The 72,089-nt window shown below is 35.4% G+C and overlaps 2 protein-coding genes across 3 annotated transcripts; one reads left to right on the top strand and one right to left on the bottom strand.

Moving 5' to 3' along the window:
• The first annotated feature begins 12,216 nt into the window (after nucleotides 1-12,216).
• Nucleotides 12,217-27,217, top strand: LOC129254240 (protein CBFA2T1-like). 2 transcript variants are annotated; one of them, XM_054892694.2, is made up of 9 exons: nucleotides 12,217-12,346; nucleotides 13,022-13,266; nucleotides 14,021-14,110; nucleotides 17,438-17,619; nucleotides 19,809-20,110; nucleotides 20,558-20,640; nucleotides 21,023-21,245; nucleotides 22,631-22,821; nucleotides 23,578-27,217. In XM_054892694.2, exons 1-9 carry the CDS (start codon nucleotides 12,232-12,234, stop codon nucleotides 23,989-23,991), a joined length of 1,845 nt encoding a protein of 614 aa, XP_054748669.2. In that variant the 5' UTR covers nucleotides 12,217-12,231; the 3' UTR covers nucleotides 23,992-27,217. The 2 variants fall into 2 exon arrangements, with proteins under 2 accessions (XP_054748669.2, XP_054748668.2); XM_054892693.2 differs by having other exon boundaries at nucleotides 19,809-20,119.
• An 8,045-nt stretch (nucleotides 27,218-35,262) lies between these two features.
• LOC129254242 (DDB1- and CUL4-associated factor 11-like) lies at nucleotides 35,263-70,874 on the bottom strand. Its single transcript, XM_064095635.1, has 16 exons — nucleotides 70,779-70,874; nucleotides 68,623-68,639; nucleotides 65,719-65,804; nucleotides 64,638-64,669; nucleotides 64,059-64,151; nucleotides 60,526-60,590; nucleotides 58,451-58,654; nucleotides 55,930-55,973; nucleotides 54,801-54,927; nucleotides 54,113-54,170; nucleotides 50,239-50,424; nucleotides 48,910-49,063; nucleotides 45,575-45,687; nucleotides 44,176-44,215; nucleotides 40,434-40,540; nucleotides 35,263-38,907 (listed from the first exon to the last, which is right to left on the bottom strand). The coding sequence occupies exons 1-16, from the start codon at nucleotides 70,872-70,874 to the stop codon at nucleotides 38,698-38,700; spliced, it is 1,632 nt and encodes a 543-aa protein (XP_063951705.1). The 3' UTR covers nucleotides 35,263-38,697.
• Between the last annotated feature and the right edge of the window lie 1,215 nt (nucleotides 70,875-72,089).

Below are 72,089 nucleotides of genomic sequence, written 5' to 3'. Positions count from 1 at the left end.
GGTTAAGGTTTTAAATAGGTTTCAATTAATTCTTTGATGAGAAAGGTTTCTCCAACACAAATCTTCCTATGGGATAATGTTTGTCTTGTTATTTGCTATACATGTATATACCTTGTGAATGTTAACTGTCTTTTCGATGTTGGTATAAAGAAAAATCTATATCTTGCGATTAAATTTATTGAATTAATTGCCTGAGGGTGTAAGAAAGAAATGAGATAAATAATATTTTTCATTCTGATGTGGGACTCTTGGTTATCCACAGGCCAAAGATGAAAGACTCTGAGTTGGATATGCCAATAGCTGACTTAGAAAGTAATGATCAGTTCATGAAGACTCCTGAATCAATGGCATACCCTAGGTTGATAGAAAAGAGATAGAATGGGAAATGGCTCACAAGTAAAAAAAAATAAATCAAATTTGATAAATGAATGAATTTTGTTCTTGTGAATAGCATGATTGGAAAATAAAGCTTGAAGTGTGAATTATACTGGCGTCAATCGAGCAAAAATAAGTAATTTGTGTTTCAGCAACTCATTCATTTGAGTTTGAGGCAGGAATATATTAGGAATTTCAAATGATGATTATTTATGTATTCTCTCAAACTTATCCCCAACCGCAATCAAAAGATATCTCCTTGTATCGGTTTGAACAGGCAATCAGTCCATTGTCTTTTAGTTTTTTATTCATGATTTTTAGTTTATGGTTTACATTTCTTTTTTTTTTTTTGGGGGGGGGTTGCTGTTTGGGAAACCACCTTGTGATGTTGTTTTAAGACCTCTTTAAACTTATTTAAGCATAGATGAGGATACAACTGTTCTTTTGGAAGTATTCTTCGCGCTACTCCAAACATTTTGTGTAGAATGTATACGCTGCGGCTTGAATTTCATTTAAAACATGTGAACCCACTGAGAGCATTTCTGTAGCACAAGACCGCTTTATGTGAAGTGGTTTTGAAAAACCACCTTCAGGCAATCAGATGGGAATGCAAAAATGTGATTCTCCAAACTGGTTTCCTGAACCGGTTTCCTCGAAACTAGGATTGTAATGAGAACGGGACTAAGTGTGAATGAACACAATGAATTAAATTGGGTGGATAATTCTTATGTGTTCTCTGTGAAGAAGGATTGATGTGTTGATTGAGTCCTTCATAAAAAAGGTCACTTGAAAAATAAAGCAAAGAGGAAACCAGCCTCTGTACTGTAGTAAAGCTTTCTGTGGCTTTTGTCTGCTTAGCTTACTCCTTTCTCCCCCCCCCCCCTAATTCTCTTGGTAAGTGGCAGATGTACCAACAAAATACATCTGTGGAAGAGAGGAGATGTTCCCAAGCCTGCTCACACTCCCCTTCCATCAGTCCTTTCCAGCCTGCATACCAGCCGGCCAACCAACTACGCAGCCAGCCGGCTGGCTGGCTGTACAAGCTGTAATGGCATTGTACAGCTGGCATGCAGCTAACTCGCCGTCTCTGCTCATTCTTTTCATTTTTTCTTGGTGATGAGGTCGATCTGAGGCTAGTTTCTTTTAGCTGCCTCTAGCCCTCAGCCACCTGCAGGATACCATGTCATCTAGAAAACTGTCCCACCTATGGGGGGGGGGGGGAGGTTGGGACATCATCTGTGCTTGGGTTATGAACATATATTTCTGTTTAATTATTCAAAGTGTTTTAAAAACTACCATAAGGTTCATATTGTAAACAGCATTGCATAAAAAATAATTTAAAATAAGTGTTTTTACTATGCAAGAGCAATTTAAAATGGTTCTTTTTAAGATGCCTGTTCTGATATATAGGGGACAAAATTGCCAAAGCCCCATTAGTTAATCCTTCCTTTCATCCTATAAATCACTATAAATCTTCAAAAGTGAATGTAACTTCTTGACTACTGTGTTAATCTGGCTATCTTTAAAGTTTTTTCTATTGAAAAAAGAAAGAAAAGTCTTATTTATGAATAAAGTTAATTTCATGATATTCAGAATTTAGCCTCGTTGGCCAATTTTCACGTTTTGTTTTTCAATTTTCAATTGGCCTACAGTGAAGCTTTAATATAACACCTTTATGTATCGGTACTAATTTTGCTAGAATTTCACAGGAGGTTAGATCTCTTGTATGTCTTGCGGGGGGGGGGGGGGGTCATTCATTAGTATTATTAACAAGTATTTTCTGTAGGCTGACAAACACATGGTTAGCTACCATATGGTGTAATACATCATGTATGCGTATGTCCAGATTGCTCCAGCATGAGATTAGTTCCATTATGGATCTATAGTTTACAAGATATGTTAAGAGGGACACTTATGCCTTTCTGAACATAATCTTCTCTGATGTGCGTATTAATAACTCAGCACACCACGTGTGCAATGTTTGACTGGAATTACTCTCTGGTAGCTAAATACTGCCCATTGTTGGCAAACAAAAAGGAGGGACGACTGTCACCCATGGTCCCCTAATGACCTGCTATGCATGTAGGCGCTAACGATGACAAGTCCTCATCACCATCACAAACCATCATCATTATCGTCATAGTGTCATTTTACGGGCACCCCAAAGCTCCATGTACCTTCCACCTTTCTCATTGGCACAATGAGGCCACCAGTGCCATTTTAATTTACTCATTCAATAGTTGAGATATATTTCTAGCAAAATGTTCTCATCTGAATTATTTAACAGTAGCACCATCCATATTTGATGTTACCTTCTCCATATGTATTAATAATTCATGAACAAAAATTCTACAGCTGATAAGTGCACTGCACAATGAAATAAACAACAGAAAATTGATGCTCTGCAGGCTCTCTGGAAATATAAAACTGGAAAAGTCAGGAATTTCTTTATTTGGTCAAAAGCTACATCTATTTTTTAAGAATTTTTATCTTTTCATTATTCTATCAGATCGTAATACATGTAAGTTGTAATTAAGTAAATAATCCAGTATGAAAGGCTACATAAAATAAATCTTAATTTTGATCATATTTTAAATAAGGATCTTCAGAAATTATTGAAGTGCTGTGACAAGATAGTACCTATGTGAGTACCATATATTATTTTTCCTAATGAAGACAGTTTGTTTTTCTTACAGAATAGAAATAGGGTCTACACCATAATCAGGAGGTCAGCATCTATTTTTCTCCCTTCTCTCCCCCTCCTTCCTTTAGTTATTTTCTGCATTCTATCACCGCAGCTGAGGGCTTCAGGGGAAGGAAATGGCAGCAGCTGCACGTATTCTCATCAGGGCTGTGTTCACATGTAAGATTGGTTGGTTATTGTGTGACCAGATAGTGTGCACCGACTTACTCTTCGAGTGTAATTTTGTTTGATATTTTGTTCACATGGAGGGTTGGTTATTGTGTTACCAAACTTATTGTGTTACCAAACTTGGTTGACTGACTTAGGCTTGAAACACTGCTGTCTATGTTATGTTCACATGGAGGGTTGGTTATTGTGTTACCAAACTTGGTTGACTGACTTAGGCTTGAAACACTGCTGTCTATGTTATGTTCACATGGAGGGTTGGTTATTGTGTTACCACCATGTGTGGGCTGTTCATGTTGTGATCACATGGAGGTTTTTGTGAAAGATCATTAGGAAATTGGATTACTAACCTATGTAAGAATTGCTCCCTGTCATTATGACCATGGACCTACTATATTATGACTGTGTTTTTGTGAATGTAAGAACTGTTATTCATCAACGGCTGGACTGTTGTACATTTTAAGTCAAGATTTTTTTCAAGTTAGTACTTGCATTCCTACAGTAATCAACATTCAATGAGATGATAACAGACATTTATTAATTAAGTAACAGAAAATGTGTTTGCAATGGTCAGACATGTTACATCTCGAGGAATAAGGTATTTCACTAATTTGTTAATAAAGAACAAGTCCACCTCAAAAAAAAGTTCATTTGAATAAAAAAGAGAAAAACCCAACATGCACAAAACTGCACATTTTATCAAAATCGAATGTAAAATAAAAAGTTGTGAGTTATGACATTTTTAAGTTCGCTTTGAGAGAAATTTGTCAGCTTTCTCTATCTTGAGTTTGGAAAGAAAATTTGAAGGCAAAATCTTGATTTAAAATACAAATTCAGCAAATTCTGTTTAATTTTGTAATGACAGTAGGCTTTCATAATTCTCATGAAAAATTGACAAGTTGCAGTGTTACGGTGTTTCACTCTTTATTCATAAATCTTGTGTTTGTCATAAATTAAACGTTAATGAAAACCAAGAAGTAGTAATAGGAGCCATCTTAAATTTTACAGGGGCTATTGGGGGCAGGGGCTATTGGGGGCTAATCACCCTTGCTCCCTTCCTACATGGTGTATGATCATTCATTTGGTGCCTTTTAGTACTTGTCATTATTGCCGTAATTACTTGGGAATGCATGATGGTAATGACTGGAGCAAATTGCAAGCAGTTACATTAACATGCTATCTCGCAATCAAATTAGCATTATGAAATCAATTCGACCTGCAGTAAAGTGGACACAGCGTGTACTACGTATCATAATTCAGGCAAGTGAGTACTAGGTTTTAGAAGGAATCAACTAAGCGTGAAATGATAGAAATCCCTTGATAAATTAACTAGATGGAATGAATTGTGGGATGAGGCAACAGATGGGAGCCAATATTCTAATGGGTGAGATGACACTATTCTTTTTCTATTGATGTCGAGGTTCCACTGTGTTGGCAAACCACTGGGTGAATGTGAACACATGGTTGGGATATGAGAAGTGTGTTGTTTGGTATTAAATGCTAGAGTGATTACAAGATGATTTAGCTCCATTCTTCAATTGAAATACATGGAATTAACAAAGTTCTTTCAAAACTTTTTTATGCTTTCCAGACTGTGTTTCCTTAAAACCATAGTATCTTTTTTTTTTATTCACACTGTCTTTCTGAACCCCATACTATTTGCTTAGCCGGGGTCAGGACCTTCACCCCAGACTATCACAAAGCTCATAGATATTGATGATTTTACCATACAGAGCACGATTAACGTGCAATTTCAACTTCTATAATTGGCCAATGCTTAGCCCCACTTTTCCTTAGCCCAGTTATGTTTCTAGCACCACATTAAGCCGGCTAACCCTGTTTTTTGCAGGGCCAGATAGTACCGTACTATTAACCGTTCCAGCCCACTTTGCTAAAACATCGTGTGAAAACAAAGTGGGCTAAGCCTAAGCTTAACCCTGAGAAATTGGTGGGGCTAAGACCTCCCCCCTTAGCCCCACCAATTTCCCGGGGTTAAAAAGTGTAGTGTGAAAAGCATATTAGAAGCACACCTAAGTTTTAATTGTATCAGACAAGTTCACATTTTCCAGGGCAATGTCTACACAGTTGTGGTATACTATTCAGTTTATCACAGTCTTATAGTTCCTTTATGAATTATTTTAGACTTTTTCAGAGAGATATCTGATTGGAAGATTTCAAGGGTCACCTTTTAAATGTCTTGATGAGATAATATTAAAGATGTCACCGTATTATGTCCTGTAAAGAATCAACCTGGCATCATTCTCTTAGAATATATTGTAAACAAAATTACCTTTTTTAAACTATCTGCTTTGTGCTATTAGTAAAACTTTGATTTAATGGAAAGTATAGACCATGGAAAACCAGCTGAAAATGTCTAGTCATTCTTTCATGATTAACAATTCTCAAATTCATTGGATGTCTGTAAATTTATATATGTGGGACATCACAATAGGTGGTTTCAAAGTTTCCATAATTTGCTCTCACACTGCCAAAATTTCCTGGTATTTTTCTGATTGGGGTAGATCAGGCAAATTTCCCAAATTAGAAAATACCTGGAACTGAAGAACTTTGAGGTCTGAAACCACCTAATGATTTCATTTCTTTCCGGGTTCTTCTAACCGCCCTTTCACACGGTACCAAAATCGTAAGTTGAATGATCTGATTCCAGTGAAAAATAATTCTGACAAATTTTTAGCACGTGTGAAACCAAACTAGAATCACGAAGGCTAATCACAATCACAAATTCAAATTCTACTCCGGAGGTGAATTCCAGTTAAGTTTCACTCTAATTACTGTACGAATTTTACGGCTGAAAGGGTTGACCTCCAAAACATCTTTTGAGGGGCGGAGCTTATGTGACCTTTTAAGCACTTCCGTAGATAATACAATTTTCATGCAGTCATCGTATTTTCTTTTTTGCGATGCAGTGCTTTGATTGACAAGTCACCAAGGACACTATACCGCCTTCGCTCATGAATTCGAATTCAAATCACAGTTTTCGAGTGAACGTGTGAATGGTACAAGGATTCTAAAGACGAATTGCTATCATTATTACAATGATGATTCAAGATTCTCGTGTGAAAAGGCCCTTAATTGTGTCGAACCAAGCAGCTGTCTCATGCAGCTTTGTCTTGAAACATCTCAAGTAACTCTTTCATCATCAATGTAGAGAGAACATCTGGATGTTTATAAACATTTGAAAGGATTGTAGCTTTGTAGTAATGTTAAGGGGTGCATTTTCAGAATATGGAAACTACGTGTTTAGGGTGCTTTTAGAGACCCCATGGTCGCGCATGGTATCCACTCGTCAATGGAAATGCCCCCCCCCCCCCAGATATCTCATTACCTTGTGTTCAGTGTTAAACAGGCCAGTCCGCCAGGAGAGCAGTTTGAACAGTTAATTTTGTACATGTATGGCTTCAATGAAAGTTCCAGTAAAGATAAGGCTCAATTTCATTGGATTCTTCCATGACGCACTTCAAGCCATCATTATTAAGACAATCACTTTGAGGTTAGTCCATGAAACTGCTCAGGATTCATTGCATTAATCCTTCAGAAGGGCAAGGTATTTTCTTTTAATCACCTTAGAACCATCAATAGGTGGTTTCAGACCGCCTCGAAGTTCGTCAGTTCCAGGTATTCTCTGATCGGGAAATTTACCCCGATCAGAAAATACCAGGTATTTTGGTAATGTGAAAGCAAACTACGCGTAATTTCCCCGAAAGAAAATACCCGCTAAATAGTAGTTACTTGGCGAAATTACGAGAACTTTCGGGGGGATATTTCCAAGGTCGCAGGTATTTTGGCGATGTGAAAGCAAATTACGGGAACTTTTAGCCCAGCGTGTCGTTGGGTGCGGCGCCGTGGGTGGCTGCTGGGCTAGTGATTTTGAATCTCGCGCCTTGCCTGCTTATCAGACCATACTGCGCATGCTCGTAACTTCAGGAACTTATCCCGAAGGGTATGTTTCGGGGCGGTGTGAATGCAGAAATAATTAATGGGTATTTTTCAGCCCAGAAAAGTTCTCGTAATTTAACGGGGATTCTTGTGATCGAGGCGGTTTGAAACCACCTAATGAGGTTCAGCCTCCTTGGAATCACTGTCAATGACATACATGTAGAGATCCTTAAAACAGTTTAGTGGAAACCAGTTCAACATGTAACAGAAGCTTGAAACAGTCTTGAAAGCAATTTTAAGTGGTCTAATAAAACCACCTCCAAGCACACTCTCTGTGTGGTGAAATCTGGTGAATAAAAACAAATGATCCCGAAGTATGAAAAAAAACTGTATGAAAATGAGTATTTTTGGTAACAAAAGTGACATTTTAAAGAATTTTTAAAATGGGTGTTATATGCTGCATGCATGTACATGTAGATTCATCAGGCAGGATGGTTGTCCATGGTTGCAGTGAGCAAGTGCGAGCAATGTGGTTTTCAAGGGCACTTTGCCTTATAAACTGGTTTAAGCGTAGGTGAGGACACAGCCGTTCTTAGGGAAGTGATCTTAACATGGAAGTATGGTAGTGTGTGCATGTTGGGTGCGCTGCTGTGCGTAGAATTCCTACACTGCGGTTTCAAATTTTGCGCGAAATATGTGACTCCACTGAGAGTGTTCCCATAGCAACAAGACCACTTTACGTAAAGTGGTTCTGGAAGCCATTTCAGGAGATGATGATGAGGATGCTAGTGAAGCAATCTTCTAAACTGGTTTAAGGGAAAACAGTTCAAGAAAGTAAATGGGGTCTGACTGGATGTTTGATTCTTGTGTAAATTCTTTTACTTTACCTCTATCAAGAAGCCACATCTCACTGGATGTTTGTGCAGAATCCTTGAGTATCTCTTTCTATCTAATCCACAGGAATAATAATTGTTAACATTGAATACCCAACTTTTTTAACATATTGCTTCATCTATTGTGACACATGTCATCCTTTATCCTCCCACATAAAAGGTCCCCCCCCCCCCGCATCTTACATGGTTTCTTTGAAAAGAGTTCAGATCGCAATCTAATGATCTTGCTCAAGTTATGAAATTTAAAAAATACAAAAGCTGATTGGTCAATCATCTTTTATTATCTGTACATGTCATTATGGATGTATTCTTGATTTTTGTTTGAAAGTCTATGTTGGCAAAAGACTGGATACCATCAATTGTTTTTGCACAGTTACTTGTTTTATCAGTACTCTTTGTTTTTCAGATTGTGTATTTGATCTCTCTCTCTGCGCTGCCCCTCTTCGTTGTTTTTCTTTTTTCGTCATCTTTAGGGGTAAATCTTTATGTGAAAGAACAGAAAACATTTCCTTCTTGATTTTAGCGTAAAGTTTGGCCTATGCATTCATGTGCAGACACTTTTTTTTAATTCATATTTGATGTTATCACCACATTTCATCAGCTCCTCGATCACTTTCCTGCCAAATTCATGTTGAAACTTTTATACAAGTCCTGTTTATAATATTTCACCTTTATACTATTCTCATTTTTGTTTCCTTTCTCCCTTTTCATTATTGCTATTATCTCAGATTGATTTTGCTTTATGTCAGGATAATTTACGTCACAGAGACCAGCTGCAATCATGCTGTTACCATAGTAATGTGATAGGCAACCTGTTAGTCCTAGTATCAGAAACACCATATGCTCAGGCGCAGGTGAGCTGTCTTTGTCATGGACGACAGAGCTCGTTTTCCTCTCCTGTGATAGGTCATCTATCATCACCTTCAACCCACCTCATAAATCAATTATTGATATGCGCTCATCTTTCTGATGGTTTAGCATGTGTCTTTTGTTTCTTCATGCTTTGCTCTCATGACTTCATCTTCAATTTCATGTGCAAGCTATTCTGTGTACTTGACAACAGTACATCCTTCATATTATACAATTCTTCTTGGTAGTACATTGAGTTTCCAGTAAATATGAAGAACAGTATTTATTGGCATATATGAAAAAGAATCTACTTTGAGGCTTTGCCATCTTCTCTGTGAGGTGAATTAATTTGATCTTATATGATATTCAGATATTTTCTATGTGTTTCATACATGTACTTCTACCTCCCCCATACGTGCTGAACAGAATGAAGTGATATCGTTTCTTTCTCCCCCATCACCGTCATCTCCTCCCAAAGTCTCCTCCTCACCATCATCATCTATCAGTCTATATTACTCAGTCTGGTTGCCATGGTGTCTTTGATGGATTGCATCCTGTCGTCCTTGTGTCAACAATACCTCACTTTTCCACCTATTTTTCATATATTTTGAGCAGGAGGCAATTTTTAATTTGCTTTACTCCCACCTCTCTCTAATATTCATTTGTTTGGCATGTACTGCAAATTGACCTGTTCATTTGATCGCATCAAGAAGAAACTGAAATTATTGCATGTGAGGAAGCTATTTTGATACTTCCTTTTCCAGCTATAGCTGCTGTATCCATGTAATTGCCTCCATAGAAAGATGAAGCTGAAAAGATGAGTCTATAAATTTCTCTTCACTTCTTTTATTTTCTTCCATAAGAAATTAAGAATGGTTTTACTTTAACATATTGCAGTTTTCCTTATGTCTCATCTGTCTCAACAAAAAATTGTTAATACATTTATTGTGTTGAAGTCATTCTGAGGGTACCACTGTATTGAGGTAGATAGTTCTGCCAAAGGGATACATTGTATGCATGGTAGTGGTCTTGTGATACCAGGATGATAACAGCTTGCCGCTATGGAAATAAGAGGACAGATGGCTGGTAGAAGACTGTGTGGATAAGGGAGGTGGTTACCACGACGATCAGAGTTGTTAGAAGTGATGTATCTCCATGTCATAGCAAAGCTGCTTTATTAATCTACAATGTGGTAATGAGAGAGAGGAGAGAAGCTTTCATTTTAAAGCGGTCTTGTGAATAATACAATGCACTTTAAAGAACAAGAGAAAGAAGGTAAAGGACAGGAAAGGAAGGGAAGAATATAGAGAGGTAAATACCATGGTGTAAGTTAGGCCTGCAATGATTAAGGGATAAGAGTGAAGAAAAAGAGTATGCATGGGTATAGAAGATGTGTGTGTGCAAGGGTGTGTGTGTGTGTGTGTGTGTGTGTGTAAGAAAGAGAGGATGAGAGGGATGCGTATTGAGAAAGAGGGAGAGTAAGAAAGAGAGGAAAAGAAAAGAGGACAAATACAAGAGGAAAAAAAATTGAATAAAGCAGCTGACAGATGGTTAGTAGCATGGTGGTTCATACCCAGTGATGAAAACAAACTGCATCTAGTAAAAGAGCCATGCTGAGCCATGCTAGTAAAGAGCTGTGAATTGGATTGTCAAAGATAAAAAATCAAACTACATCTATAAAGGATTGGCCTATATATTTAATTCATTTTTCAATTTCATTCATTTTGTAATTTGAATAATATATATATATTTCTCTACATCTGTGTTTAAGGCGAATTTTGTTGTCTTCTTTCAATGTTCTTAATGCGCCTTAACACCCTCTACCTTCGCCTTTATGTCTATATGTGTATTATGACAGAATAAACCCTTTCATAGACTTCACCCTTACGTAGGATGCATGCATGTATATATATATATATATTTATATATATATATACATATAAAACATAATATATATGTTATAATATATATATATATTATAACACCCCCCCCCCTTCTCCAATATTGCAGCACTTTTTTTCCATTTTTGTTTTGTCTCTGGCCTGAGGTGTCTGTTAAGGCTTTACATCTCTCTCTTTTTCTCTCTTCTCTTTTTCTCCCTCCCTCTCTTTCTCACTCCCTTTCTCTATATTTTATTGATGAGATGCTCACTTAAGTTATTTATAACACAAGACATCACATCATCATCATCAATGTACAGCCTCCCTTTTGATGGGTGTTTTTATATTCACACAGCTATTTCATTGTCTGATGACACATTTTCCATCACTATCGGCTCAATTGTGAAAACTGCAGGTCATAATAGCAACCCAATTACTATGATTGCTAATTTGCCCTTGTTGCTTGCATATTCTGCCCTTTTTCAATTGAATATATTTTTAATGTTTTGGATTATGGGATCAGACTAATCCAGGTCAATCTTCTACTACACCTAATATTCCTCTGGGCATATATTGGATTGTCAAAATTAATGAATTGCAATTCAAATCTTTAGGCTCATGAAAAACTTCCTCAGGCTTTTTTTTCTTCCGCGAGTCTCATTTCAGCCATATTTCTCCTTTAACTGTTTATGTTACCTCTCTCCCATTGTCGTCTTTGTATCTGTTAGCCGAATGTCCTAATGTCCAATGAAATAAAATATAGCTGCATATGTAAATGCTAATTTGAACATATATAATATAACTAAATTATAAAGAAACTCTGGAATTAATTGAATGTTTTGACTCACTTACTTTGTACTATTGAGTTTTTCTGTCCATGGCTCAAGTAAAGTTCATCCAATCAATTATCACGAGGCAGGGTATAGACCAAAAGCAATCATTTTAATGCATGTGGATTTTGAGCCTCGAGTACTGCACTTCTCATCTTCATAATTTAGTACGGGATATGCACACAGTCATGGCTTTTACAAATTCAGCCAAGAACCTTTATTTCAGTATTAATATTGATCATCATCGTGTGCTGTCCTTATTTTCAAACAAAGGAATATGATGTTGAAAAGTGAAGTGATAAATGATCATGTGTATTGAAACCTTCCTTTGGAAATGCTGATGCTCTTTGTTCATGTTTTTTTTTACTGTCCAGCAATAATTCAGGATTAATTATTACCTCTTTTTTATTTTAAGTATTTTTTTTTCAGCAGGAATTTCAAAGGATTTTTATTTAAATAAACATTGTTGATTCAAATGAAAATTTGACCATTGACTGATGTTGAAGCCTATAGAATTCTTGCCAATCAGGACTAATGATAACACTAGACTATCAGAGAGCTGTATTTTCTCTGGCATGATAAGATTTAAATTTATATAATCTTTCTTTATTGTCATTTCAGATCACAGTGAAGTAAAGATGCCTGAATCACCAGTAGATCAAACCTTAACCAAATCCATAGCCCAGCCTAGTTCTTTAGTAGGACCGAACCTACCAGTCCATCCTAGATCACACTCAACAAGTTCATCTACAGGTATATAAATTCTTTACATTTATTTTTTGACCAGCTATACGTGATTAGATTGCATTTCGGATGAATTTTGTAATTGTATCTGTTTACATGCTTTGATTACGAGAAATAAATCTAATGATGGGAGTACTAATCGTACTTGGATTTAATCTTTTATCTTCTTTTGTAAAGAAAAGGTGGATTGCATGATACTCATTGTTATCTAAATTATAGGTTGTTTTATGCACATGAAATACAATAGGTGATTTCAAGTATGTGTTTGTTGTTGGTGTTGAGAGCATGAAAAGGCTGGTGAACCAAGCTCCAACATCGAGTTGATAATGATACCGATCACGTTATCAATAGCTCATGTCACGCCTCTGCACTGCGCTACAGATCATCTGAACTTTAAGCGAAAAGTCTTGACATTGAAAGTGAAATTGGGGAGAAATTACAGTAAAATGTCATACAGAATGCATAGGCTAAACTTTCTTCAAAAATTTGAGAGAGTAAATATCATTGTTCATTAAATGTGTAAAGTTCTGATTTGCATTCATCTTAAATGTAAAAGCGAATTTTATGTGGATGTTTCATCCTATTTGCTGCCTGTTCGTGAGAAGATCACCAACACCAACATGAACTTTAATGTATCTCAAAAGTTTTTGCTTAATTTCTTATCACCCTGAATTACCGATGTAGGTTCAATAGTGAATGGCCTGCATTCACCAAGGAGTATGAATGGAACCCCTTCGCCACCGACAGGTCTAGGGGGTGTGGCTGTCTCGGCTATTCAAGGTGTACCAGCCAATCAGGAAGTCCCTGCTGCATGTGGAGCTCGTCAACTCAGTAAACTCAAGAGATTTCTAACGACGCTCCAGCAGTTTGGATCTGACATATCACCAGAGATTGGGGAGAGAGTTAGAGGTCTTGTTATGGGTCTCGTGGTAAGACTACTAGTATATGTGAAATGAATAACAATTAAGGGTTCTTTTCATGGCAAAGTTTTCCTTAGTCCTGTACTATCTGTGGACCTGAGGAAGGCCTTGACCCCACCTATAGAACTTGACTTTCTTGAGCCTGCATTTTTTTCACAGGTTATAGCAAAACTGGTCTAGTCACCTAGAGTTGTGTACTAGCTGGTCCTACAACAAAAAGCAGGGTGAACCCCTGCAATGGCAGTACCAATGTGACAAGGACAAAAAATAGTCTGGTGTTAAGGAAACAGTGACACAACATTTGCTCCTGAGACAATTGCACTGTTAGGTTTAGGATAGGGTATAGTATTAAATCTAGGCTTGAAGTTGGCGATTCCATTAGTGTTTGGAATTCACAGCAGAGCAATTGACGCTGGAGCAAATTTCCTCGAACCAAGGAAACAGACCAATGGAGAAATAAAATCCATTTTCCAGATCACATCATAATTGGTTCCGTACTATTAGTTGGTTATGGGAATTATAACAATGATAACAAAACATTGCAACTTATAAAGTTCTTGATCCACTTTGTTCAATATGCTTATTGTCATTATTACTCTGTCTTGCACAGTCCCCATCCTGGCACAGAAGCAATTAAGGGAATTAATAATACTGCATTAAATGTTGTGAAAAGGGGAGAAAAATAGTTTTTTTACTAACTTCTGCAGAATAAAGATGTTTAATCACTGACCCCCCATTTTATTATTGTATCTTCATGATGTAGAACAATGCTCTAACTGTAGAAGAATTCCACAACAAACTGCAGGAAGCTACCAATTTTCCGCTCAGGCCATTTGTGATCCCATTTTTAAAAGTAAGTACATATAACATTTGGATCAGATTAACTCGTCTGGAAAGTCATCTTGTACTTATTTATTCATAAACTTTGAGAAAAAGTAATCATACATTATGTAAATGTTTGCTAGTTTTATTACTAGCATTGTTGGCTTTGAAATCTTTTAACTTTTTAATCTAAAACGGATATGTTTAGAACTGTGTGGATAGTTGGTTCCAGTGCCCGGAGGGGGCACTCAGTATATAATGCATAGTGGGTATGTGCCGCGGAGGGGACCACCAATTTTACACTCAAATTTCTGTTCCAAGGCATAGCATTTTTGTCTTATTGAGAAAAAGAACAAAGAAAGCCGCTCCAAAGCATAGCATTTTCTTCTTATCCAGAAAAAAGAAGCAAGAAATCCGCCGCAGAGCGCTGTCTGACCATTGCCTCTGCGCTAGCGCACCCGGCACCCTTGCCGCCGGGCTAGCTGCATGCACGTTCCATAGGGATGCATACGCACTCACACGCAGGCGACCCGTTCCAAGGACCCCCATTTTAACAGACATTTGTAGTTCCGAAGCCCGTTCCGAGGACCCTCCTTTTTACAATAAGCCCACTCCAAGGCCCCCGTTTTTTGTCTCGCCCGCGGCCATACCTACTACTTTTTTGGTTGAGTACCCCTTTGTGGGAGTAATTATGTTCAAAATCCAGTGTTATGGGTTTTGAGGCCAATCTAAGAGGCTACAAAATCATCCTCATCCTTGAGGACACTGGTTAATCCTGGCCGAGGCAGGGAGAATTTTAGGAAGTACAAATGCTGAATGTTGCCAGTTTCTCAAAATAAATGATTGAAAGTTATAGAGAGAGGAGAGTCGAGTACTCCCATCCACCTGTATTGGTACGCCCTTCTTCTTAACTATATTATTTTTGAAAGTTGGGTGGCTATTAATCTTAAAATTTCCTAATACTGTTACTTTAGTTTTTGCATGCATCAATGATTAAGCCGTACTATTCATGGTTTTGGAGGACACCTCCACATCAAGGCTATGTATACACGAGTATACACAAAACATGTACGTAATGCTACCACTTTTAGTGATGACACTTAAGGCCTATCGCGGTTTCATTGATAAGTATTGTAATTTGTTTGTTGTGATTGGCAATGCTTATCAAAATGTGAGCAAGAGAAGTGAGCAAGCAAATTGTCAGTACTTGAAAAACTGAATGGTGTCCAAAAACTTTGAAGGGGTGTGTGATTATTGTAAAGACTGAAAGCCTGTTGGGAGCTAGTGAGGTACTCTAGTCTTCATGAAGTTGCCACAATCATTGAAATTAATATGCATAGAGGTCTATATTACTGAGGAGAATAGGGTCACTTACGATAACGAAACAAAACTTCAGGCGAAAAGCAAAAAAAAACTTAATCATAGCGAGGTTTGATCAATGTAGTCGTTGTACATTTGGGTAGACTTATATTTTACCAAATCATCTCCCTCTCCCACAAAGATATTCCAGGATATGACTCCCCCTTCACATTAGTGTTTTTAAAGGATGTTTTGATTGGTTTATGAAAAATCATGATCAAAGTTGCTAATTTAAGGCACTTTCACGATATTCAAAGATAAATTCACCTATTAACAGTGGTTTTAATCATTTTATGATTAAGAAAAATAATAGTTTGGTCTCAAAGTTGGGGGGCTAGGCCCCCGCACTTTCAAAAGTAGAGGGGCCAATGGTCACCCTGACCCCCCCCCCCCAAACTTGTTCCAACATTGCTGATTTTGTATTTTGTTGTTGATGTGAAAGCCAAAATCATGAAGCTGCACTAACAATGACATGATGGATACTTTACTTTGTCTCAGCATCTTAAAAGGGCATTTCAACACTACTTTTCAGGTGGTCGGGTGAAAGTATTTTATCCATGTTGATCTTTATATCATTACTGTCCCCACTCCTGTTTCTTGGGATGAAGCAATTACAGGTAACCCTTTTTGGATAGTGGACGGATATACTCGTCAACATGATTCTAGACATAAACCCGTGGACGAATGAAATGACAACTGAAAATCAAAGATTCACCAGAATGCAATTTGGGATGTAAAGATTATGAAACTTTAGAAATGCACTATGGCATTGTAGCTACATACAAACATTCCCCCCTTATTTCTCACAATAAATCTGTAACATCTGTAATGCATAGAGATCGCGCCACAACATTTCATGACTTTTTTTCTTTAAGTCTCATGTAATATTAGAGTCCTAATTCGCGATGCGAGAGTACTCGATTCTAGAGTTTACGCAATATTTTGTAAGTGCATGTCAGACCCAACAAATCCAATGCAAATTCTGGATGTCGCAAGAATTCATAAATGTATCATTATTTTTTCTTTGACTAAACAATTAAAAGCAACTGAATCCATCTTATTTTTTTATCTAGTGTCGCCGAGATTTCCATTAAAAAAACATTAAAGACATATAGTAAGAAAACATAAGAAATACAGAAGAAATTTAAAAAACAATAAAATACATTAGAAAAAATGTTCCCATTTTTGAAAATACATATTTGATAAACTATCCTACAGAGAGTGTCTAGACCAAAATTTAGCAGTTTTGGAGCAATATGTTTAAAGATCTACAGCCAAATTATAATTTCATGCATTAATTGGCATAAGTAATTAAACATAAATTTGAATAATTTTGGTACAATTAACTATCCAGTTTTGGAGATAATGTCATGGGTGACGCACATGCCAATTTTCGTTGTGATAGCGCGATCAACAACCAAGATCTAAGTGGGGGTAGTGACCCCCCCCCCGCTATGTGGTTTCAAATAGCCCAGGCTAAATGTAGGTTTAATATTGTTTGAGGGTAAGTGGCATGGGCCATGGGAAGCAGGGGTGCTTTTCCTTGGAGGTGCTGCGTATATTCTTCTCCATAGGCAGCACTTCCTGGAATTCTGGTAGGTGTGAAAAAATGGATAAATGTATCAAAAATCATCAATATTCTGTATTTTACCCTTTTTTTATTGTCAATTTCTCGGAAACAAAATAACATTCATTTTGAAATAAAATCCTTTTTTTTGCTTGTCAAATTTATAACATCAGCACTCCCAGTAAAAAAAACATGTTCCCAGGGCCCTGGTGGGTGTGTATATATGAGCATGTATGTTTTTTATGGTGGTGTGGAAAAACAATACATAACTAAAGGAAAGAGCATCACTGTGCAAAGAAATGACAGGTATTTAGGGTCCCCTGTAAAATCTGTGGACTTTGCCAGCAAATATTACAATTGGATGATGGAAAAGGATGAATATGTGAATATTATTTATTAATCTTGATGTTAAAATTCTTTATTGTATGGCAGGCAAATCTACCTTTGTTGCAGAGAGAGTTGATGCACTGTGCTCGACTTGCCAAGCTTAGCCCTCAACAGTACTACCTTCAACATGAACATCAACTCCTGGAGCCAAAGACTAACATTGTTGATCCTACCGAACATCTGATGGAGGTCAATGAGAATGGGAAGAGAAAGACCCCAGAAGAGAGGTGAGTGACAGAAAGAAACAATGTTTAGATTGAAATATGAATTAATTGTATCCAGCAAATGTTTGTATTGGTTCAATTATAGCGCTGCAAGTATGGCGGCATGTTCAGTTCAGAATTTTTTTTCTTCTGAATTTTGGTATTTTTTTATTTAACAAATATTTTATGTGGAATTCTTATTGTGCACAATCACTAACCAATAAAAATGTTTATCATTTCATACTTAAATATATGGAGTCCCATTCAAAATTAGTTTGTTATCAGTTCTTTTACATGTCTGGGTGCAAAACGGTTAGACTATTAACCAGCTATTGGCTTGCCCACTCCTGATAATATCAAGTTGCAGTACTATCTGCAAAGTCAGCAAACGTATTAAACATCACATAGTTGTTGTTGGTTAAGATTATATTTACCTGGATGCTTGTAAATAAACAACTAAAGGCTATAAGTTCTCTCACAGGGAATCTAAGATCAATATTTAACCAAATAGCATTGGTCCCTAAACCTACTAGGGTGCTTAATAACCTGATCGAAAGGATAAAAAAATGACTGCTTAGTTTATATACCTCTTGAAAATGAATCTGCTGGAAAGGGAAGGATAAAACCAAAACCTTCATTTAGTTTAATGGAGATAGAAAGATAATTCATATTAAAAATGGAAAACATTGTATATATACAGGATTGAAAGAATTGTTTTCTTCGAAGATGCACATCTTTAGAAGAATCAGTCAATAAAATGAGTTAATACAAGTAATGTTTATGAAGAGAGAAAATGTCCAGTCTTCACATCACAAGCAAAAAGATCTCTTGTAAGAAATTGCAAAGGAAGCTCACCAAAAGTACATTTGCAGAAGGAAAAAAATGGAATCGTTTGGCCTTCTTTCTGGTTTCAACCATACATGAGGATAACAAATATATGAGATTAGAATCTAGATTTGTGTGTTTCTTGGCATGTGTCTTGTTTTATTCATTAGCCTGAAGGATTCTTTGATGAGTCAGAATAATTTTTCTTTCCTAACTCGCAACCCTCATCCTCATCCCTATTTGTACACCTGTACTGCCCCAGGCTATTCTCATTTGCGTGTCGTGCACCCGTCTACTGGTTTTCCTTTCACTAAATAAATTGCGGCATTATTAAACGGGAGCATTCGTATGAATTCTTGCCCTCTCACTAAATAGAACAGAGAATGGAGAAAGGAGGAAAAGGAGAATGATGGGAGAAAGAGGGGGGGGGGGGGACAAGGTAAATGAGTTATGAACCATGGTAGATATGAAATAGAAAGAGGGAGAGAGAGAGAATGAAAGAGAGAATATGGAGGAGAGGGAGGAGGTAGGAAAAAAAAGATCAGAGAGAAAATGTTTCTTTTTTTTTATTGGATTTGTTCTTGCTGATATCTGCATACTTAAAATGCCGGTGTATAAACAAGGTTTCCCTCATTGTTGGCTGCTCCACAAAGTAATTTGGGGAGCTCTTTTGAGCATACTTCAATAAGTAAGGTTATTTGTATTGGATGTTTTATATATATGAATCAGAGCCAAGAGGTTGAGATGATATTGCAAGGGCTTGATTTCATTAATATTCCCATTTTTTGTTGTTGAGAAAATGTAAGAAGACCTAAAAATATCCAGGTGTAATGAGATTTCTGGTGAACTTTTAGGGGTTCTTATTGAGTGAGGTGATATTATTACTTCAGACAGATTTGGGATTTGTGGCCTCATGTTTGTTGTATATCCTAATTCAGATTTGTGTATTAAGTTAGGTTGATATGCATTTTTGGAAAATAGCAAAAATGATCTCATCAGAGTGAAATTTGTTGAAGGATAAAAGTGCTTTGTACTTTATTTTGATGTGAAAGGAAAGCACTATCAAATCGGGGAAATTAAGGGCATTTGAATATTGTTGATCAATTTTAAGTACGTCATGCAAATGAGTTTCACAGTTCACAAAGACCACTTCATTGTTATACATGGACTTTGATTGCAAAGCAAACTATATCCATTTTAAGTGGGTAATTGATTGTTTTTATAGTACAGTAAATTTTCTCCAGGTCATTTAAGAAAGAGTGTATTAGTATCAATGCTAGCTATGGAAATTGAAGCCCTGTTAGGTGAAGAGGGGAACAAAATTATTTCTACCAATATTTAAGTTGCAATGATTTTTTTCCCCAAATCTTCTTTCTCTCTTGTGCTAGGATGATAACAAGGCCAAAGGAGAATGGATCTAATGGAGGAGAACGTCTAGGGGAGGGGCCTCACCCCAAGAGACATTGTAACGTAGGATCGCCCACACACCCCAACTTAGCTTACCCCCCTATGAATAATTTCCCCCATTCCCTATCAGCAGCTCATCATGCCTTTAAGGTAGAGGAGCTAGGAACCAGTCAGGGGGCTGGCTTTGCTAGAGACTCAAGGGATCTTAGGGAGATGAGAGAAATGAGAGAAATGAGGGAACGCTTTGAAAGGGAAAGAGAACGAGATAGACATACTCCTCATGGTAAGGAAGGTGAATTTATTTAACAATTCTTTTCTCCCCCCCCCCTGTTTTTCTAACTGTATTGCAAGATGGAAAAGATACTTCTCAGAAAGAAAATTAGTTTGGTCTTATATGCTAATCCTCTCCAAATGTCCTGCATAGGACATTTTGATTTTCAAAATCAGTCGAAATCTTGATTTTCAGTAATATATTCCTTTTTCTCGAAATTGTTTCATAATTTGATATGCAAGGCAAATTGAAGCTGTGGAATTTCTGTGTACTATGTGGTTGTCAATGGCCTGCTTGGGAAAGTTGTTGAAGAATGTTTGAAACTTAACTATGGGAGCAGTGTTCTAATGTTGATAATTTGATTCAAGTTGAATCTCTCTTATGGTAGTAGTGATAAACAGATGATGATATAAATAAGAGTGAATTGTATTTATTTCAATTTTCTTGTTAATCTAACAGCCTTTCCACCATTCAGGGAAGTTTATCCTGATCCTATCTTATTTGAAGACAGAGTAGAGGATGACTGGAAACATGTTGAGACAGTAAGTTGATAGATTTTATATCTTCCAATCATTCTAATTGATTCACACTTTCCATGATCATGAATGCATGCACCTGTTAAAACATATATCAAGGTCAAATCGATATTGTAGTGTTGATCACATCTGTTCATAATTGTACGTAATGCAAATAAAAAGCATAAATTTTTAATGATATATAATGAAATACTAATATCGAATTTGTCTAGTATATATAATTTATCATGCATCCAATTGCTTTGAGAGTCCATTTAATGGTCAATTTTATCGAAACCAAATAAGAAAATTGGTCTAGACAAGGTATTGTTAATTTATTCTATATGACTTTATAAGTAAGAGTATAAAACTAGGCAACAAGTCTTTATTGTTTCTGTGATATTTGCAGATGCTGCAATGCATTATTGGTATGGTTGAGAAGACCAAACGAGCATTGGCTGTACTACATCAGCGCAGCATCCAGGATCGTGAGGAGCTAGCTCACTGGAATAGAAGACAATCTTCACAGTCAGGTGGCAATGAGTCAGGGGGTAAGAAGAGATCTGATGAGATGATGGCTCAGACCCTGAGACAGACTGAAGACAGAGTAACAGAGGTCAAGAGACGAGCAGGTGAGATGATTGCGTTGTTATGGTGACGATTGATTGTATTTATATTGATAGTCTTAGGCAGTCCATTGGCTCACATTCTAAAAATAGAGGAAACAGAGAATCTTGGGAATGTTGCTCAAAACCTCGATCAATTGCAAGTCAATTTTGGCCCCATTAATCAATCATATATCTTGAATTGATTGCTAATTTTGAATAGATTGCTGGTCTCTCTTTTGCAACAGAAAGTGTGAATTGATTTGCTGTTTCAAACTGATTTGTAAGTCATGATTGATTGACTGGAAAAAAAATTATTGCAATATGCCCTTTAGTATGGCACAGATTATAAGGTACAGTACATGACCCTGTATTCACAAGTCCTGTTTCGCATAGAATATGGTCTTGGGCTCTTCTAAAATTATTGGAAGCTAGAAATGTCAAACTTTATTGAACCCTATCCAGCCTGGGGGGGGGGCAAAAACAGTCCCCCCCCCCCCCCACACAAACTTTTCATGATAAATTTGTAACGCAAAAAGATTCCGCTGATACGTTTCATGACTTTTTCCCTTCAAGTCTCGCGCAACTGTAAAGACCAAATCTGCTACGGGGGTACGTGGTTACAAAGTTTACGTAACATTTTGTATGCATGTCAGACCCCAAAATAGCTCCTAAATGTGATTTCCTGTACAAATCCAATGCAAATTCTGTATGTAGCCAAGATTCATAAATGTTTCATTGTTTTCATTTTTAATGATTAAAAGCAATAGATTTCCTGTTATTCATGACTGAAAGTGTTGCCGACAATTTCCATTAAAAAAAAACTATGATAAACAATAAATCACATAAGTAAAAAAATTGATATTTCTATTGTATACATTTGATAATCCCAAGAAGAGTGTCCAGACTAAAATCTAGCAGTTTTGGGGGCTACATTAAAGGTTTACAGCCAAATCATGATTTTATGCATTAATTAGCATAATTCATTAATTAAAAATAAATGAATAATACTTGTACAATTTACGATTGAATGTGGAGATTACATCATGGGTGACATGCGTGTCAATTTTTGTTGCGATCACGCATTCTACGGCCAAGATCTGAGGGGGGGGGGGGGGGCTGTTAGAGATCTGTGTCACATATGTCATCCATACTTACAAAACCATAACTGTAGACCAGGGCTTGATCAGAAAGTTTTTAAAAAGGGGCCTTTGAGAACAGAGCGACGAACAGTTTGTACTGGTGTTAATCATTGTAGTGATGATGTTACTGCAGCATCATGACTTTGCTTTTGCAAATTGAAAATATGTCCTTCTGCAAATACATGCGGTAACTGGAAAAAAGTGGTATTTCAGTAAGAAACAGGTAAAAAACAAGAGATTGACATTATTGTTTGTGTTCCATTTCTACAGAAGAAGCTGTGAATGAGGTGAAAAGACAAGCAGTATCTGAGTTACAGAAGGCTGTAGCAGCTGCTGAACGTAAAGCCAATGAGATGGTTAGTGCTGAAAGGTCCAAGTTAGATCGTGCCATCATTGAGGCTAGACAACAAGCTTCAGATGAAGCTCTTGGTCTCCTTAATCATCAAGAAGATTCTAGTGAGGTAAGAAACCATGCATGTGTGTTTGGAAACGTGTGTTCTCACAAAAAATAATTTTTCATCATGTTAACTGTACATTACAAGTGTAGTTACAACTTTTTTTTATGCATTATGCATAAAATATAATTTAACATTCAATTTTTTTGTACTTATGATATTATTAAAAGCTGATATATTTTTAATGACATTATGTAGTTGTAATAATGGAGCATGGAATAATCTAATAGGTGATAAAAGTAAAAGTTTGATGATAAAGCCGACAAGCTTCATATGCTAAGGGTTCGTGAACGAATTGATTTTAAGATCCTCTTGCTTACTTTCCAATGTTTGATAAAATCAGCTCCAGTCTACCTTCAACAATTAATATCAGAATACTCACCCTCCCGCAACTTGCGCTCATGCAAAAAATCACTCTTAAAAGTTCCTGCCATCAACACCCAGTCTTATGGTTCCCGATCTTTTTGTTCAGCATCCCCTCAACTTTGGAACAACCTTCCTCAGAGCATAAAACAAGCAGACTCAACTGACAAATTCAAATCTATGTTAAAAACTCATCTTTTCGTTAAATAGATCATCCTTAGCATATGCGGCTTCAACTGTCTACTTTCAACATGTATAATTTGATTTTAGCTGAAATTTCTTGTCTTCCTATGTATTTTCCTTAAGCGCTTAGAGACATTCTTTGTGATAAGCGCTATATAAATGATGTTAATTATTATTATTCATTAATTTCATACTCTATACATTTATTTCATACAGACTTGTTGGAACTGCGGTCGTAAAGCCAATGAGACGTGCAGTGGATGTAACACTGCCCGATACTGTGGTGCCTTCTGTCAACACAAAGACTGGGAGAATCATCATAGGATGTGTAGTCAATACGCTAACACCCCTACTACAGGTGGTCTCCCTGTACCAGGATTTCTGGTAAGCTCTTCTGCTCCTTCGTCAATGCCACCATCTACCATATCAGTGGCTAGTCCTTCACCAGCTGCTCTCAAGAGTCTAACCCCCGTGGTGGTTACCACCTCTGCAGCGACGGCAGCAGTGCCACCCTCGGCGCCCACACCCACATCCGCTGCAAGTCCCACTGGATCGCATCACTCCAATGCATCCAATCGATCAGGGTCCCCGGTAACCGCATCATCCACTGCCATCCCTCAGGAATCATAGCAGGACTAGTGACAATCTTGAGAATATTGACTTTTTATTTCTCATCTTTGGAATCTGATTTCACCACAAAGATCCTGATGGAAGTCCCAGTGTGAACTGTTTAGACAATGGAATTCTTCTGAGGACCATTTTAGACTAATTGGACTTAGATCCCTGGCCCACCCTTGTGAAGTAATTTTGATTGGAGATATGTAGCATCCTGCCAAATTATTTGGGTGGAGAAAACCAAATCCATCCAAAAGATTCCCAAGGGTAAGACATGAATTAACATTCGTCGCTCTTCACGAAATATCGGTCATTGGAAGCCGAGCTTTCAGATGGGTAAATATACAGAGCTCAAGTGCTAATTTAATACATGTATGAAATTAGTAATATATGAAGTAGAAATTGATCAGTCCCAGTTTGGGTTTGAAAAATAATTAATGCCTTCAATAGCATGGTAGGCAGCCATTTTGTTAATGAAATCTGTAATTTCATGGTCCTTTTTAATATATTGTGATATCGTATAAGAGTAGGGGGAAACCCCGGTGTAGCGGTCCACCTGCATTCCCCCCAATCAGTTATATCGGGAGGAGAGACCTGCGGGTCATAGTGATTCAGTTCGCTTTTCGCTTCCCAGGCACAGGTGACGCCAAACAAATAATAATAATGAAATGAAGATCTGCTGCCTTCATAACTATTTCAAATACAGAACTGCCCTCTCTTTATCTATGTCTTCATTCTGCAAGAAATTTATCCACATTGTGCTGCACTTAACCCAGGTGTGGCTAAATGTGTACCAGTAAGATTAATTCTTTGAATGCACCAAGTGCTGCTGATTTAGTGGGAGCTCTAGCTTAAGTCAGGGTAATAATAGTTGTGCTTTGTATCCTCTGGCAAAATTATTAAAAAGAAAATTGTGTTCATAAAAAGGATAGGAATGAAATGATTCTATTTGATACATTACTTCTCAGATATGATTCTGGAAATTTGATGATTCTCTATCGTTAGAGATGTAATGCAAATTGTATGAAAATAAACAAAGATAATGTTTTTATTTCTCTGGCTATGCCTGCAATGAATAAACATTCCATGTCAACTTTTAATTTGTCTTACATTGATGTTAGGATATGCAATGTGAAGATTCATATGGAATTGCAATCAAACCTCCAGACAGACTTGATGGTACACTTTGTTTTCTTATTGATTAAACCATGATCTTAAGATTTGAAGTTTGTTGGTATGTTAATTACTGTGGAGATTGATGTCTACAGGGTTCAATTGTTTTTATGTAAACACCCTGGTATGTCATATGTTGGCAATTTGTGATGAACTTCATGTAGTGTTTCAAGCTCTCTTATTTTTGTAGCTGGATGATATAGTTATCTAAGTGTTTCTTTTAAAAAGTAATCACAGATCAAAAGTCCACACATGGTTGTTATATAGTTGCAAATTTGTAGTGTGGGTTTTGGTGTATCTCTGTCCTGTTTGTTCACACATTTGTCATTCTTTTTTCTGCTACTTAATGCCCCCTTGTTCATTTTCAGTATTTAAAAGATTTTGTTCTCACAAAACTTTTCTCTTGCTCAATATTCTATTACTTTTCTCATAATTCTGGTAACCGGATGTGATTTCTCCTTTATGTGTGAAGTTGTATTTTGATGGTCATAAAATAGAATATTTTTGTAGCAAATTTTCTAGGAATTTAATATTGCAACATTTCAAGATAACACCCCAAAAATCAATAGGCAAATGCCCATTACCTCTTCACTAACTTTTTTTGGACAAAATTGTGCAGCACTTATACTTTCACTATTCAATTTAAGAGGAAACTGGATTATTGTCACTGTTAAAAAGTTTATTTTTTTTTTAAACACATTTCTTTTGTCACTTTGAAATTTCAAGCATATTATATTTGTGGATTCCGGTTTATGATTTTCCGTGGCACATCGATATGAAGATCCATATACCACCATATATTTTGTTTAGTTTGAATATGTAGTGTTTTTGCATTTATTATAATCCTGTATATTGTGGCCAAGTCATGTGTGTGATTATTGGGTTATTTATGTCAAATTCCTTTTACTCTTAAATGTCAGTCTCTTGTTAAAGCCCAGCTTTAGTTTTAGGTAAATTCCCCCCAAAAATTACATTTCACTATTTCATTTCATTACAAGATTATATCAATCCATGTGCCCCCTAACAGTTGTGGTGTGAAGGATATAAAGTGTGTTTTATCTGAGAAATTTACTGATTTTACTTCAGATTTTAATTTGATCGAGTGACCGATCAAAATAGAATACCTACATATTTTGGCTTTTTTTTAAATATAAAAATAAAACCCCTTCTCAAGTATGGAATGAGCTGAAAATTTCAGGATATAATCTTTGTCAGTAACTTTTTAATATCCAGTTACTAAATATGTAAAGTGCTCAAATTGCTATTTTAAGTTTAAAAAACATTATCAATTTTAAATCATAATGGGCAGGAAAATGCAATATTTAAATTCTAATGGGTGAAAATGCATTTAATGACTTATGTTCGATGATGCACTCAAGTATAGTTATCATTTCTGACCCTTTACCAAATTGAAAGACTTGCATTAATTCATTTCAATTCTCTTATCCTTTAGAGACTTGTATTCCACAGTCCATCTTATGAATAGTTTGTTTGATAATACATTACTTTTAAGCAATTGGGACCAAATTCCACTCTCAGGACTTTGTATGGTCTGATAAAATAACTGCAATTTACATAATTTGTTGAAGGTGTTTTCATTGTTAGAGTACTGATGCTAAATTATTTTAGTCATTTTCACTTAAAACGTAGATCCTCTTCTAGTTTTTTCCATCTCTATAAAGAAAAAGAATCACAGTGGGCATTTTAGATATAATTGTAAGTTAAAGGAAATAAATGATTTTATGTGGTAGTTATAGTTGCAGATATGTTTAGATGATGCACAGTTTATCAATATACTAAGTTTCAAACAAAATTACTGCAATATAACATGGACATTTTTTGTGGAAAACTATCTTAAATGTTCCCTCTGGAACAAGTTGAATATGTACCAATATTAAACCTTAGTACATGTTTGTATGATGATTCTTTTTTAATTGTACAGCATATACAGTTATGCTTTGTGAGTTTGAATGTATCAATCATTTGAGGGAGTTTTGTTTTCCCTTGTATATTTCTTGACCATGTATGGGTCATTTCACTCTGGTAATAAATGTAAATTATTGTCAAACTTGTATCCAAATTATGAAAAAAATGTTGAAGGTATGAAGAGAGACCGGAGTTAAGAGAGATGTACAGTATGAATGAAAATGAGAGGTCGAGGGAGTGAAATGTTAGGTGTATGGGAGGGATAGAGAGTGAAGAGCAGGAGAGGAGAAATGTTAGATAAGGTTGTGAGACTACTACGAGAGAGAGAGACGGGATAATGTGAGGGAATAGTCCAGTAAAAATATGAAATAACCCAAAACAACTTGAAACAGAAACCATTTTTTTCAGAATTGATCTACTGAAATAACATATCAAAGCTGTGGAACAATGTCTAATTTGCATATTCAAAATGGCTGCCATTTGGCAAAGTTTTGACTGCATTTTTGGTTACAAGAGTCGTATAAACATCATTTCCTTGCCAATGTATATTCATTTAGGGTCAGAGAGTATAATTATTGGCAATATTTGGATCATTTACTAACATATTACACATTCTTAAAAAGCTATTGAACAATGTCTAATTTGCATATACTTACATTGTTTTGCCTGTATCTTTCAATCTAGTAGACACATGATTTCTGTGTCTAAACCCAACTCTCTAACTCATCAGACACAAGAATTAAATGACAATTGCAGTTATAGGGATAGAGCCTCATCGATCTGGCGCTGCACAGCGGCTGCCGGGCCCACGATCAATTGGATAAAGCAAATTTTCGGAGTATTTCATTTCATGTCTATTTTTAACAATAAAATATGGATTTTCACCTTTTTTTTCATTTTTATCATACTTAAAGCACAGCCACACCACAGGCAAACTTGAACTACCTATGATAACTCAGCCCGGTTGGTCTAGATACAAGACTATTAAAATTATTCTTTTATTTTGCCAGGAAGGGATCCTGTAAATTCTTTCAGTGAAAAGCAACAATAGAAAGGGCAGTACAGGCATACTGCTAATTTTGGCTGGAACATTGGAAGTTTGGCTCAGCACTAGGGTCAGATTGTCAAGTCTGATAAATTTGGAGGTTACATGCACCCGACACCCCCCCCCCCCCCACCCTCTCTGCTATACACAAACCTGCTCATATATTTCAGCCTCTCTTTCAGTATTCTCCCTGACATTCTCCATGATAATAAGATGACAAAAATATTAATTATTTATAATTAGTTTTTACTGTCTGGCCTGCATAGCAGAGCGAGACTATAGGCGCCGCTTTTCCAACGGTGGTGACGTCGTCAACATTGAAATTTTAAACAAGGTTGTTTTTGAAATGTCATAACTTAATATATGGACCTAATTCATGAGACTTAGCCATAAGGTTAATGATGTATCAGTTAAGATCCTGCCCGAGTTTAAGGTCACATGACCAAGGCCAAAGGTCACTCAGGGTCAACAAACTTTGGCCATGTTGGGGTATTGTGGAATTGTCATAACTTACACATTTTATTGATCTAGTTCATTGGATATAAGAGCAACCATGCATCCCTGAATATCCTGTGCGTATTTCAGGTCACATGACCAAGATCAAAGGTCAATGAACTTTGGTCGTGTTGGGGGTATTTGTTGAATTGGCATCATAGAAAGTTTATGGATCTAGTTCATGAAACAGAAATAAGGGTAATCAAGTATGAATTATTGTTTTGCACATGTCTTAGGTCACATGATCATGGTCAAAGGTCATTTTGGTCAATGGACATAGTATTTCATTTTCATAGGAATGTTTTGTTTTGTGAATAATAATAAAATAGCAGTTTTCAAAGGCAGCACTGCTGCTATATCGAATTTCCTAATGCAGGCGAGACTGCCAAAGGCCTTCCACTTTTTCTCCTATAAGCAATGGTGTATCTAGTAGAAGGGGCGAATGGACAAGGGTTCATCAAGGTAAACTTTGATCAAAGGTGCCAAATTCAGAATGCGGAAAGAGTGTGATTGCAAATCAATCTGTGCGCTGATTTACCTAGATATACCACTGCCCACTAATCAACAATGATGCCATATTTTTTCTCACAACAATCTCAATTATAAACAATAAAAAAAAAACATATTTCATTTCTTTCTCTCTTAAATTTCCATCTGTATAATATTCTCTTAGTAACAGAGGGGAGTTATTACAATGAAGAAAGTCATTTCAATATACAATCGCTAAAACATACCAGTTAAGACAGCATCTTTCAATAAAATAATATTTTAATTCTTCAAACCCTATTTTGCATGATTGCATTTGATAATTCAGCAGTGGGTGAAAAATGTGTCAAATCACATATTAAAGGACAAGTCCACCCCAACAAAAAGTTGATTCGAATAAAAAGAGAAATTCAACAAGCATAACACTGAAAATTTCATCAAAATCGGATGTAAATTAAGAAAGTTATATTTTAAAGTTTTGCTTAATTTCACAAAACAGTTATATTCACATCCTTGACGGTATGCAAATGAGGAGACTGATGACATCACTCACTATTTCTTTTGTATTTTATTATGTGAAATATGAAATATTCAATTTTTTCCCTATTGTCCTGTGAAACAATGATTTATTCCTCCCTGAACATGTGCAATTAGCATTGTTTAATACTATATGGTTCAATCAAGTTGGTCCTTATTGCCAAATCTGTAAAAAATGAAATATTGTATAATTCAAACAATAAAAAAAAGAAATAGTGAGGGACATCATCGACTGTCTCATTTGCATGTCACTGAGTTGTGCATATCACTGTTTTGTGAAAAATAAGCAGAAATTAAAAATGTCATAACTTTCGTATTTTACATCCGATTTTGATGAAATTTTCAGCATAATGCTTCCTTGATTTTTCTCTATTCAAATCAACATTTTTCTGGGTTGGACTTGACCTTTAAAGAAAAAAAAACTGAATGATAAAAAAATGATCAAAGAATGAATGTGAATTATGACATAAATAAGGTCTTAATTTCCAGAAAATCTTAAGAAAATAGTTTCTGCCTACCATTACTGATCCAAGTTCAAAGTAAAATGAGGTAAAAATAATAGGCAACTTCAATTTTGTTTTCACTGTAAATGAGTGAATAGTTCACATTCCAGAGCAAATTTTGACTTGTGTACTTTGGTACACTTTGTCTTTGGACAAGTTATGCTTATTTTGGTCCTCAATGTTTGACCACAGGAAAACAATTTGTAAAACAGATTAATTGTATCTTTCTCTACCGAAGAGAAACAGGGTATCTAAATTTATTAATGTCAAATACAATATGAAAGTATCTTAACATAATTTTGGTTTCTCTAGCACATCAGTGAGATGTAAATAGACATTGGTTTATATGAGATTTTTCTCATAGCAGGTAAGCTGGATCATTTATTCAAAAAAATCAGATGCTTATGACTGCGATGGTTCTACAGCAAATGAAAGGCTGAACTGCAAATATGTGAATTTATTATAAAACAAACAACTCTGCAAAGGTTTAAAAGTGTAAAATGATATAGGTCTTATTGTAGCATATTGGCTATCAAGATGTTGCAATAAACTTTCAACCAATTTAAAGGGGTACCCTTGGATGAAAATAATGATTCGAACAAATAATAAAGACAAATCAAACAAAAACACTGAAAATTTGATTAAAATTGGACTAGGAATAACAAAGTTAGGATATTTTAAAGATTTGCATTATTTCAGGGAAACAGTCTTCATGAATATTCAATGAGAACATTGATGTCACATCCCCACTTGTTGTTTTGTATATTATTATATGAAATCATGTTTTCAAATTATGTCCTCCAAGAAATTAGAAAATATGGAATGATAACTGATTTAATGGATTACATTTTCATTACTGCAAATTATTCTATTGTAAGGGGGACATCATACACAAGTCTTAAAAAATAATTATGATTTCATGTAATAAGAAAAGGAAAAGTGGGGATATGACATCATCAGCCCACCTAATGAATATTCATGAAGACGTGCATGTTACTGTTTTCACAAAATTTTAAAATTAAATAACTTTCGTATTTGTTAATGGATTTTGATGAAATTTTAGGCATTTTGCTTTGTGAATTATACTCCATTTATTTAGATTATTTTCAGCCTGGAGTACCCCTTTAAGATCCAACAATCAATTAAATGTCTTGCAAATAATCACAAATATCCAATAGCTTGTTAGTCCACTCTGAGCAACACAATTATGAATTAAATTCTTACAATATCAATATCCATAGGCTACTGTACAAAACTTGCTGTTCAATATCATACCATATTGAACATTCTAATGCGCATGTGGTAATGCACAAAAATACAACATACACAAAAATCAATGCAATGTAATGCGCAACATAGAGCACATTGCAACTATTATGTTGCTCTTTATGTCATAAAGTGCTACATATAAATCACACTTCATTATCAAACTGATCTTATGCCCATAAGTGGAGCATCTCTGGCAGTCTCGCCTGCATTACACTATTCAATATAGCAGCAATGCTGACTTTGAAAAACAACTATTGAATTGTTATTTAAAAAAAACCACATATTTATTTGATAATAAAAAATGTCTAAGTTTCATGAACTAGCTCTATAAACTTTTAAAGTAATGATAGCAATTCAGCAAATACCTCTAACATGGCCAAAGTTCATTGACCTTAAATGACCTTTGACCTTGGTAATGTGACCTGAAACTTGCACAGGATGTTTGCTGATACTTGATTGATCTTATATCCAAGTTTCATTAACTAGATCCATATACATTCAAAGTTATGATGGAAATTCAACAAATTCCCCCAACATGGGCAAATTTCATTGGCCTTATATGACCTTTGACACCGTTCTCATTACGCTTTCTTAAACTAGTTTACTGGAAACCGGTTCAGGAAACCAGTTTGGAAGATCGCTTTGCTAGTGTTCCCACTTGATCACACAAAAGTGGTTTTCAAATTCACTTCACGTAAAGCGATCTTGTTGCTATGGGAACGCTCTCAGCGGGGTGACTCGTTTCGTGCAAAATTCGAAACCAATGCGTAGGCAATTCTACACCCAGTGTGTGGGATAGCACGCTCAAAAGGTGTGAAGATCGCTTCCAGAAGAACGGTTGTGTCCTCACTTATGCTAAAACCAGTTAAACAAAGCAAAGCGATCTTGAAAACTACATCGCTTTTTCAGAACCGGTTTCTTAGATTGCTTCCAAGATCGCTTTGACCATTCTCATTACACGCTAAAACTAGTTTCCAGTAAACTGGTGTTAGAAAAGTAGTGAGAATTCTTCATGAGGCCTGAAACTCACGCAGGATGTTTGGTGATACTTGATTGCTCTTATGTCCAGGTTTCATGAACAAGATCCATAAACTTTTACACTTATGGCAATTCAACAAATACCTCAACATGGCCAAAGTTCATTGACCCAATATGACCTTTGACCTTGGTCATGTGACTTGAAACTGAGAAAGAATGTTCAGTGTTATACCATTACCCTTATTTCCAAGTTTCATGAACTAGATCCATAAAAAAAAAAAGTTATGACGATATTTCCAAAACTTACCTTGGTTAAGATTTTGATGTAGATTCCCCCAACATAGTCTAAGTTCATTGACCCTAAATGACCTTTGACCTTAGTCATGTGACCTGAAACTCCAGAAGGATGTTCAGTAATAGTTGATAACCTGTATGTCCAAGTTTCATCAACTGGGTTCATATACTTTCTAAGTTATGATGACATTTCAAACACTTCACCTTGGTTAAGATTTAAATGTTGACGACGCCACTATCAGAAAATCGGCGCCTATAGTCTCGCTCTGCTATGCAGGCGAGTCAAAAATAACAAGTTGTGATAATCAACACGATTTTCTCAATCGATATTCGGGGGAGGGGAAGATAATAATTACATTGAATGGCATTGTTTCATGGACGACGAAATATTCCTCTTGTCAAGACCAATATTGCACTGATCGTCGATTTGTGCAATATTGGCCACAACTCTTGAATATTTCTGGTAATCCATTCTGAGCCATCCAATATAATATAAATCTAAACGGCAAAATTACAAGCTGATATCAGCAATTAATATAAGGGGTTTTGCAACATCCCTTATAATTACCAATAAAAAATGATACTCAAGTTCCAAGTGAGAATGCAGGAAAATGACAATGAATTGTAATCACTTTGATGAAGTGTTGATCCTTAACAGTATTTGCACAATACAGATGAGAGTAGATTTTTTTCTTATGCCTACATTCCAATAACATGGATGCTGTTGGATGGAACTTCAACTTTTGGATGATCCATAATTGAAATCATTACCCATATTAGACATCTCAGATAGTCTTTTACAAAACAGTATTGCCCTTGTTTTCATGAACACTGAGTTTATAAGGGGTATATTGTTTATGGAGTGACTTTACATGCACGAACGATGCAAAATATACCTTTGTATTTTCAATGGTCTCTCATCAGAGCACCTAAGAACAAGTAGAAACAGCTGGGCATTTTCACGGTAACTGACATTACACGGCACAATGTTTTCACACCTTTCATTGTGTGTATCTCTAAAACAACAAATGATGGGAGTTTGCTTTTGATAGAGTTAATAAAGTGAACCTTGCTGTATACTCTGATACTAAGTTTTCCTATGTAACCACATTTTTGTACGCATCAGCAAGCAAAAATGTGTCAGTAACTGACATTACGCAAAAGGACATGCAATTTCAGGGTGTTCATTAAAATTAAAATATCTCATGTCCCTGAGTAGATAGAGTAATAATTTGAATATGTAAATATACCTCCGTTACTAGATTAAGATGTGTCAAAATATTAAACAATTTGTTTTTGTCTTTTGGGGGCTATGATAATTTTTCCACAACCATGCTGGTAACTGACATTACGGTAACTGACATTACACTTAATTTGCCATAGACATAACACATGGAAGTCAAATGTGTGGAATCATTGCATTGTATCTTCTGTGCAGGGCTTCACATGAAAGTGAGCTTGATGTGGAAGTATACCCGAGTTTCTAGGAACATTTCAATGATTTTTTTCCTTTTTTTTAATTCCTTTCTTTGATTTGAACATTTTTATCATTACTTGTCGGTAACTGACAATACACATTAACATTTACCAGTGCTATATGATTTTCAAAGGCATAATTATCTTGGTACTTATATGTAAGGCTTTTTAAAATCATAAAAGTTTCATAATACTTCACATTTTTAATTATCAAAAGATAAGAAATGTATGTTTTACTTACTTGGGGGTGGGGTCATAGCTACATGTTTTCCTATAGTAATTTAATATTGCATTGACTGTACACATGGCTTTTCTGACTATACACCCATAATATATTCATCAGTTTTATATTGACTTTTTAAACCTTTTCCTTCTCCAACCTCCCCCTCCCCTCAAAAAAGGCAAAATGAATAAGGGTCTCCTCCCCTAGGCTACACGTACCCCTCCCCCCAATCTCATGCAGCCATGTAGTTTCATTGATTTCTATTCTGGTCAGTGCAAGCAATGTGCTTGTTCATATCTGTCGGATTTCAATTCTCTTCATAATTTGTTTAATCATTTTCTTTGCTAATTTCTTTTTTAAGCTGTCAACAAAAAATAAACTCCAGCTTCTAAACTGAAACTGAACTATTTGTAAATTAGAAAAAAAAAAGTTTTAGTACGTAGATCCATGCAACATTGATCAGAACTGTCAAATTTCACTTTTCATCTATACTTGTAAACCAAAACAAAATTGTATCACACATCCACACTACTAACAGGTATAAAAACCAGGAATTTACTTTTATCGAGGCAATGCTCAAAAGAATCCTAGAAACTAAAAAAGGGACCCTGGAAATCCCCTTCATCACAATGTTAAGCTAAAAAATGTTGCAGATTTAGGCAATAGGTTGGGAAAAGTACCCCCTACCCCCCCCCCCCCCCAAAAAAAAAAAAAAAAAAAAAATGTCTGATACAAACAATTAGGTACTTGGTAAGTGCATGTACAAAACAATTTCATAGTAATTTTTTTTGCACGATGGGAATGCAACTTCCTTCATAATTTCATATAGTATTCCTTGTGAACTATACCTTTTAAAAGTCAATAGCAAGCTCCTTCTGGTGTGACTTTTAAAGTGAAAGACTTTAATAACAAGTATACAATATTTCTTCACCATAAAATTGACCACATATTTGCATTTCAATATTGGTAACCAACGTTTTATCATGGTAACTGACATTACATCTCGGTAACTGACATTACATTTTCCACTTGGTAACTGACATTACATATATTTAATGGTACCCTATGGCTTCATTGTTAATTGGTAATCTTTAATTTTGGTGTAGAAGGGAAAGGTGTTACCTAGAGAGGAAATCTACCAAGTTTCATATAATATATCCTCTTTTCCAGGAAATGAGAAAAAAAAGTTCATGTTTTCGGTAACTGACATTACATACCATATCACATACTTCATCAATGTTTTTTTATCAGATGAATGAATTACTGGTGTTTCTTTCTATGGGATTTTAAAAAGTGTTATAATAGCAAGCTAAATCACAGGCGAAAACATCATGATCAAACCTGTTCTTTAAAAATCTGTCAAAACAAAATATGTATCAATATACTATTTTCAACACTAATTTGTATCCATACTTTGGCAGCCATTTTGAAATAAAAATGGCTGCCAGAGTCGGAAAAAAATTTTGTCTCAGAAACTTCAGGTCTTGTTTTATTAAAAAACATAAAGCATTTGACATGAATATCAACTTGATTTTTTTGCCTCTGTGTCCATCTGTGGTGAAAATGCCCAGCTACATATCAAGTTGAGATAGTATCCGCCCAGAAACAACTTACGTCATGTCCTATAATCGGGGATGTATTTGAAGCGGGCATTAGGTGAAATTTTGTCAGCCTTGACCGCGGCCTTGGCCCGAGGCACAAGTACAAATTCTATAGGATGTGTTCTCTAGCGGTTTCTTGACTTAGAAGTAACAGCCTTCACTACAACCCTGTGTATAATTATATCACAATGGTAGAGCTAAGAGCTCCTAATATAAACATGACACACACAAAAACCTATTTCTGAAGGGTTAAATATCTCCATGTACTTTCATGATTTTGCTATAGATGTCCGATTTGTATTACAATAACAATACTGACTGGCTCCACTTTGAGGGAATATCAAATATATTGCACTTAATAGAGAGGCCAGATTTTGCCCACGTCTATGAGGCTTCAAGAAAAAAGGATTGTTGCGGGCCATATATTTAATGTTCCCCTTAAGGCCAGTCAATATTCTCTAAATATCGATCATTCATCACTAATATCACTAATAGACTATGTGGTGAATTCAAGTGCATACCGGTTATAGCATTACACTTAACCAGAGAAAATTTTTAACAAATATATACCTCATACGCAATCTTCAACAAATATATTAGAAAAGCTAGTATCCTTCAAGAATTTTACTCTCTTAATTAGAACAGATTATTTGCATAGTCTCCATCGCTAATACAATCTGCTTTTAATCTTTTTTTAAATAATAATGAAGGAAAAGTGTTAAAAGAATGATTAACACGAAATCCAGGGCTTTCATATACATGATAATATAAAAAAATAAAATGGTAAAGTAGACATTACTTTCCAACATCAGTCTGATCCCTCAATCATGTTAATATTTTTCAACCTAAGATTCAGTAGATTCTAGGTTTCAAATTTTCTAGTCTTCCTAAAACTGACTAAAAATCTGTTGGGTAACTAATTCGGAAGATTTATCTGTCAACAATAATTATTTCATAACACATTTAAAACCAATCACTGTATTATACACAGATCATTTGTAAAATGTCAATCAATACATCTATATTCCATGATAATTGACTATATTTGCTCAATAATACATGTTCAGAATATAATAAGCTGACAAGGGAAATGTTTAAATCAACATTGTCTTCAATATTATAGGTTGCAAGAAGCATTAAAAACAGGATCATGTCCAAAAATGATGGGAAATTGTGAATAATAAAATGGAAGATATCTTTTTGGGGGGCAATCAAGTTCACAATAAAGAGTAGTTTCTAGGTTGTACATACACTCCTTTAATACGCATGATTTGAAATTTGACAGAAAATCATTCAAATCATTTAAAAATTATTTAAAAAAAATAAAAACAACATATCAAGTATTTAAAGACTTTATGAAGTTTTGGGGAGAGTTGAGATTACATTCACCAGATCATAAAACATTAGTTTCCTTCAAGGATGCATTCATTGATATCAAAGAAAATTTGGAATGAATGTGTATTCTGTGATTTCTCCGATTTGACTTTAAAATCAGAAATGACAATCAATAACATGTTGGACTGGACTTAAACACATGATATAAATAAACAGGACAAAGCTTTGAGCCATTATCAACAGAGTCCTTTTGCAGGCTTGTGCTGGATTACAGAAGCATGTCATCATCCCCTGGCTATGTATGTCATTATCATATTTCAAGCTATAGTCATGTATAAGAAATTATTTACTAAGAAAATCAATTTTTTCTTAAGGTCCATGTATTTGTACAAATGAATATTGTTCAAATTAGTGGATGCATTGCAGAATGCACATATTTGAAAATCAATAGGAGAGGACTTTCCCTTGAAATTCTTGTGGAACTGGAGGTACAGTAACCACAAATGTTCAGTCCCCCCCCCCCCTACACTTTCCAAACCATTCCACTATCCCTGTGATAATGGAAGGAATAAGTGAAGACCATTTAATCTGAAAACAGATTTACAAAAGTGCGACAAGTCTAAACAGTTTTGAAACATCTATCTATATAGGATACAGGAGACATTAATCTCTGGCTTCAGATCAAACGCTCACAGGCAGAGATGAATCAAAATATTCATCTAAATACATTAAGGTCATAAGCCCACTATGTTTAATGGTACTTTTAATTCATTGATCTGTGTTAATGTAACACCAAATGTAACACCATAATTATTGACAACACCTTTTATCACTCAGATTGTCACCCGAAAAGTTTGAAAAAAAGTATAAAAACTTTCCTTGATTCAGCATGGAGCTGAATCAGCCAATTGGAGGGTCTATTCACACAAAAATTTAGCTTCATCAGATTAGATTTTCAACAATGTACATCAACCTTTATGGACATGAATGAAATTACCCATTCGTCACTGCATGGCTATAGTGTTAATCATGGGTATGATACAAAGGAGTATAACATAAGGACAACATATCAGCACTTGCTATGTTTATAGCATCACATGAGGCAGACACAAACATCCCCACCCTCACAATATGCCAAGTAGTGCTGTGCATACAAGGGTATTGCATCACTCATTATTTGATTAAAGTTGGTGAATCAGAGTATTTAAGGCAACAATTGATAATTCAGTCATCATATTCAATGATCTCCACTGCAACTCTCTCAAATATACATGATTTAAAATGAATTGCAACTTGGTGAAGTACTGCTGTAACAGTCTTGATATGTTCATAATCCTGGCAGTAATCACATATCTGTAAAAACCTTCATTGAAACTTGTATCAAAGGCATCCGAGATGTGATCTCTGTCTACGTTGTTCTGCCAAGCGTCTGCTACGACGTCTCCTAGGATGTCTCAATGGTTCAAAGATATCATCTTCATCATCATCGTCATCACTGCTTGATTCAGGATAGTAATCCTCATCTGAAGAGTCATCATCTTCATAGTTACGAGCTCTCTTGTAATAATGTATCACGTGACTACCATCCCACTGTGCAAAACAAGCATTCAACATCATTATTCATATTGGATCAAATTATCTCAAGTACCTTTTTAATAAGTCAGATTAGTACTGCGCAATATAGAATGTGTGACGTTTGATTATTGTTCATTAACATTGAATTAAAAAACTTTTCCATCAATAAACACTGATCTCAATTTAGTTATTTTTACTGAAAATTAATCACTTTCTGGATATCAGCTGCACTGAAATGTGATGGTTACTCTATATATTTTTTATAAATGATTTGACAAATCACTAATTACACTCCAAACATTTCTATCCCACTCCTTACCCAGTGGACGCGTCATTATTAAGAAACATGATGGAATTCACACTGGTAAATTGCACAATTCTTCTTTTTTTTTCATTTTTATTTGAAGGCAATTTGTCAATCAATGATGAAATCAAATAATGAATAGCCAAAAAAAGGTTGTTACAATATCCGGTAGATCTCTGTAAGACAGACTGCCATTCAACCTCTATGTGTTATACATTGTGTTCCATGAATAAATCTTACAAAATGCTAATGCAATGAATTAGACCCTGGTGAAGGTATATAAACAGTTGTATCAATATATCATGCCCTTCATGATATAATTGCCACAACGTCCAAACAAGGTTTTAACTCACGGTTATAAACTATCAATTCTAAAAATTCTTAGTAAATTTTACAAGGAAATATTGTCAGGAATGATGAACTCATTTTGTACACACAGGCAACACAGAAGGGATTTAAAGGGATGGTCCGGGCTGAAAGAATTTATAGTTTAATAAATAGAGTAGAATTCACTGAGCAAAATGCCAAAAATGTCATCAAAATCGGATAACAAATAACAAAGTTATTGAATTTTAAAGTTAAGCAATATTTTGTGAAAACAGTCATCATGAATATTCATTAGGTGGGCTGATGATATCACATCTCCAATTGTTCTTTTGTATTTTATTACATGTATATGAAAATAGGTTTATTCAAATTTTTTCCTCCAAGAACTAGAAAAATTGGATTGATATCTGATTTAGTGCATTAGATATTTATTGCTGCAACTTATTTCATTATAAGGGAGACATATTATTCACACAAGTGTGAAATAATGAAAAAATATGATTTTATGTAATAACATAAGAAAACGGAAAGTGGAGATGTGACATCATCAGCCCACCTAATGAATATTCATGACAACTGTTTTCACAAAATATTGCTAAACTTTAAACTTCAATAACTTTATTATTTGTTATCGATTTGATGAAATTTTTGGCATTTCGCTTAGTGAATTCTACTCTATGTATTAAGATATAAATATTTTCAGCCCGGACCATCCCTTTAAGCCTTGAGAATTTAGGTCTATCAATTAAATATCTTTTACTTATTAGCAAGATTATTTCTGCATATCAACAAGAAAAATCATACACATGATTCATCATTTATGAGGAATAATTTTGTAGAGATATTTGCATGTTGAATACATATTTATAAAGAGATATTTTATAATGAAAATATATATGCTTATTCTCACCCCTGAGCTAACTATCTTGTTTTCATATGGATGCCATGATACATCTCTGACACACTGACTATGACCAGGTAGCTTGCTCACTACTTTGCCTGTTAACATATCATAAACTGTGCAAATAGAGAAAGAGAGAATCATTATCAGTATTATTTATTTATTTATTCGGCATAATAAAACACATAGACAACATATACAAACAATAGGATAAGGAGAGTCACATGGATGCCAGGAAAGGAAAAAGATTAACTAAATAACTATAACCCGAAGGTCTTCATTTCCAATCCATGTGACTTTACAAAAATAACATACATGTAATACGGAATAGTAAAATACAACTATACAGTGCGTCCCACAAAAAACGAAACCTACCATTGTAAAGCTTAGATTCTCCTTTTTCATCTTAAATAACTTAGACTATTTTTCATTCACGTATGAGTGAGCAAAAACAATTTGAAGAGGGGATACCAAAAAGTCATTTGGCGGGCTGTATCTGGGTTTCAAAAAGAAAACCACAATTTTAAAAAGTTCAATATCTGCTCTTTAATTTGATACCTCAATTACAGAAAATGGTCAAGAAATAACAAAGTTATGGTTATTTGAAATGAGGCTTGAATTTCAATAATTTCATAAAATTAAGGGGTTCTACAGGCTAGTATTCAAACTCACTTGACACTCTGTTTTGTTGACGATAAGCCATGCATTAAGTCTTTTGTTAACCATGCAATAGCTTCTGTGGGAAAGCGGTGAAAACACGTTTATTTAATGAAATTATGGAAATACAAGCATTGTTTCGAGGGAACATAACTTTTTTACTTCTTGACCATTTTTTGTGATTAAGGTATCAAATAAAAGAGCAGATATTGAACTTTTTAGGCATGTGATTTTCTTTTTGAAATTCAGATACCCCCCGCCAAATGAGTTTTTGGTATCCTTTCTTCAAATTGTTTTTTGCTTACTCATGCGTGAATGGGGAATAATCTAAGTAATATCAGATGAAAGAGGAGATTCTAAGCTTTACATTGGTAGGTCACTTGTCTATTGTATTTGTGATGAAGTTATGATAAATCATCGCTTAATCTCGGTTTCGTTTTTTCTGGGACGCACTGTATAGTTGTTGAAGATCACAACACACTAGAGTCAAACATACAATCAAAATTTAAGAAAAAGGGAAAAAGTAGAAAAGAAAGAAAGTGTCACCCTAGGTACGAGTAAGGCTCACAGCAACAATGAAAAAAAGCTGTAATGTGAGTACATACCCAGACTGACACACTTCCTTCAGAATCAGAGGAGATAAAGGAAAGAGAGAATAAGTTACAGAGGTAAAGGAAAGAGAAATGAGAGATGGAGATAAGGTAAAGAGTGAATAAGTTACAGAGTTAAAGGAAAGAGAAATGAGAGATGGAGATAAGGTAAAGAGTGAATAAGTTACAGAGGTAAAGGAAAGATATATGAGAGATGGAGATAAAGGAAAGAGGGAATAAGTTACAGAGTTAAAGGAAAGATAAATGAGAGATGGAGATAAAGGAAAGAGGGAATAAGTTACAGAGGTAAAGGAAAGAGAAATGAGAGATGGAGATAAGGTAAAGAGGGAATAAGTTACAGAGGTAAAGGAAAGAGAAATGAGAGATGGAGATAAAGTAAAGAGGGAGTAAGTTACAGAGGTAAAGGAAAGATAAATGAGAGATGGAGATAAGGTAAAGAGGGAATAAGTTACAGAGTTAAAGGAAAGAGAAATGAGAGATGGAGATAAAGGAACGAGGGAATAAGTTACAGAGGTAAAGGAATGAGAAATGAGAGATGGAGATAAGGGAAAGAGGGAATAAGTTACAGAGGCGAAGGAAAGAGAAATGAGAGATGGAGATAAGGGAAAGAGGGAATAAGTTACAGAGGTAAAGGAAAGAGAAATGAGAGATGGAGATAAAGGAAAGAGGGAATAAATTACAGAGGTAAAGGAAAGAGAAATGAGAGATGGAGATAAGAGGAAAGAGAGAATAAGTTACAGAGGTAAAAGAAAGAGAGATGAGAGATGGAGATAGAGGAAAGAGAGAATAAGTTACAGAGGTAAAGGAAAGAGAGATGAGAGATGGAGATAGAGGAAAGAGAGAATAAGTTACAGAGGTAAAGGAAAGAGAAATGAGAGATGGAGATAAAGGAAAGAGAGAATAAGTTACAGAGGTAAAGGAAAGAGAAATGAGAGATGGAGATAAGGTAAAGAGGGAATAAGTTACAGAGTTAAAGGAAAGAGAAATGAGAGATGGAGATAAGGTAAAGAGGGAATAAGTTACAGAGGTAAAGGAAAGAGAAATGAGAGATGGAGATAAGGTAAAGAGAGAATAAGTTACAGAGGTAAAGGAAAGAGAGATGAGAGATGGAGATAGAGGAAAGAGAGAATAAGTTACATAGTTAAAGGAAAGATAAATGAGAGATGGAGATAAAGGAAAGAGAGAATAAGTTACAGAGCTAAAGGAAAGTGAAATGAGAGATGGAGATAAGGTAAAGAGTGAATAAGTTACAGAGGTAAAGGAAAGATAAATGAGAGATGGAGATAAGGTAAAGAGGGAATAAGTTACAGAGGTAAAGGAAAGAGAAATGAGAGATGGAGATAAAGGAAAGAGGGAATAAGTTACAGAGGTAAAGGAAAGAGAAATGAGAGATGGAGATAAGGTAAAGAGGGAATAAGTTACAGAGTTAAAGGAAAGAGAAATGAGAGATGGAGATAAGGTAAAGAGAGAATAAGTTACAGAGGTAAAGGAAAGAGAGATGAGAGATGGAGATAGAGGAAAGAGAGAATAAGTTACATAGTTAAAGGAAAGATAAATGAGAGATGGAGATAAAGGAAAGAGAGAATAAGTTACAGAGCTAAAGGAAAGTGAAATGAGAGATGGAGATAAGGTAAAGAGTGAATAAGTTACAGAGGTAAAGGAAAGATAAATGAGAGATGGAGATAAGGTAAAGAGGGAATAAGTTACAGAGGTAAAGGAAAGAGAAATGAGAGATGGAGATAAAGGAAAGAGGGAATAAGTTACAGAGGTAAAGGAAAGAGAAATGAGAGATGGAGATAAGGTAAAGAGTGAATAAGTTACAGAGGTAAAGGAAAGAGAAATGAGAGATGGAGATAAGGTAAAGAGGGAATAAGTTACAGAGGTACAGGAAAGATAAATGAGAGATGGAGATAAAGGAAAGAGGGAATAAGTTACAGAGGTAAAGGAAAGAGAAATGAGAGATGGAGATAAGGTAAAGAGGGAATAAGTTACAGAGGTAAAGGAAAGAGAAATGAGAGATGGAGATAAGAGGAAGAGGGAATTAGAGCAAGGCAAAGAGGAGAGAGTGATAGGAAACAAAGATAATTACAGGAGAGATGTTAAACCCTAAATTATCATAAATCTTAAAGCAGAAAAGACAAAGTTACATCTCTTTATGTTTTTTCAAGTCTAAAGATTGATAACAATTTCAATTTTGACCCTGAAGCTGTATGACAAGGCATTTTAGACAGAAATTTATTCCTACGAATATAGGATATATGAATATCATTTTCAAAACATATATGAGGAAGAGAAATTCAATGCTGTTTAGGCAATGCTTCACTTGATGCTTAAGACAGATAAGGGTTTACATAAATCATTATTACAATGTTTTTGTGACTGTTATGTAAACATATTAACAATACAATTATGAAATAATGACATCAATTGTAGCTTCATATCATCACAAATATTTAAAAAAAAAGCTAAAAGAAACTACTTACTAACAATGGCTCCAGTTGCACAAGCTGTATACACATATCTCTGTATAAAAGATGGAAAATAATCAACCAAATTGAAGTTGATTTATGTATTACAATAACACAGTCCAAAAATGTTTCATACAATTTATACATCACACGTACTCTACGTAAGGCCAAGTAAGCCAAAGGGGGAAAAAATGAAAAAGAGGGGGTTTTATTTTCTTTTTTATTCATCAAGATCGATGCCATCTGAGATTTTTGTCAGTCCCTTTTATTTTCCAAATCACATGAAACATCAAAATAATTGAGACGTGGTATGTCACACAAGACCTCAACATATTTACAATAGTGTTAGCACCATAATGAATTCAGTTAAATAGTCTGAAATGAAAAGACCTTTGGTACTACAAAAAGTCTTGCACTCATCACAGTAAAAACTCAAGAATGAACAAAACTAAAATCTAGCAATATAATGTAAAAATTTATTTTCCCAAAATAAATTGCATCAAGGATTGTTACATATAATTGTCCATTTTTACATGCCATATTTATTTTCTACGTCCATCTCAATATTTAATAAAATCTTGAAATGTACCGCCATATTTTGCGGATGTGATTTGACAGCCCCTGCCCTTTGTTAATGGCCTTAAAAATTGTAGTGGGCTGGGACAAGAAACATATATATTACATTACTTCACCTAACAAAATGTTCAACCTGAAATGACATTTGACCTCACCATGTCACCTCCGACTGCACCATAACATGTAGCTCCCCTGAGTGCATCTACAACCCAAGTTTGGTTGACAAGTATGATACCGTTTATGTGTCATAAGAGAGTCTTGCATGTAAACATAATGTTCGACCTGAAATGACCTTTGACCTTTCATGTGACCTCTGACTGGACCATAACATGCAGGTCCCCATAGTATATCTACAAACCAAATTTGGTTGAAAAGTGAGTCACGGTTGCAAAGTTATCTGTCATCATATTTGTGATGGAAGGATGACGGTGGGCAAAACAACAATGTGTTTGGTGATTTTCGATGTTTATTAATTTTTTGTTCTTGTTTTTTTTTAAGAAAAAAAATAAATTGAGGTGGCCTTAAAAAATTGAAGCGGGCTGGGACAAGAAACATATATATATATATTACATTACTTCACCTAACAAAAGAGAAAACAAACTTGTTATCTTTGAGTCTTCTGTCAAATTAGAGTTTGTATCAAATTTCATGCTGTTATGATCTTTGGATCTTTCTTGGCACAAAAAAGAAAGCCTAAATAGTAGGATTATGATTCAATAAATCCAGGTTGATCAATGAATAGCCTAGTATGATATTTAATAAAGTATATTAATAAATACTTTATATTTTCATAGATTTCATCACATTTAGAATGAAGTGGTTGGATATATAAACAAACCTGTCCAGTGGAGAATTTAGGAGAGAACCGACACCTCAATAATGTATGGAGAACCCCATGACCTCGGTAGGTCATCAGAGATGTGTCTCCTTTCACTCCTCTCTTTCTCTTGGCTGCAGTAAAATAAGGATTTTTAAGACAGAATTAAAAAATAATTCATCAAAAGCTATTATCTTATTTGTCATTTCTGTAATAAATTGAGAGGACAGTGACTGCTTTGATAAATATGCCAATAATATTAAAATCTATAAAATAGTCCAGCAGGTTTCTGAAACATAAAATATACCTAATTTGATTAATTGTAGCTGTAAGTCAAACCATGTATAATAAACTATGATCAATTGCAAACACTCTTTATAATACAGGGCTCTCAATTATCTTTGCATATCCATCAAAGCAGTCACCAACTACTATAAAGGAGTATCCTATCCAAACTTACCACAAACATTTATTCTTGATAATACCTTTTTTTCAAATCCATGTTTATTTTATATTTCTCTGTATACACTATTTGATTTCTCTACCAGTTAATCTGGTGAATTATAGGTTGGTCTGTTATCACTTGGTCTCATTCTTAGTCTGTCCAACTTCACATGGTCTAAACTTATTCCGATCAGTAGGCAGGTCCCAAAAAAGTGGCTTCTTTTATCCAAGTGATATTCATGACTAGAGAGATTTTGCATATTTAATGAGCTGGGTGCAAACCAAAACACATCTTTTAATTTTGTTATTGTTACTCTAAATATACATCAAATTTCATGAATTTGGTATCATTGTAAAGAAGAAGAATCATTCTTTTAGGTCATGTGTTTGAATTTATTTAAAGATTTTGTAATGTAGGTGAAACTTTTGATCAAAAACATGCTACAAAATAATTATTATCACCTGACAAAAGTTGTTATTTTTACAGTTTATTTTTGTTTGAGTCCAAATGAATTTTAGATCATGATCAAGCAGAATATCTATGCTTTGAAATGGTATAGGTTTCAAAACATAAATTGGTTTAATTGGGTCAAGATCACACTTTTCATTAGCTAAGTACATAAAGCAGCTTGAAAACAAGAATATTGCACTCTGATTGGTCAAAGAGACTACACACTCAACGGTTCCAGTGCTGGGTTCACGGCAAGGCCATACTCCCCATGTGGTAATCTCATCAAATTACCCGCGCTTGTTGTTTTAAAGCCTTTTCCAGCCAATCAGAACTCTAGATTTCATGCTACTCCAAAATTTTAGAAATCTCGTCTTGTACCTTGGTGGTAAAAGTGTGATCTTGACCCAATTAAAGGGTGCCACATATTAAGAGAAAAATTGTGAGAAAGTACACAAATTCAGCTTTACGGTGATACAGATATCTTTGAGGCTCAAAATAAAATGTTTTGCACATTTTGCAAAAGAAAACAGTGGAAGAAAATTCAGTTTTGATGCACATTTTCAGGCCTGAAATTCACTATTTATCAAAATATTTTAAACAAAAATGACCAATATGAAAGAGAAACATTTACTCTGTCCAATTGTGCAAAGATATTTAATTTGACTTGAGGATAAAGTAGGTAAATTCTTTGAGAAAGAAAATCTCACGATTTACAAGATTTTGCAGGGAGGAGGATTCAGCCACGAGAGGATTAGGATGAATCTGGCCTATTTGCTCATTAGCATAGGGACCTGCAGTCTGACTTATTCTGTCTGAAAAACAGTTCGTCTCTTGTCCGACCTGCAGTCTGACTGATTCTGTCTGAAAAACAGTTCGTCTCTTGTCCATTTCATCTAATTCCCACTTGGTCTAATATCCATTTCATCTAATGACAAGTTGGACTAAAACCATTTAGTCTAATTCCCAATGGGTCTAACACCACTTAGTCTAATTTTCACTTCAGCCAATTTCCACTCTGGCTTATTTCCACTTTGTCTAATATTCACTTAATCTACATGTTATTTGGTCTAATATTCATTTGGGCTACACCCACATTGGCTACTATCACATGGTCTACCTATCACTCAGTCTTATTGCCATTTGGTCTAATGACCAGTAGGGCTAATTATCATTTAGTACTATAATAGTCATATGGTCTAATGACTGTTTGGTGTAATTCACACTTTGTCTAATGTCCATTTAGTCTATGAAACCACTCATTATGATTTATATGATCAAAAGTTAAGAAATATGGTAATGGATAATTGAACAGACTATGCATCAGTTAATGCCTGTAGCTAGGAAGGGTAGGGCTAGTGGAGGGAAAAGTGATACCTAGGTCTCTGCCGAACTTCGTTCAGGCGAGACAAAAAGGGGCCACCAAATAGCAAACTAACAATACAGACATATCTATGAATAATAGCAAGAAAAAAAAGTATGAAAGAGGGAGGGGGTAAAAGGGTAATGATGTCATATCCCCATTTTCCTTTTCTTATGTTATTACATGAAATCATAATTGTTTCATTTTTTCATACATGTGTAAATGATGTGTCTCCATTATGATGAAATAAGTTGCAGCAATAAATAACTAATGCACTTATAAGTTGTCAATCCAATTATTTTAGTTCCTGGTAAAAAAAATTGAATAAACCTAATTTCATATAATAAAATACGGTACAAAAGAACAAGTGGGGATATGACATCATCAGCCCACCTAATGAATATTCATGAAGACATGCCTAGAACTGTTTCACCGGAATAATGCAAATCTTTATAATTCAATGACTTCATTATTTGTTATCCGATTTTGATGAAATTTTCAACATTTTGCTCTTTGAATTTTACTCTATTTATTGAAATATAAATATCTTCAGCCTGGAGCATCCCTTTAAGCCCAATTGTTGTTAGCCCATCTGAAGATTAGACTAAGTGGTATTGGATCAATTGTCAGTAAACCATTGATTTCAAGAAATAGAGCTAACTGTAGATTGGCAATGTTATCATGTATATCACCTTGAATTTCAAAAGCAAAAATCCAAGAACTTTTAGAAAATTATAGGAAGTCGCAGTACTAAATTGCGAGACAACATGTAATGGAAAGCTTTCCCAAATCTGGAATATAAAAACGAGTCGAACTGGCAGTCTTGGCAGTCCTCTGGCAGTCTTGCCTGCCTTATGCGAATCAATACAGTAGCAATGCTGACTTTGAAAACAACTTAGATGAATAATTCACAAAAACACCATTCAGATACTAAAATAATAGGTTCATTGACCCTAAATGATCTTTGCACATGACCATGTGACCTGAGACTCGTGCAAGATGTCCAGTGATCATTACCCTTAGATGGTTCATGAACTAGATCCATAAACCATGCGGCCAGGGTTGGAAAAGCGGCACCTATGCAGGTGAGACAAAACTTACATTTCTTTGGTACTTGCTGCCACCTGTAATCCCAGTGTTGTTGAGCAACTGCTCGTCGGCTTGCCTCCACTACATTGCTAGGTGAGAAGCACCTCATGTCCCATAACTTTATGGATTGATCTTTGGAATTGGTTATCAGATGACGACCATCACCCTAATAATTGTAAGATTTGTATATTTCAATTCCAATAATAAAATCACATAAGCATAATTATCGATTTGTTTACATAACATAAAGCAAAGTTTAAAAGTAAAAACTTTCACTCAAGAGATCAGCTCATGCCAAAGTTGATTACAGTGCTCAAAAGCAAATATTTAGCTGAAAACAAATGCAGGGCCTTGCAGTATGAACTCCTTTTTCTTCATGAAATCAAGTGGAGCGTCTCTGGCAGTCTTGCCTGTATTACCTGATTCAATATAGCAGCAGTGCTGACTTTGAAAACGACTATAAAATTATTTACAAAAAAACACCATTCATATAATAATAATGGACCCTAGATTGTAAACAACATTTGACTTTGATCATTTGAACTAAGACTTGTGCAAGATGATCAGGGATACTTGATTACCCCTATGTCCACATTTCATGAACTACATCCATAAATTTTCAAAGTTATGATGGCAATTCAACAATTATCCCCAACATGGACAAAGTTCATTGACCTTAAATGACATTTGACCTTGGTCATGTGACCTGAAACTCGCACAGGATGTATAGTGATACTTGATTACTCTTATGTCCAAGTTTTATGAACTAGATCATAAACTTTCTAAGTTATTATGTCATTTTAAAAAAAAACTTAACCTTTGGTTAAAATTTCAATGTTGACGCTGCAGCCGTCAGAAAGGCGGTACCTTTAGTCTCGCTCTGCTATGCAGGCAAGAAAAAAACTTAGAAAGGTTTACATTCTTGTCACATTGTTCCATGCAAACCTTGTGTGTGACTTGCGGGTGACAATTTTTGCTACTGCAGGTCACTCCCAATGACAATATCTCGCATGCAGTTGCCTGCAGGAGTGCACACATGTCTGATTTGCTGTTTGAACATGCTCAAAACTTTGTTACGGGTTAGTTCCGTGTGATTGTCCGCAACTCACCCGCAAGGCTTGCACAGAACTATGTGACATGGCTTTTACAGATCTGTTTTACCCCATCCCACACCCTAAAAACAAATCCACTTCATTATGAACAAATCCACCTCATTATGAACAAATCCACCTCATTATGAGCAAATGACCATCATGAGCAAGAATATTTTCGAAATATTTCCAAGAGCTACACTGTCAATTTCCCATGTTAAACACTAGAACAGAGGAGTTTTACAATTACCTTTGAATCAATGTAAGTTACACCATCCATATGACCAGCTAGAGTTCCTACAGGTTTGGTGTTAGAATCACTTAATGTGCGTCGATCCCAGACCTTACACAGACCATCATCTCCACCAGAAAATAAGATCTGTGATGAACTATCAGCAAAACATACTGCATTCACATCATCTTCATGCGACTCTATCTGCAAGACAATGCAATCAAATTGACAGATTATTCTAACAAGGTATTGGCGATATTGTGTCTCGCCCACTTGTGAAAATACATGCAACTAGAAATATCGCAATCTCATTTGCCACACAACAGAATTGTATCCAAACATAATTGTTAAATATCTGGGGCCCAAAAAACTTTTGCCATAAAAAAAACTCTGGCAAATGAACAAAAACTCTGGCAAACAAAATTATGCCATTGAAAATTACACATTAAAACACTCTGGCAAAAAATTTGCAGAGTTTTTTATGCAACGGGCCCCAGGTGTAGAATTAATATCAAATGAAATTAAAGAAGGACTACTTCATTAATGCTACTCCCTTTCACCTTCCCCTGCACCTACTCCACCCCTTTGATATAAATTACATTTTTGTACTAATATATTACATGTGTGAATGTTAAATGTGTTTGTGGGTGCAGTCTATCTGAAGGCTCCAGAAGATGAAGTGTCATTTAGAGAGAAAAAAAAAGAAGAGTTTTTGAAGAAGCGTTAGGGAGTAAAAAAAAATTCATCATGTTGAAAAACACTTTAACATAGATGAAATCACATAACCTATGACCTTATGTCATGAGCTCTAACAGCACCAGAACATGCAGGTCCCTTGGTCCATACAACCCAAGCTTAGTTGGAAAGTGAGTGATGGTTTTTAAAGTTATTTGTCATAAGAGAGTCTTAGAGGCAAACTTTAACGTTTGACCTGAAATGACTTTTGAGTTGACCTTATCAACAAAAGGCATAACATGAATGTACCCCAAGTGCATCTATCACCCGAGTTTGGTTGCCATTACAACATGTGCGGAGTTACTTGTCATAAGATAGTCCTGCAAGTAAACTTTAACACATGAATTTCGACGGCACCATAACATGCAGTTCCACTTATATGGTTTTTACAAACGTGAAAATGTCCTTAACCCTGTACTATAGGTGGGGCTAAATTGCCATTTAGCCCCACCTATAGTACGGGGTTACGCTTAGCCCACTTTGTTTTTAAACAGCGTTTTTGCAAAGAGGGCTAAACCCATCTATAGTATGAGATTATTTGGCCCTGCAAATAGCAGGGTTAGCCAAGCAATTGCGGTGCTAAAAGTGATAGTCAGGGTTAAAGGAGAATGAAACCCTCGAAACCAGCTGAATCCATATCAAAGAGAAAAATAAAAAAAAACATATTGTTGAAAGTTTGAGGAAGATTGAATGAATAATAAGAAAGTTATGAGCATTTGAATATTGAGATCACTAATGCCATGTAGATCTTCCCATTGGCAATGCGACCAAGATCTGTGATGTCACACACATACAACTCCCTCATTACTTTAGTACTTATTTCATTTATATTCTCACTTTTATAGAGTCTATCACAAGGTGAGGTGTTCTCTTTTTGAGAGGACAAGTACAGAGGTTTCACAACATTATATCATTGATGAATCGTTTGTCATATGATTAGAATGAGCAAAAAGAGATGTTTTGGGGTATATTTTCAGTGTCCAAAAGGGGAGAGTTGTTCATCTGTGACATCATAGATCTTGGTCGCATTGCCAATGGGAGGATCTCCATAGCATTAGTGATCTCGACATTCAAATGCTCATAACTCTTCTATTGCTAGTCCTATTTTACTCAAACTTTTGTTGATCTTATTCTTAGATTTTTCTGCTTTCACAAAAGCTAACTGGCTCCCAGAGTTTCATTCTCCTTTAAGATAGCTAGTGTAAAAAGAAACCTGGCTAAGCAAAGGATGATGCTAGATTTATGCCCTAGGGGCAACAAAGCCAGCGCTGTTGTCCAATCAGAGATAAGCACTCAAGCATGGCTACCAATAGTTAGGCATTACTCAATTATTTTTGAGATAAGCAAGCATTTCTTTAGCCGGGATTAGGCAGAAATTTGACGTGTGTGAAAAGGAAAAAATTAAGAACAGGATAAGGAAAGAATGGGGTTAGCCATAGTCCAGGGTTAAACTAGCACATCAATGATGTGCAGCTCATCCGGCATCTGACAAAGAAATTTAACACAATTTTTAATTTCAGCCCAGTTCATACTGTAGAGAATTATATTGGTGACATAAATTGAGGAAACAGAATTGAAATTGATGAAGAAATGACAGAAAAGAAGCATTTTTTGTGATTTATGAATAAATTTCATATAAACAAGCATAAATAATTTTCGAGTCAAAATTCAGTGTAGAACCTTGGTGAACCTCATGTAGCTCTCAGATGGAACAAAAAAAAAATCAAAATCGGTCAACAAATAAATAAGAAGCATTTATTGTGAGTTTTGAAAAATATGCATAAATTAGCATATTTTATGAGTTTCAAAATCCTGTGTAGAAATTTGGAATCCCCACCTAGAGCTATTGTATGAAGCAAACAAAATTGAAATTGATCAACAAATGAAGAAAAAGCAATTTTTGTGATTTATGAATAAATTTTGCATAAATTAGCATAATTTTCTAGTCAAAATGTCCATATTCTGTGTGAAAGTTTGGTGACCCTCTTGACGCTCTACCAGATGGATGAAAAAAAATAAAAATTTGTCAACAAATAAAGAAGAAGTATTTATTTGTGATTATGAATAGATTTGGCATAAGTTAGCATAAGTAATTTTCTAGTCAAAATTTCAAAATTCTATGTACGAGTTTGGTGAACCTAATGAAAAAAAATCAAAATCAGTCAACAAAGAAGAAGCATTTTTTGTGAATTTTGAAAAATGCGCATAAATTAGCATACTTTATGAGTTTCAAATTCTGTGTAGAAGTTTTGAATCCCCCACCTAGTGCTAGTATCATATAAAGCAAACAGAATTGAAATCGGACTTGAAATGACGAAGAAGAAGCATTTTGAAATTGTGGACAAACGACGGACGCCACACCACAGCATAATAAGCAAATTTGGCCGTTCAGGCCAGGGGCCCATTGCAGAAAGAGTTGCGATCAAACGCAACTCAAAAAATCTTGCGCAACTTGATTTTCAGCCAATGAAGCGCCCGTATTCGGGACTTGCGCTTGATATTTTGACTTGCGTTTAAACACAACTCTTTCTGCAACAGGCCCCAGATGAGCTAAAAAATCCTGTGTAAAAAGCGTTTAAGTGTATTTATAACTCAAAAATCACCTTTTCTCAACACTGGCATCTATATATAGGTTTTTTTGTTTTTTTCCCAATGGATTCCTTGTTTACTTTAGTCAGCCCACTTGTGCGCTTTGAAACATCCATATAAAGCGCCCTATAAATTTTAGCATTATCATTATTATTATTATTATTATTATCACCAAAGTTAAGTTGAAAACTGCATGATAGTTGCAAAATTATCTGTCATAAAAGAGTCTTGCAGGAAAAACTTTGAGCATTTGACCCAAAATGACCCTTAACCATATCACATGACCTCCAAAGACGCTATAACATGATGCAGGTCCCCTTAGTACAGCTACAACCCAATATTGGTTGAAAAGTGAGGTCTTGCAGGTAAACTTTGACGTTTTACCTGAAATGACCTTTGAGTTGACCTTACCATGTGACCTCTGTCCCCTTATTGCAACCAATTACAAGTCTAACTAAAATAGCTATTCAAAAACTAAGACAATCCCCACTTGGGATTTTGTCATTTTTATCACAAGTATTCTTGAAACTTTAAGGGTACAATTTAAAATAAATGTATATTCACTTACCCTCAATGTTCTATCATTCTTTTCTCTATCATAGATGTATAAACAACCATCATTGGCTCTGTGTGCAGAAATTTAAAGGAATAACAGAAACTGAAAATGCGATCCAAATTAGAGTCAGAGAGTAAAAATTTGTAGGAAATAGAAAAGGGTACGAATAGATTGCTTTATTTTCTGATCATTTATCAAGTAGATGTCCTTTCAAAATAATAATTATTCTTTCTTTCATTCTATTTGATTTCTTCAAAAAGAAAATAAATCATACATGCTGTAAATTATAACCATTATCATTTACAGAAGACTGATTACAAACAAAAGCGGTCTCAAGGTAGAAAAGTAGTCGACACATAAATTACCATTTCACCTATCATTATGGCCATTTTTCATTGGAACACATGAACAAATTTGGTTACCCTTCATTTGCAAGGTAGAGTTTCCCTAAATTCAACAATTGAACAAAGTGCACCATTTTGAGGATAACCTTGTAATAATCACCATATCTGATTACTTGATAATGTTTTATGTGCAAATCTTATCTTAGTTCACAACCTAGTCACACCAGCATACCATTCAAACTGACAAAAGCTATTACATTATAACCAATCACATACCGTCCATCAGTGTGGAGTCAGTTTTCTTGTTATGACTGAAATATTAATGATAAAATATGATGAAGGTTTTAGGGACTCACCCAGCCAATATCTCCTTATTATCATTAGAAAACTGGACAGAGAAGGCACAGAAATGGCCCTCTGTTGATGGATGCAGGTTGAGGGCAGTGTGTGTATCATAATCACCATAGATGTTACATAGGTGTACTAAACATCAAAAATACATAAGCATATATATTTCAATTCCAAAGGGACACTTTATTATTCAAGATAGACCAGCTAAACTGACCATCTTTAAAAATCTTGGAAAACTTTACCAATAATATCCATAAAACTGTAACTCATAATTTAAAACCTCTAATTGTATAGTGAACCAGAATGGAAGTTTTGGTTCTCAGGAATTCAAATTCAAAATCAGGTTCCTTATGAAATCTTCACATTTTATGGTTATCATAAAACAAAAGGCAAAACATAGAACTAACAAATACAACAGTAAAAACATATCCCTGAAAAGTCACATCGTATAATTTAAATTGTACACAAAATAAACACAGTTGGTTTATATTGAATAGAATATACTGGTAAACAAAACCTGTCAGGGTGCCACTTTGTACCAACAGTGTTGGTCACATTGGTCAAAGATATTTTTTTCCCCTTTTTTTTCTATAACATATTATTAATCAATTGACCAGTTGACCCACTGTCACTGCAAGTATTATTATTTTTTTTTTTTTATTCTATTCACAAATGACATCAACTACACTGGATCGAATTACAATAAAACACTATCTCTATCAAATATTCATTCCTGTCCCAATTTACTTTACACACAAACAAGTGCAAAATATCTCTTTTTTTTAACGTGCCATGTGAAAATATGACCTTACGAAGTTACTATGTAAATGTATATGAGGGGCATGCAAATTTGGTATCAAATCACAAGGTGTGCAAAACTCCAAAGAAATATAAATCATCATATGGAAGCATTAAATCTTCAACCGTAAAAAAAAATTAACATCAATGCGGGGGGGGGGGGGACCTTTTAAGGGTTAAGTGCAATAATATTTTCCATTCACTGGCAATCTGTGAACAAACCAAACCAAATAACTGAGGAGAAATCAAACGTAGTACAGGACTGAAGACTGACTGGTGTATGTGAGATGAGGCATTTGGGTAAATAAAGGATAAATGAATACTAGTGATAATTACCACAATCAGACCAGCTAGAATATATGAGGTAGTTGCCATCAGGACTGTAGAATAAAAATGATGAAAATAATAATGTATTCAAAGTCAATAGACATTCATGGTTTCACTAGTTCATAAAATCACAAAAAAATGTATTCAAAATGACAGAGGAGTGCTATATTTGAGAGAGGCTAACACAAACCAAGAAGTTGAAGGAGAACTTGAGAAGTTCAACTACATCTATAAACTTTCAAAGTTATGATGGCAATTGAACAATTACCCCCAACCTGGCCAAAGTTCATTGACCTTAAATGACCTTTTGACCTTAGTCATGTGATCTGAAACTCAAACAGGATGTCCAGTGATACTTGATTACTCTTATGTCCAAGTTTTTTAACTAGCTCCATAAACTTTCAAAGTAACAATGGTAATTCAACAAATACCCCCAACATACCCACAGTTCATTGACCCTAAATGACCTTTGACCTTGGTTATGTAACCTGAAACTCGCTCAGGATGTTCAGAGACACTTTATCAATCTTATGTCAAGATTTTATGAACTAGCACCATAAATTTTCAAAGTTACGATAGAAATTCAACAAATCCCCAACATGACCAAAGTTCCCAAAATGACCTTTGACATATAAGTGCCCTTTTTGGCTACCCCCCCCCTATTAAAAATACATTCTGCCGTCCCTGCCTTCCCATCCTTATAACAATTGAACAGCAACAGTATTTCCACCACCCCCCCCCCCCCCCCCCCCCCCCGCTTGCCCTTCCCGTTTTCTCAGCTTCGCCACAGATTTCATTTTTTGTTAACAAAACTTCGGAATTACGAACACTTCATTTTCTGATAAACGAACATCGAGGTACAGGCAATTTACGTGTTTCGGAATTACGAACCTTCAGAATAAAAACCTGCGGAATAACGAACCTTCAGAGTTACGGACTGTAACCGTTATTGTGATAGTTTTATTTCCAAAAATTTGTGTGATACATAAGAAGCATACACTTACTGAGTTTGATTACTTTTGAATCAGAGGATACAAACTGCAGCAAAATTTCATGTACATTACAAAATAAGTATTCTATTCAATCTGACATTAATTATAACTGATACTAATTGCTACTTAATTAACTATTTCTTAATGTAGTGTTAAAAGTTGTTTTTGTTTTCAGTTTGCAAATTATATTTATTATATCAATTAATTATATATTAATCTTCCATTTGACACGTGGCAAAAGTAGTTCATGTGAATGATCAAAATAAAAGAACTGCCAATAACCATTTATTTACTCTTACATGTTCTTAAAACTGCTCTCTAAAAACACTTTTGGATTGTGACATTAAAAACAAGAAATTATTTTTACTATCATCAAAGAAAAAACTTCACAGGGAAAATTTTGTAAGTCCACTTATAAAAGTGGAGTAGGGGTCTAAGTGTTAACTGCAATATAGGCTACATGTACATCTTTGGTTTTTGCAAGATTAACCCGATTCTATTGACTTGATTTCAATTGTGTTGAGTAGATAGGATTTATTCATGTTTGGATGATATAAAGTTGATGAAGTCTTTCTCTTTTGAGTAAAAAAATAAAACTGCCACAAAGGAGCCAGCTCGTGTCATTTAAGCAGATTAATTGTACTTCAAAAGAAAGCCATTCGTCTATGTTCTAACACGCACTATCTTGCCCATACTCCACCTCTATTAAAAAAACTCAACACTGCCAATTTAACTGATACTGTAAAAATAAAGGCAGCACTCTTTATGTTTCGATATATGAATAACATGTTACCAGCTATATTCAGTGATTATTTTCTTACGGTTGATAAAAAACATAGTGTTGATACAAGACAGAGAAAGAATATATTTGTTCCATATTCACGCTTAAAACTACGACAGACGAACTCAATTAAACACAAAGGGGCTCAATTTTGGAAGTCTTGACACGCTACTTAAAAGAATGACTCCGTTACCTCTTTTAAAGCTAAAATTAAACAGCATCTTCTTGCCACTTACAAGTGATTCCTTTAATTAAACCAAATCTAAACAAACAGTCATATGATATATTTTGTTTTATCTTGTTTTGTCAGGTATTTTAAATATTTTAACTTGTTTCATGTATTATTTCAATTGTTATTTCCTATGTTTTTTATTCTTACTGTAATTCATTTGCTGTATTTCATTACTATTTGTATCGCTGTAATCTATTTGTCATGGATCCCCCTGCTTTTCAAGCCTCTGGCTTTCCTAGGGTGTTTGATCCTCACATTTTACAATGTATATATCTACTCATGTGATTTTTTACCTAATAAATAAATTGAATTGAATTGAAAAAACAAAAAAAATTGTAAATCATTTACACATGTTTCAATGGAAGTGTTCAAATCAATTATTAAAAAAAAAATCATATTGATTTAAATCATGTTAAAGTAAATCATGATTTAAATCCACCAACCCTGCCAACAACATCATCATCACTGCAAAAAACCAATGTCTTTCTCATTTTTGTTTTTACACAGAAGTAAAACCTCACTCACCTAAAGGCTGTATCTAGAACGCTCCATCCTACATCTCTTGCTCTGATTTCTTTGAATTTCTTAAAGTATCCATTCTTGACATCATATACCCTGATAACCTGATCTTGACAAGCTGATAAGAAGACAGAACCATCCATAGAATATGTTCCACAGAAAACCTTTGCAGGAAAGTGAGCAACAGTTCGCTGGTGATTTGGTAGAAAACTGTATTCAAATAAACACATTACACAATAAATCACTAAAAAATTTGATCTCCTCTACATAAATAAATTGATGAATAAGATGATGATAATCCACAGCATTTATACATGTATTGCGCCACATTTCTTTCTGTAAAAATACATTCATAGGCGCAGGCTTATCCAATTAAGCTAATTACAACAAATCTGCTGAAATAAGCGAGTTTTGAAGGACGATTTGAAGAATTCAATGTTGTCAATTTCCTGGAGCGAAGAAGGGAGTTTCAAAGGCGTGGAGCAATAGATGAAAAGGCAGTCTCTATATATCCATTAAGGTGTGTGATCAGTACATGAAGAGTGACACCAGTACCATATGAGCGCAAGCCAGGATGTAGACGGCGTTGTTCTATTAGGGAGGTCACATATCCTGGAGCTAAACCATAAACAGCCTTGAAGGTCAAGAGAAGGATTCTGAATTTCATCCTGTACTTAACTGGTAACCAGTGTAACTCCGTGAGAACAGGGGTGGTGTGGTCATATTTCTTTGAACCAGTAAGGCTTCAGTCACAACTCAGAGCAGCGAAACCGATTAAAAGCCTGCTCGGGCACTGCTGAAATTACGGCATAGCCCAACGATTTTTGTTGAAGTCGAGCGCTCTGTAAAAAGACTTATTGGTGGCCGAGCAGTCCCCCAGTGCCCTGCCGATAACCCATCACTCAAGGCCAATGAAGTTGAACATTCATTCAGCTGCTCGGTGCATGGGCAAAATTGGCTAAAAACTTGCTGCCCAGTCGCCGAGCAGGCTAATTTTTTTGGGTTGTGACCTTAGCCAAATTTTGGCATCACCTTATGATTTTTGTAGAAGTCGAACAGGCTTTTAAGACTTATAGGTGGCCAAGCAGTGCCCTGTCAATTACCCATTATTCAAAGAATATTATTGATGGATAAAATAGTCAATATCAATGGTTGCCAAATAATAAAAAGCCCCCCCCCCCCCTCCCCTGTGCTGCACCTCCCCTACACAGTCTGAACCCTTACCATATTGTAGTCATGGTAGTGAAGATAAAAAGTCTGGATTTCTGCCTTGTGTTAATGAATGGAAGTAAGTGCACATCTGTATCTTGCATTACAATTGGCTTTGTTTAATCTAATTGCATTAGAGCTAGGTGCCAAATTTGTAAGATAATAGCACCCAAGTATTAAACGTAATGTAGTTTAAGGTTCAATATCATTCATATGAGCATTGTGATTTCACTCATGATTCACTAAGGTAAATGGGATCAACATGAATCGCTTAAAGGTGAAGAGTCTATCAGATTAATTTCCAACTAGTAAAAAAAATTGCCATTGCATTGCTTCAAGCTACCTCATCACCTAATAATGCTTATCATTTTCACAGAAGATCATATTGTTTTGTCTTCTCAGTGATGCCTACAAAGGCTACAATCATAATATCATCAATGCAAGTAGACTGCATACTAATACAGATTTCAGAGCATATGTTTAAATTTTGAACAGACGTTTATCAATCGGATATGATTATTTAGGCCTCGGACCGACCTTTAGCGTTACCATCCAAAAGACGTGACCAGGGCTTGAACCTTGGACCTCTGCATCTATTTGTAACTTCCCCTATGAAGCTTGTATTACAGGCACATAGCACAATGCCCAGCTCAAAGCATTGTGTGGTATTCGCTGTAAAATATTATTATCTGCCGGGTTCCACACCATAATATTACAACTTTATCGTTTCTTTCAGGAAACACATTTGGCAATGTAGATCTTGTGAAACACATAAATGACACATATCTGTTCTTAAAAAAACAACAGCATTAACAAAGTGTTAATTAATCTTCGCTTTCAGAACAAATCAGAATTTACTCAGCAATACTTACACTGCCCCAACCTGAGAGCGGTCATTATGGGTAAATCCTTTCCTGCAACAGTTTCCAAGTTGCCTCTGTTAAAAACAGAATAAACCAAATGTTTAAAATGCATTATTTACTAGATTAAAAAACACCTTGGTTCTGGGATTCATCAAGGATTAAACACACACACACACACAAATTCTGACATATGAATATTGATATAACAGGGTGAAAGGCAATAATAACCTCTTTTTCATTTGACCTTTAACCTATTATCATGACTTTTAAAAAAAAAATACATGTAACATAAAAAGTCTACCATCTGCAATGTAAATTTGATTATTTGCAATATAGATATATATATGTCATAAAATCATTGAGCCTAGGACAAATAAGGCAAAAAAAAAAAACTATGCTATCCCCTGAAATTATGTTCAAGGTCCCAATACATAACAAGTGGAGCGCCACTGGCAGTCTCACCTGCATTATTCCATTCAATATAGCAGCAGTGCTGACTTTGAAAAACAACTATTTAATAGTTATTAAAAAAAAATCATATGATTATAAAAAACTAGGTTCATTGACCCTAAATGACCTTTGTCCGTGGTCGTGTGACCTGAATCTCATGCAGGATATTCAATGATATTTGATTACTCTTAAGTCTAAGTTTCATGAACTAGATCTATAAACTTTCAAAGTTATGATGGCAATTCAGCAAATACCTCCAACATGGCCAAAGTTTGTTGACCCTAAATGACCTTTGACCTTAGTCATGTGACCTGAAAATTGCACAGGATGTTTGCTGATACTTGATTGCTCTTACATCCAAGTTTCATGGACTAGATCCATAAACTTTCAAAGTTATGCAATTCAACAAATTCTCCCAACATGGGCAAAGTTCATTGACCCTGTATTACCTTTGACCTTGGTCATGTGGCCTGAAATTTGCACAGGATGTTTGGTGATACTTGATTGCTCTTATGTCCAGGTTTCATGAACTAGATCCATAAACTTTTAGTTATAATGGCAATTCAACAAATTCTCCCAACATGGCCAAAGACTGTTGACCCTGTTAAAGAACTTTAAAATCTCTGATCGTCTTGTAATATCAGAGTTCTTCCTCAAACTTCAAAGCTTATTAAAGATCTTGGTATTTCTTTGAAACATACATGTCGAGGAAAACGGAGAGGTATCAGTAAACAACGACCCCTGTCATCAAATCCGATATCAGTTATTATTAGACCTTGAGTATCACCTCGACGACAAAGGAAGGAATCGTCATCATCATTGTACCTACTTAGGATTGATCGAGTATCACAGTCTTGCACCAATTGCAGATCATTAAGAAATAAATATGATGATTTAGCTATCAGGTGAGATGTTGTAGCTATCACCGAAACATGGCTCCACAATGATATCCCTATAGAAATGTTTTCATTGCCTGATTTTTCAACTTTTTCTAAACCTAGAGAAGGGCGTTCAGGAGGAGGGTAGCCCTTTATGTCAAATTGTATCTTCAGGCAAGAGTCCTTGATATTCAGGTTCCTGATGGGGTAGAAGTATTATGGATTCAAATGAGACCACCTCGTTTACCGCGATTCGTATCTAGCCTGATTTTGTATGTTATCTACATTCCAACAAGGAGCCAAAATGCACAGCTATACTCTGATCATCTATTTACAGTTATTGATAGCCTGCTCGTTCGATACCCAGAAGTGGGCATCTCAATTTTAGGTGATTTTAACAATTTTTAAACTCTGCAGATTTTGAGCATTGATGTCTTCAAACAAATTGTCACACAACCCACAAGAAGAAACAACATTCTCAACAAAATAATAACTAATAATAGTTTTTTTTATAAAGAAATTTCATTGGAAATAATTTAAGTTTTATTCATGAAGCCAATGTACTAGGTGTTCTTATACAATCTTAAATTAAGTGGGATAGCAGGTATCAGATCTTATAAAAAGATGTAATAGAAAATACTACATGCTTCGCTGTCTTAAAAAGTAGACTCCCCTTGGATAAACTTATTCTAATATATAAAGGATACATTCGCCCAATTTTAGATTACAGAGTACTGGTTTACAAAGGCAACCTATCCAATAGCCATGTGCTTGCTTTAGAAAATATTCAGAAACGTGCTTGTAAGATTGTGCTTGGATGCCAGTATGAAGACTATGCTAAAGCATTGGAAACATGCAATATTTCTTCGTTAGAGGCAAGACGAAAACAGTTATGTATTGACTTTGCCAGTTCTCTTGCCAAGCATCCACAATTACAAATTGTTTTCCTCTCAGACAGCATTGTAATTATGTTTTAAGATCACAATTGAAATATGAACAATATAAATGCAAACCTAAACGTTTCCAAAGTAGCTCTCTTCCATACTTTGTTAATCGTTTAAATAACATGTAATAAATCTAATTTTGTTTTACTCTGTATTTTTTTATTGTTTTTAAATCTCACTGAATTTTACCTGCTACTATCTCTAAGTGATAGGATATGGTGTGTACAAGTCAAGATTTGATGAATGCGATCTCTTCTTTTCTCTTCCTTTTCTCCTGGTTTTTCCTCCTTTTCTCTCCTCTCTTTTCCATTCTCTCTATTTACTTCCTTACATCTTCATGACTTCCATTTTCATTCGTCTAGTTTCCTTCTTTCTTTTCACTCACCTACTACTACATTCTTCTTTTTCTCCACTGACATTTTTTTTCTTCTAAGATCAAATAGTTTACATAATAGGTTTGCGCATCATTTAGAAAATGTTACAATACTTTGTATGAAAACTTTATATGTAACTTGCATGTTTATAAAATTGATCACAATTCAGCCTTTGGCTGCGATGATCTTTTTAATAAACCATTTTATTTATCTATCTATCTACAATAGACTGGAAACAAGCAACATTTGGATCATTTGTTTGTCTGACATATGCATTAAAAACTTCCCAAAACAATGCTAAAATTCCTTAAATTTTTTTTTTCTGCAAACCCTTCCCCTCCCAATATCACCTTGTAAAGTATAGCATTTGTTATTACCAGGTATCCATGTATTAGTTGTAATCTAACACACAAGTATTACTTTTACTTTGTTGCTTCAAATCGACCAGTTACACCAAATTACTTTTGTGCAATAAAGATAAACAAACTAGAATGAAAATAGACAAATCTGACAACATGACAGTCCACTTTGACAAAGCAAATAATAATCTGAGTGGCTTTAATCCTCCATGGGGCATCTTAAATGACTTGCAGTTTCTCTGGCAGCAATAGGTAAACAAACTATCCTTGCTTTGATAGATTCTACACACAATGCACTTTGTCCATATAAACCCAGGCTGTCATTACACAAGGTACAAGGTATGACCTGTGTGCGAGTTTTGTTTTGCTTTGTTTTTCCATGTGCAAAGCTAGTGAGCACATAATTTAGAAGTTGATTTCATGGAAATCATTACATTACCGATTCAGATAGTTCTATCAAAGTAAAATAGAATGCAGATTTGATACAATATTGAAGGGTATTCCCTCTTGCTTTGACGGTGAGCAGACAGAACGTACCTTGTGAAGCATCTGTGTGACATGAGATGTTGGGAGTGATGCATTATGGGTAATGCCTGCTTGAATCAGCATCTCCTGTTTCAAATCACTTGTCTACAATTAGAATCATATGCAAGAAATTAAGATTGATAAATTTACTAAGGATTGTATTAGTGAATTTCAGATTATTTATGTAATAAATGCACATTTCAAATGTGAAAAACAAAAAGAGGAAGGAATAAAGAAGAAGCAAGATGACATTATAAAATAGAATTTTAAAATCTACTACCATCATATTTGTACTTTTCTCTTTCTTTCACTGCGCCTTGTTGGGCACTCTGCCGAGTGGATTTGGCGCATTACAAATCACATATATTATTAATATCAACACTGAAAAAATCACCAGACACCTCTCTTATATACACTGTACGTGATTGGGTAATGACATACGTATCTCTCTCAACACCCCCCCCCCTAAATGATCAAAGTAAAGGGTATACCTGTTAAACATTGAAAAATTAATGACAGAATGACAAGTGTAGGCAATACATTTCCCATATATACTTTACAGAATATAATGTTGCAAACTTATGAACTTACATCAATCTTGCTTGTGTCAGGTGAAGGATCGCCTGAAATATGAAGATACAATTCGTTCTTGGTTATGAGATTGAAGAGAGGACTACTACTCCTACTAAGACTACAGAATACTACATGTACTACTTCAAACTACTCCAAACAACACTAATGTACCACCACAATCAGAAACTTATATTTCTGTCTACTGAAATTACACCCAGCTTGACAAAAGATGCATTTTATCCACTCCCTGAAAGCAATCTACATGTAGCTCTAAAATGGCTTTCACTTCCTATCACTTAAACAATGTATCAAGAGTAGAGAACCCGGGGGGGGGGGGGGGCACTTCCAATGACGAGTGGATACCACGCACGACCATGAGATCTCAAAAAGCAACCTAAACGCGTATTTTCCATATTCTGAAAATGCACCCCTTAACAAGTATTGGCGTGTGAAACCCTACCCTTAGTATTGGAAACAAAACGATACTATAGGCAAGTATTCCCTGAATTGAACCCCTTAACAAGTACAGCGATATTTCAATTGTTATGTCACAGACGTCGGTCGTCGGTTTTACCTTTACCTACATCATTGGGTTAAATACAGCCCCACTCGCGCAAATCGTACACTAAACACGTACTGTTGACTCGAGGCAAAAAATACATCCTTTATAAAACATTTGTCTTGATTTTTTATACCCTCGGCAATTTGGCCCTAAACACGTAGCTTTCCTATAAAAAATAGATTCCCTTTTTTCATTATTTTAGTGCTTTTGACAACCTTATTACGTTATGTACGTAACGTTCCCTATCTTGAAAAAGACATCCTTTTTACGTGTTTTTTTGGTCGCGCATGGTATCCACTCGTCAATGTAGAGTAGAGAATTGTCAATAGAGTAGAGAATTGTCAATATGTAAAACTTTTTTTGGTAATCCCTGTAGGCCTACATAAATTTTTATCAAGTCATGATATCTCTGTTAGTTACTAGTTCTATGATGTACAATGGATTTGGGTTACATGTTCTCATTTATAATATGCATGCATACACAAACTTCCCCTCTGCAAGTCAATCTAACAGATTTGAGACATCAAAAATACTTACTTTCAGGACAACATTCAATATAATCATCATCATCACTATCGTCTAGAAAACCAGCAGAATGGGGAGAGAGCAGTCGGATCTGACCACTAAAAGAAGAAAATAAAATATAGAAAGAAAAAAAAGCAAATTATTATAATTAAAAAAAAAGAACTCTTTTTTTCAATCCCACTCCCATAAAAAATGTGAAAGCAAAAGTAGTATGACGTCTATAATGTCCTATACAGTATAATGTTGGACCACAAATTCAATGCAAATGGACAATTATTGCTTATTTTTCAGCCTTTTTATAATAGTTTCATAATTGTTTTATAGATTCACCCATTTGCTGAATTACAAAACAAGTGGAGAGCATCTGGCAGTCTCACCTGCTGACTTTGAAAACGACCATAAAATAATCATTCACAAAAAAAATATTCATTAAATAACGGTACTAGGTTCATTGACACTGAATGATCTTTTCACATGACCATGTGACCTGAATCCTGATACTCATGCAAGATGATTAGTGATACTTGATTACTCTTAGATGGTTCATGAAATACTTGTAGAACCATGAGGTCGCATGTCATAACGTCCTAGTCATAAGGTGGTCCAACTTCGCGAACAGGGTAAAAATGGTCCAATTTTTTTTTTTTTATATGATATAGGTATTACCATTCTGTATAGTCATTTCTGTAATAATGAAAGTTTAAAGTCTCAAATACCTTTATTTTTCCTTGAAATGACTAATTAGCAGCTAATTATTACATAGACGTCAATGTAAATATGAGTTTTGAAAGGTGTTTTTCTCAAATTGGACCTGCTGCACATAAAATAGTGTCAAAAGTTAATGCAACATTGGATCACCCTTGTGTTTTGCAGTTTTAATCTTGAAACATCAATCATTAAATCTGTAACAAAAATTGAATGATTATTAATTACACTTATTAATTACCAATATTTATTTTTGCCGCCAAAATGCAGGCACTGTTAATATGCTTGGCAAAATGACTATATCATGGGTAGAAATGTTTGTTTCAATGATAAACAACTTTTGTACTAAAAATAAAGTTTACAAAATAGATAATTCACCCAATTTCTCCAGTTCGCTTAGGTTGCAGATCAGAGCTTTCATACACATGTATTTCATTCCTGCATATTTTCAAAATTGTTAAATTTTAATACCATTTAGTTGTTCCCTGCTTTTAGACTTAGAAATATAAGGCTGACAGTCATTTTACATATTATATCAAGTTGTTAATTAAGTTTAATTAACATTCTATCATTCACCACATCCACCTGCTCCGCCACCCCTGTTACTTCAAACTTAATGTGCTACAATTTTTGTTCCTGATATTGTATTGATCTAATTTATAGTAATCTATTTAGCCTATAGTTCTAGCTTCAAAATGAGATATTACTCAATAAATTTGGTCAAGAAGCTGAAATGTAGCAACAATTTATCCATGGCACTGTGTGGAAAATTGTTCATCCGCCACCCTGTTTGCATACCCAACTTCTGAAATGCAACAATAAACTTTCAAAAGTTATGATGGCAATACAACAATTACCCCTAAAATCATAATGGCCAGTTTATTGACCTTAAATGACCTTTGACCTTGGTCATGTGACCTGAAACTCACATGGGATGTTAAGTGATACTTGATTACTCTTATGTAAAATGTTTATGAACTAGATCCATAAACATTCAAATTTATGATGGAAATTCAACAAATACCCCCAACACAACCAAAGTTCATTGACCCTGAATAACCTTGGTCATGTGACCTGAAACTCAAGCAGGATGTTCAGTAATACAGTAATGATGACATATCAAAATCTTAACCTTAGGTTAAGATTTCGATGTTGACGCCGCCGCCGTTGGAAAAGCGGCACCTGAACTCTTGCTTTGCTATGCAGGCAAGACGAAAAATTAGGTCAAATGAATACCAGTAGTTACTGCTGAGTCTGCCGCCCTCTACAAGCGTCTCGTAGCTTAGCTACTAACAAAGAAAGCAAGATAGCAATTTAAACATCGGCAAGTTTTTTCCCAATCTTCTCAAAATATGTTTCTTGGTTTTTTTAATGTATAATTGTTTAAAAATGAAATTGATATTCTATGTCGGAAATGAAGTTCTAGCCCATTTATGATGGGGGGACCTAAAGCTACGTAGGCATTCAATTTATCGTGCAAAAAAGTAGTAATTTCTGTGCTTCCCTCAATTTCTTAAATATGTTCATATTATCATAGGATAATATGAAATTAAAGCATATATAACTCAAACATTCCAAACAGTTGTGGGTTTTCTCAGCATTTAGAGAACGCCTCTGTAGAAATATTGAATAGAAATCGTTCGTCACTCTGCAGTGACAGTTTCACACACAGAGTGCTTATTTGCCATTAAAAACTGCATGCGGGATGAGTGGTGCATAGCTTTAACAAAGTTGGAACCCGCATAGCTTTAGTTTAGGGCCCCCCTACCATTCATGATTTAGGGCTAACAGTAGTACCGGCTAGGCCTCTATTTAGATCTAACGTTAGATCTTTTACAGGGAAAGTAGTAGTAGAAATCTCGGGGGTGAAAATTGCGATGTTGACCGCGGTATACACACATGAATGGGGCACAATCCCTGGCTCCGCTCCTTGGAGAGTAAGCACACGTTAGTGAATGGTTTTGGCCTGATCGTAATCCAAGTCACTGGGGACAAACTTCAGACACACCTCAAATATCAGCAATCTTTCTATGGAATCCATGGTTGGAAGATTTTCAAAATAAATCTAATGTTCGCGATGGAAAACGGTGTGTAGCTTCTCCCTGAACGGGGGACTTCATTCCACTACACTTTTTTTCTATTGACACAAAACCTACTGACTCAGACACTTTTTCAAACTACAAAAAATAGTCATCTTTTTTCTTTTCTCACCTGTATATTCTTCCAAACTGATGAAACAAAGATCAAAATCAATACTTGATTACTATTATGTCCAAGTTTCATGAATCAGATCCATAAACTTTCGAAGTTATGATGGTAATTCAACAGATACCCCCAACTTGGCCAAAGTTCATTGACCCTAAATGACCTTTGACCTTGGTCATGTGACTTGAAACTCAGGCAGGAAATTCAGTAATACTTGATTACCTTAAAAGTCCAAGTTTCATGAACTAGGTCCATATATTTGTTAAAGTTATGATGACATTTCAAAAACTTAACCTTAGGTTAAGATTTTGATGTTGACGCCGCCGCCGCCGTCGGAAAAGCGGCACCTATACTATAGTCTCACTCTGCTTCGCAGGTGAGACAATACAGGGTCTTGGGAACTAAGCATATAACGGGCGGTGTGAAAAACAGGATCTACGGAACGGGATCGCGGTACAGTGGGTACGGTGCATGCTAGCTCTGTGCATGTATATCTGGGCGCTGGCGGTGCATGGAGCTGCTAGCGGAGTGGGAGTTTGCGTGCAGCTCTTGCTGGACAATTTTGACAGGGCTAGGGAAATGAGTAACAGGGGTCTTGCGAGCAATCAAGCAATTTCTCGTTATCCAATTAAGTCTCCTCTTATAGGATATTGGACAGTCTCAACACAGGAAGGGGACTTGGATGACGATGAAAAATTAAACAGTTTTACAATTTTTTAGTGTGATTACTTTTGTTTTATTTAGTGATTTTGATCACTATTTGGAAGAATATATCTAACGTTAGATCTACATAAGAATGAGAGAAAAGAAACAAAGATGACAATTTTTTTCAATTGAAAAAGTGTCTGTGTCAGTAGGTTTTGTGTCAATAGATAAACGTGTGGTGAAAGGAAGTTCCCGGTTCAGTGAGAAGCTTTCCCACCATTTCGCATCGCGAACAATAGATTTCTTTTGAAAATCTTCCAACCGTGGATTCCATAGATCTAGGTCTAGACTCTAACATTGTTAGGCCTAATGTTAGATCTAGATCTAGCAGGCCTAGACAACTCCATGATATACAGTGTTAGAAAGATACTTGAGCCTTGATTGATCATGGAGGTGTGTCTCAAGTTACTCAACAGTTTGTCCCCAGGGTCTTGGATCAATAGATGACGATAAGGCCACATGTTGTACGATGTGAAAAATTGTGGTCAAGGGGTTGGTTCCTGCCCTTCCTGTTGATAAATTCCTAATTAAAGCAAGACCTAAACGTAAAATCAAAGCTAAGAAACTTGTAAACTTTGATGCTACTAATGTGGTAGAGAGACAAGTAACAAATAACTCCAAGTGTTTCTCAATAAGACATTGTAACACAGAGCAGTTAAGAAATTATTTTTTGTGAATACAAAATTGGCCTGGAATCAACTCCCTAACGAAGTTGTCAGCAGTACATCACCAGAGGTGTTTAAAGCCAAGATCGAAGAAAGCCACCTACGTTTTGACTAAACTCATTTGCGCCCTCTCCTAACCCGGTGCATTATACCCAACGGTCCTGCACTGTATTACATCCAGATCCAGATTGTCCGTGGATCCGAGTCACCGGGGACTTGGATCATGATAATGCCACAAGGTTTATCGCTAATCAGAACCGCAATGCGTTATGGGATCGAAAGGGGGCAATCAAGCTAGCTCCACGCACGCGCACTACGCCTACGGACAGTCCACAGTGCGCGTACGCAGAGCTGCAGAGCTATATGTAGCTAACGGCCCCCATTTCGATCCCATGATGCATTGCGGTTCTGATTAGTGATAAACCTTTTGCCATGACTTTACTCTCTCCTAGCTACAGCAGTGTCACTCAGATGATGAAAGAACTACGGTGGCAGTCTCTTCATGAACGACGAGCTCACAACAAAGTCATCATGATGTACAGAATTGTCAATGGTCTAATACTCATAGCAGGTCGCAAGTCAAACTGATCGCGATTGCATGCGATGTTTTGAAATCGGCCGTGAATAATACGTGTGAGGAAAAAGATACTGGCCCAAAATCACAAATTTTGAGGATAACCGGAGGATGGACACGGAGTGAAATACGGGTGTAGAGTAAGATATTAAGTTATTCATCTTTCTCGTTATATTTTTTTTCTTTAATTTTTATGATAAACACGATTTCCATCCCACCTTTGTGACTCGGTATATCCGAACTGGTTCGCCGTCTCGATGTTCGGGTAGGTGGAGCGTAGTGTAGCGGTAGTGAAGTGGAGCCTGCACGAACATTGCTCGAGGTAGAGGCCAGTTCATTTGCAATATAATTGGGTTAGCAAGAAAATCATCGCAGAACTTGCAAAAATTTAGTTATCAATTTGTTGTCTCTGCTTCGTCATCTTTTGGTTATTTGATGAAAATTTACTTCTAAAATTAACTAGATCTACATTTTGTTCAATATTCTAAAAATAATACTGGACAAACAGACAAATGGGCGTCCCGGGGCCGGGAAGGGTTTGTCGCATGTCGGGACGCCCGGACAAAATACGTGACGATCCCAGGAAATACGGACGTCTGGTCACCCTCAGTGCTATTGCGACCCCATTCTACCCCATATTGGAGAGTATATGTTTGACTAGTATTTACACGGACGAGTCCTAGCCACCTGTCCTAGGCTCCGGCCCGGAGGCGAAATTATTTTTCCCACCGAGTTCTGGACCAACATATGAATATTCATGACTTGCGTCTTCGGATTAATAGTACGCATGCGCGTGGACTTGCCTCGACCAGTGCCGGTCGTACAAGCATTCACGTTGCTCAGAATGAATTAGCATCGTCAAATTACCGGTACCCTTACATAGTTACATAGGCCTTACAGGCTTAGATCTCTATAATATATATATATATATATATATATATTGTATATATACAATTCTTAAACACTTCTTAAACTAGCTGCCATTTATTGCAAGACATGTGCTAGGCTAGGGCTGGCTTAGGCTAGCGCATTAACTTTACCTCAAATCTGGACCTGTCTAATGCCTAGTACTAATCAGTATTGTTGTGCCTTGATGCTCGGCCTTGGCCCTAAGGCGCCTTAAAGCCTACTTTTTCAAAGCCTTGGCCTTGAGGATTTTAAGCCTTGAAATTTCAAGGCATTTTCAAGGCATTTTGTATTTTGACCTTTCATTTGTTTTAAATAAGTAATTATAGATGTTTCAATTGTTTTTTTATATTTAATGACACTAATGGTCAATACTACCAGTCACCAGTAACATTAGCAGCAGCAGTAGTAATTGTACTAGCAGTGTCATCAATTGTAATTGTCACCATTATCAAGAATTTTCAAACAAAGAATACATCAGTTATGAAAAATAGTATTATATATTGGTAATGTGTTGTAATCATGACTAATGATGATAATGACAGTAAATAATAATGTTCATGGTCAAGATAATAATTCTTTAATGACAAGAATAAATTTGACATCTGACTGCAATTTGACAA

The sequence above is a fragment of the Lytechinus pictus genome, chromosome 2 (assembly GCF_037042905.1).
Source record: "Lytechinus pictus isolate F3 Inbred chromosome 2, Lp3.0, whole genome shotgun sequence".
Lineage (NCBI taxonomy): Eukaryota > Metazoa > Echinodermata > Echinoidea > Temnopleuroida > Toxopneustidae > Lytechinus > Lytechinus pictus.
This window is presented reverse-complemented; position numbering and strand designations above follow the sequence as displayed.

Coding starts and splice junctions, on each gene's coding strand:
- LOC129254240 (XM_054892693.2), top strand. CDS start 12,232: ATGCCTGAATCACCAGTAGATCAAACCTTAACCAAATCCATAGCCCAG. Junction 12,347..13,021: donor CTCAACAAGTTCATCTACAG/GTATATAAATTC, acceptor TTACCGATGTAG/GTTCAATAGTGAATGGCCTG. Junction 17,620..19,808: donor AGAAAGACCCCAGAAGAGAG/GTGAGTGACAGA, acceptor CTCTTGTGCTAG/GATGATAACAAGGCCAAAGG.
- LOC129254242 (XM_064095635.1), bottom strand. CDS start 70,874: ATGTTCGTGCAGGCTCCACTTCACTACCGCTACACTACGCTCCACCTA. Junction 60,591..64,058: donor TCACACAGATGCTTCACAAG/GTACGTTCTGTC, acceptor TGTTTTTAACAG/AGGCAACTTGGAAACTGTTG. Junction 54,928..55,929: donor TTCTAGCTGGTCTGATTGTG/GTAATTATCACT, acceptor TTTGATGTTTAG/TACACCTATGTAACATCTAT.